The 54,022-nt window shown below is 33.4% G+C and overlaps 5 protein-coding genes across 13 annotated transcripts; all 5 read left to right on the plus strand.

Moving 5' to 3' along the window:
- Positions 1 to 633: 633 nt before the first annotated feature.
- On the plus strand, positions 634 to 2,542 carry LOC118054481 (probable WRKY transcription factor 75). The gene is made up of 2 exons (XM_035066082.2): positions 634 to 1,025; positions 2,198 to 2,542. Exons 1-2 carry the CDS (start codon positions 727 to 729, stop codon positions 2,367 to 2,369), a joined length of 471 nt encoding a protein of 156 aa, XP_034921973.1. The 5' UTR covers positions 634 to 726; the 3' UTR covers positions 2,370 to 2,542.
- Positions 2,543 to 5,759: 3,217 nt separating this feature from the next.
- On the plus strand, positions 5,760 to 12,647 carry LOC118054482 (uncharacterized). 3 transcript variants are annotated; one of them, XM_035066083.2, is made up of 14 exons: positions 5,760 to 6,186; positions 7,393 to 7,466; positions 8,134 to 8,220; positions 8,840 to 8,915; positions 9,821 to 9,885; positions 10,208 to 10,309; positions 10,438 to 10,527; positions 10,605 to 10,679; positions 10,789 to 10,821; positions 10,982 to 11,062; positions 11,151 to 11,189; positions 11,504 to 11,566; positions 11,862 to 11,906; positions 12,000 to 12,647. In XM_035066083.2, the coding sequence occupies exons 1-14, from the start codon at positions 6,144 to 6,146 to the stop codon at positions 12,180 to 12,182; spliced, it is 1,056 nt and encodes a 351-aa protein (XP_034921974.1). In that variant the 5' UTR covers positions 5,760 to 6,143; the 3' UTR covers positions 12,183 to 12,647. The 3 variants fall into 3 exon arrangements, with proteins under 3 accessions (XP_034921974.1, XP_034921975.1, XP_034921976.1); XM_035066084.2 differs by lacking the exon at positions 7,393 to 7,466 and having other exon boundaries at positions 5,765 to 6,186; XM_035066085.2 differs by lacking the exons at positions 5,760 to 6,186; positions 7,393 to 7,466 and adding an exon at positions 7,576 to 7,594.
- Positions 12,648 to 13,274: 627 nt separating this feature from the next.
- Positions 13,275 to 19,688, plus strand: LOC118054483 (probable DNA primase large subunit). 3 transcript variants are annotated; one of them, XM_035066088.2, is made up of 19 exons: positions 13,275 to 13,761; positions 13,872 to 14,037; positions 14,137 to 14,218; positions 14,311 to 14,370; positions 14,503 to 14,560; positions 15,435 to 15,457; positions 15,535 to 15,618; positions 15,706 to 15,770; positions 16,038 to 16,086; positions 16,182 to 16,229; positions 16,321 to 16,410; positions 16,595 to 16,654; positions 16,933 to 16,992; positions 17,289 to 17,363; positions 17,670 to 17,755; positions 18,101 to 18,194; positions 18,283 to 18,390; positions 18,992 to 19,042; positions 19,330 to 19,688. In XM_035066088.2, the coding sequence occupies exons 1-18, from the start codon at positions 13,620 to 13,622 to the stop codon at positions 19,040 to 19,042; spliced, it is 1,401 nt and encodes a 466-aa protein (XP_034921979.1). In that variant the 5' UTR covers positions 13,275 to 13,619; the 3' UTR covers positions 19,330 to 19,688. The 3 variants fall into 3 exon arrangements, with proteins under 3 accessions (XP_034921979.1, XP_034921978.1, XP_034921977.1); XM_035066087.2 differs by having other exon boundaries at positions 13,276 to 13,761; positions 19,310 to 19,688; XM_035066086.2 differs by having other exon boundaries at positions 13,277 to 13,761; positions 19,167 to 19,688.
- A 3,785-nt stretch (positions 19,689 to 23,473) lies between these two features.
- On the plus strand, positions 23,474 to 27,148 carry LOC118054485 (squamosa promoter-binding-like protein 16). 5 transcript variants are annotated; one of them, XM_073407885.1, is made up of 6 exons: positions 23,474 to 23,829; positions 23,921 to 24,020; positions 24,477 to 24,522; positions 24,820 to 25,302; positions 26,070 to 26,203; positions 26,346 to 27,148. In XM_073407885.1, exons 4-6 carry the CDS (start codon positions 25,094 to 25,096, stop codon positions 26,942 to 26,944), a joined length of 942 nt encoding a protein of 313 aa, XP_073263986.1. In that variant the 5' UTR covers positions 23,474 to 23,829; positions 23,921 to 24,020; positions 24,477 to 24,522; positions 24,820 to 25,093; the 3' UTR covers positions 26,945 to 27,148. The 5 variants fall into 5 exon arrangements, with proteins under 5 accessions (XP_073263986.1, XP_034921983.1, XP_034921984.1 ...); XM_035066092.2 differs by lacking the exon at positions 24,477 to 24,522; XM_035066093.2 differs by lacking the exon at positions 24,477 to 24,522 and having other exon boundaries at positions 23,474 to 23,801.
- Positions 27,149 to 44,743: 17,595 nt separating this feature from the next.
- Positions 44,744 to 52,028, plus strand: LOC118054486 (agamous-like MADS-box protein MADS4). The gene is made up of 8 exons (XM_035066094.2): positions 44,744 to 45,379; positions 48,012 to 48,090; positions 50,079 to 50,146; positions 50,307 to 50,406; positions 50,691 to 50,732; positions 50,815 to 50,856; positions 51,085 to 51,221; positions 51,414 to 52,028. Exons 1-8 carry the CDS (start codon positions 45,195 to 45,197, stop codon positions 51,490 to 51,492), a joined length of 732 nt encoding a protein of 243 aa, XP_034921985.1. The 5' UTR covers positions 44,744 to 45,194; the 3' UTR covers positions 51,493 to 52,028.
- The last annotated feature ends 1,994 nt before the right edge of the window (positions 52,029 to 54,022 follow it).

Raw genomic sequence — 54,022 nt, forward strand, 5'->3', positions numbered from 1 at the left:
CTGTTATAGGATTTATCATCAAGGACTATAAATTATTGTAGAATTTTATATAAAGATTTGAGTGTTAGAAAATAATATAAATCATATCTTGAAATTTCACCTAACAATTTAAGTTTTTGAGTTGAGACAGTTCTTACTTCTTAGACATGGTATCAGAACCTTAATGACCAAGCGATTACGAGTTCGAATCTCACAATTTTTATTTATTTGATAAAAATTATGCACAGGGTAATATAGACCTGTGCAAGTTTCAAGTTCAAAGGACTTTCATTTGAGGGGATGTATTAAAAAATAATATAAATCATATCTTGAAACCTAACCTAATAACTTAAATTTTTGGATTGGAATGGTTCTTTCATGTCACTTAATATCAGTTAACACTTTATTCTCGTTTTTTTTTCATAAGACTTCTATTAATCCTCATGGGTTGGGATTTTGAGTTTAAACTTTTAAACTCAATTAAATTTATACGTGCCGTTTACGCCACCTACCACAAGACAGAAGCTAGACCCACGATTAATTAATTAAGCCTGCCGCCGCCTTAGTGATATTTTGAGAGAGCCTTGTTGATATTCTCAGAGTTGTGTTAATTCAACCTTTATTTATAGCTAGCCACACACTCGCACATCCTCTAACCTCTACTCTTTCTCTCTCTCGTGGACGACTACACAGTACCCACCTTTTCTTCCTTTTCATTTCATCTTCAACAGCTACCTCTCTTCTTTCATGTCTTTGAACATGATCAACTCTTATGCTTCTACCGCCTTTGAAGGTGCTAGGGGAAATGGATTGTTGGGCTTGATGCAAGAGATGCAAGCTCCAGCCTTAAATTTTGATGGCATCTCTCAAAACAGAGGCTTTGCTGGGTCTGGAACTGAGGGGAAATTGGGAAAGAATAAGGGAGGAAAGAAGATAAGAAAGCCCAAGTACGCTTTTCAAACAAGGAGCCGAGTTGATATCCTTGATGATGGATATCGATGGAGAAAGTATGGTCAAAAGGCAGTGAAGAACAACAAATTTCCCAGGTAACTATATCTTTTTTACTAACTACTCTACCATACTCTTTAATTTGTTCAACACGACATGTATGATTTGCTTAATTATAATTTTTGTTCTCAACCTGTGAAGAATTCGAGCGGTAGCAGATATAGTTGAATATTAAAGTATATTGAAATGCCTTGAGGTGACAATTTTTACATCTATAAATTATTGAGAAAAAGGTGTAAAAATCTTATTGAGGCCACGGCTGTTGTGATTTGGGGGGCTCCATTCCTTTTTAAAACAAAATAAATGAACAAGAGAGGACACTTGTAGTGTCCTGATTTATGAGACTTTTATCCTGCCAATCTTATAGTAACCATGAAGGCCATTATTTTTGGAGTATACACGAAAGTAGGATACTCATAAACTTTGGGTATTTAGGGGCTTGCGCGAAAACGTAGGTTGAGGGGGCAATGGCCGACAAAATCTTTGAAAGATCATTTTAGTCCCTATTTTCTTGTCTCTTCTCGACTTTCATCCATATTCTTACTCCTTTCACCTTATCTCGTTTAAGAGAACTGAAAACCCAAGAAATGTATAGCTATTTTTTAGTTTTTTTTTCAAGAAAAGTAAACAAAAAATAACGAAAGAGATTCGATCTAGATGTATATGCGTGCACGCAACATTATGGCTGAAGCTTGACTTTTTCTTTCCGTAGTTAATCTTAGGATCACTTCAGTCTACGTGTAAAAAATAATATTTAAAAAATAAAAATTTATTATTTTAATATATTTTCAAATAAAATACATTTTAAAAAATTATTTATTTAGTATTGTCAGCACGTAATATATTCCTCACCTTACTTGCCTCGGTTGAAGGAGCCAAGGACAGGAAAGTGGTTCATATTCTATCTGATTAAAGTATATGATCTGGAATAATGAACAATCTGGATGATGGAAACGTCAAGTATTTTAATTATATTAAGGAAGAAGATATCACTAGGTTAAGCTTCCTTGAGTCACAAGAATTTGATCCCGTTACATTTTGGTGAAAGAAAATACTGGATGCTTCAGAGCTCCAAATATCTGAAGCATCTTGCTCAGCAGCTAAATTAACATACATACATACATATATATATATATAGCTTGATTTACCTTAAACATGAGTGCATATATACACATATATATAAATCTTAATTTGTTTGCTGTGTCTACAGAAGCTACTATCGGTGTACACATCAAGGGTGCAACGTGAAGAAGCAGGTTCAGAGATTAACAAAAGACGAAGGAGTCGTGGTGACAACCTATGAAGGGATGCATTCTCATCAGATCGAAAAGTCTCCAGATAACTTCGAGCATATCTTGAGCCAGATGCAAATCTACTCCTAATCCTTCTAATTAAGTCCCTAGCTAGGCCTCTATATCATCGTTACATAAGGAAATTATGGTATCGAGATATCCTTAGACTCTTACATCAATAAACTATAGACAAATTAAGCCTCAAAACGCCAAAACAGAACGTTCTATTAATTATTTTAATTTTATTTGTTCAATTCATTGTATACTAAGAATACGTGGTTTTACCGAATCCTTTCACGTATATTGCTTGATATACTGCGACTTGGGTCATAATTGCTTAATTCTTCAGATCTCAAAATTATGCTAAATTGGCCCTCTGAATAATCATAATTAATAAATTATGCTCTTGTGATGCAGGTTTGAAGTGTGAAAAGGGTATGCGTGATAGATTCTGAACAAAAAAATAATTTAGTTCAGTATAATTAAATTTAATTTTGGATAATAATAACAGCAATAACATCACCAATCGAATGGTGTAGTTTAATTGGTTGGATCTTTAGATCTTAAATTTAATTTTTAAATATTACTAGTTTGAGTTCTATAAATATTAAGTGAATTTTAAAATTGTTGAGATATGTGTAAGCTAGTTGGAATATTTATATTAATAAAATAATAATAATAGTAATAATGTTTTGGATCCAGCGCCGTGGCAATTCTGGCGCAAGCCAGGCGCGCGTTGTCCTTGGTTCCAGGCCTATCCAAGCGGTCCTGGGCCCTGGCTCATTCGAGCCCGTCCTTCTCTTTCTTTTGTTCAACGTCGTCTCTGATCATTTCAATAATTTTCACTTGCATATCTTATTTGACGTCCTTCTTAAATGAATCCTTCGTCCTCGTTTCATGACAAACAATATGAAAACAATCAAATTTTATTTTTTCCTATTAACAAAAAAACTAAAGAGCCTCGGTGTTTTGCTTTAAAGTAAGACTGATTACACTGTAAATTGAGTATAATGATATTTTTACCCTCCATAATAACAAGCAAAAAAGAACAAATTTAAGGGCAAAATGATATTTTCATGGGTTTTAATCGGTACTTTCGAATTGAAAGTGGGTAGATTGGTCTCTTTAATTTTTTGCTGCACATTTGAATTATTAATTTACCCCTGTAATAATAATAAAAAATGACTTGTTAATAGAGGCTTCATGGTCTTTTTGTTTTTTTTAAACGGTTAAAAAACTAAAATACCTTTAAAAAACACTATGCATGCTATCAGAGGCTCTTTTTTTTTTAATATTTTTATCATGTTTTTTTAACTCTCGGTTTGCATGAGAGGCAAGTATTCTTTTAACAAATAATAAATGTTATAAAAAAAGATGGTTGGTGGGTGTGGAGTCCGATGACAGAACCAGCCATCATGTTTTTAGAAAGGTCCTATGACGGTGCAGCCAACAAGGTGGAGTGTGCAGTTCAATTCGCGATGGTTTGATAGTTTAGTGACGACATATTATTCTTCTTCCCCGTTCTTTTATCTATCATGACCTCGAGATTCACACCTTACCTTCCAAAACTCAATCGTGTTTTTTTTTATTTGTATTTGTTTTAATTTTAATTATTATTATTTCGATTGTTATATGTTTTGATTTTTAAGGTTTTTGAAGTTTTTTTTTTTTTTCAAATTTCTCCCAAAAAATTTTATTTAATTTAATTTTAGTCCTTGTTTTTTTATTGCTAAATTTCTTATCCTTTTACTAATTCATTTTATTTTTCATTTTAATCTCTAATTATTTTTTTTTATCTAGTTTCTATACAAGATTTTGTTCTTATATTGATTGCTATTTGTTTTGTTTAATTTTATTTTTTTTATGATTGAGAATCTTGTTTTATTATTTTTCCATGTTTTTTTTATGGGTTAATCACAATTTTACAACCAAGATCGCTAATTTTGAATGTTAGCTCAATTTAAGTTTATTTTTAAGGTCTTGCTTTACAAATTAATTTTTTTAATTTTTTTTATTATCTAAGGCTTATTTACTGGGTCTTGAGCTTTGTGATGTGTTTTTACTTTTTATTTATAGAGTTATCTCGATCTCGTATTCTAAATAATAAGTTAGTTAAGTTAGCTGAGCTTTGTGATTTTTTTGCATTCTTTTATGTTGGGTCATTTCAGGTTTCGGATTAGTCAAGTTAACTTTGATGAACTTTAGTTTTTTTTCCCATTATTTTTAGTATTTTTTTTTAATCGCTATCTCATTTCATGTACAACGGGCCAATTAAGTTAACCTGGGTTGATCAAGATTTTTTTCTTTAACATTTCTCTTCTTAAAAATGATTTTTTTTTAAGTTTTAGCTATTATCATTAAGTTATCGAGTCTTGAATGTTTTTATTTTTTCTACTTTTTTTATAGGGTTGTTTAAATCTCATATTTATAGTCAAGTGATAATTAAATCATTGCGAGTTGATTTAAATTAACACTGCATGAACATCTTTTTACATGTTGAAAAAAAAATTATCTAGCCTACAACGTAGCATGATTACCTATCTAATTTTCTATGAAATAGTGAATCATCATCTTCGATTTATATTAGAAGCTTTAAAAATATAAAATAAAGTATTAAATTTTCAAAAATCTTCTTCTTCTTTTATTTTTTACTGCAGTTTAAACTTTAAACAGTGATTTTACTTTTTTTTCATAAAAAATTTACAAGGATTAATTCCCTTTCCGTCTTGACTTTTTTAAGGAATTCCACTTAGGATTTATTTTACAAATTTCATAACACCCGTCATGTTGAAATACAGCATAACATTGAGAAAATAAAATAAAATTCAAGATATTAAATACCAATTAATATTTAAAATATAACGAAACACCGTGTAAAAAATATTATATTCCTACAGGATACCTTTTATAAAATAAAATTTCGTATTCAAAATATAAAGAAATAGATTATATGTATACTCACAAATCGTCGCACTCATAAAGTATAAATAATCTAATTATTGAATATCAATATTCATGGGATGATACATCCTGAAAAAAACAGGATGATAAAAAAAGATGGAGCCAAATTCGACAACGTTTTCATTATGTCATTTGTGATTACATATAAAAAATACTCTTCTACTTTTGGAATTATTTATTTATTTATTTCCATCTTATCATGATAATTACTCAAAAAGCACTAGAACATATATGAAAGAATATTTTGCAAGAAAGAACGAGTGAAAAAGAAGAAGAAATAATACAAGGCCATTCCACTACAAAATATCAAGAATACATGGGGACTAATGCGGAACCATAGGAAAACTTGAAGTCCTTTTCTTTCGATAATAAAACTCGAATAAAAAACCCGTGGCCTGGCCAATGCCGTCTACCCAATGAAAGAAAAAACAGAAAAATCGACAAAAATTGAAAGAAACGAAACATAGAAAAGAAGAAGGGTATTTTCGCATATTCGATGGTATAGGGGTAAACTTGTAAAATGAAGAACCGAAATTAGAGGTGGATTAGCCGGCCAACACACCACCAGCAAAACAATAGGGTTGGCTGGTGCGTTGTAGCTGCGTTAATTAACAGCTGATTCGCTTCCCAGTCTCTGATCGCCCTCTCTGATGCATGCAGTCCCAGTCTCGTCTGCCACCAGACCAGAGCAGTCATTAACCTGATCTAGCAAAACCTAGCAACACCGGAAAACACAACTATATATAAAAAATAAAAGTATTTTCTTGTTCTACGATCCTATATTCCTTGCTTGCTTGCTTTTCACTCTCCTTAAAAAAAATCATGATCGCACTCTTTTGATTCAAAATCAAATCTAGAAAAATTCCATCTCTTTTTATTTATTACTGTTATCAGTGGCTGTCCATGGCTCTTCCTATCGGCAAGTTAACTATTCTCGTCGGTGCAGGTCAGTTCAACTTGTTTGATTTTCAGTTCCTAATTTATCTATTGAATTATTAACTAATTTGATTTTTTTTTAAATCTCGGATGTTTGGAACACATTGAGTGAGTTTTAGGGTTTTTGGAGGTAAACCCTAGATTCCATGGTTTACAGAGAGTGTGTGTGTGTGTGTGTGTGTGAATATGTTGTTCTCTAGGTCTACATTTGAGGCGAAGTAAGTGTCCGTGTATATGTTGATAATGTTAGGAGGGGTCCTGTCAGTGCTAGTACTTTGGCACTTGAAAAAAATTTGGGTATTTTTTGGGGCGTGTTTGCTTTCTTTGGCTCTACTGTTAATTGCAACATTGGATTCGTGAGATTCTAAGCTAGCGTGCTTGGCGATGGGATTTTGTTCTGTTGCATTCACGTCATCTGTCATGCTTGATTTGCAGTTTAATTACCCAGCTCATTTTAACGAGAACTGTCTTTTATTTTTATAGTTATTAAAATTGATTCTACTTGTTGATACTGGTCTTTGAATTGAGGTAAGTGTTTGGCTTCATTTGGCGCAAAAAAAAAAACTTGAAATTCACTCTTCTTGCCACTGGGAGTTAATTTAGCTGATGGGATTATTCTAAAATGCTGGGCTAGTTAGCAATTGGGTATTTATCTAGATAATTGTAGTGTCATGAAATGGAATAAGAAGACGTTAAAGAAATTGAAATATGTGTTCGTGGGGCAACAACTTCTAGGCCTTAGAATAAATAACTATCGCATTTAGGCCATGTCTTATTTAGTCGGAGAACTATGACAGCAAATAGGTGGACTGCTGAGGAACACACTCTTAGGGTACTTCAGTGACCGGCAATTAGTTGGATGGGATAGACTGGACATCACTTTTTTTGTTCCAGCTTGTTCCTTACCCCTAAACCTCTCACAAAGGTCCTGATCAAGCTTTCATAGAAAGCCTATCCTTGCACCTTTCACCATTATTTCTACCACCTCATTGGCCTCCATGGCGATAGTCAATAAACCTCATCTCTGTTATGCATGGCTAATGTTGCTGACTATTGTATCTTAATCAGACTGCAATAGGAATGTCCATCTGTGATCCTAGCCTTGATAAGCAAATTTATCTCCTTTGTACCTTCAGATGTTTCTTTTTGACCCAAATCAAAACCATCCTCCGTGGAAATAGTTTTCTTACTGAATTAGTTGTCTTCTGCTCTTTAGGTATTCTTGGCTCAGTTCTTGCTAAAGAGGGGCGGCTGCCTGATGTTTCTAATTTCGTTTCAGGTGCTTTCAAGGTACTTATATGACTTATTGTGAAGTCTTAGAGATGCACAAAGTTCATGTAATGTTTTGGGGTTTATCTTCATTGATAATAATGATAGTAGACCTGATTGCTGTATCTCCACTATTTATATCTCAATAGGTAAACTATGTTCCGTCATATCTGCCCCATTGCCCTTATCTTTGTATTTTCTTTAAGTGGGAAGACTAGACATGCCTTTGCAATGGATAATATTTTTGATTTCCAAGCCAACTGCTTGTCTTAACTGGCCTTTTCAGTGTCTACAGTGGAGCATGTTGGAAATAGTCTTGCATTGTTTCAATTCAGTTTAATCTCATGCCATTTATCAAATAATTATTTTCTTTTGTTTAATTTCTGGGTTTTTATTAATGTAGGACCTCCTTGAATGCAATACTATTTGAAAGCTACTGTGATATTGTCACCTTGATTATTTGAACGCTGCACATCAAATTTGGTTTACCACGTTGCATATAACATCCATTGTCACATATTAACTGATGTTTAATCAACTCTTTGGATGAAATATTTTGTCCTGTACTTTTTTTTACTTATTACCTATGTCTTTTAGAAACAATACTGCAATTCAAAACGTAGTGTTAATTATTATCTATTCTTAGTCTATTTCTTGCTGATTGATAGTGATTTATCTTGCATCGCAGATTGCTTTCAGGCAACTTAAACAGGATGATTCTACTTCATCAGTTAGCAAGTCTAGCAAACCTCCAAACGACTCTTTGATGGCTCAGGTTTGCATGTCATCTTTATGGTTCTTTACAAGTTCTCCTGTGTTGAAATTCAATTTATAACATTTTTCTATGCTTTCATTTTTTTAATCATATTCAGTTGTAACTAATAGTATTGTTGGTAATGATTATGAATGCATTTTAAAGTAACTAAACTAAATCTTGTTTAAAATGTAATTTTCATGCAATGGACTTGTTTTTTTTTTTTTTCTCTCTCTCCTTGTCCATTTGGTAGCAAAAGTAAAAATCTCAAAGTGACAGGATAAGGTGGCGGGCAAGAGTAGCAATGCTCATTTTGCTGTGCTTCCTTTTCTGGAATAGTTTACTTTTACACTTTCTTTCCTGACATTTGTTTGGACAACCGAAGAAACATCACAACTCGTACTCTTTGAATGACTTATTCTGTAGGAATGAAATTTCCTTCAGCATTCTTTAATTTTTTTAATGTGAATATCTGAATGTTAAACAGTTGCTCATTGGAACTAATTTGATTGTTTGAGTTTAATTTCTTCAAATTGTCTTTTGTAATTATACGTGCTCATCATTTCAGGAAAATGAATTATAATTTGCTTTATGTTGGAATCTGTTAGAGATTGTGAATACTGCATTGCATGTTTTGCAGGTAAACAGCCTTCGACAGGAGCTGCAAATGTTGGCATCAAGTAGACCAGTCACAATTGTAACTGCAAATGGGACAGGTTTGGATTCTGACTTCTCTTGCATCTGAAACAGGAGATGAGTTATGTTTCATTCATCTTTTTCTAAACATATATCTATGGAGTAAACTGATTGAGATGGAGATGGAACTTATCCCATCGACACTGCAAAAATATGAAATACGCTAATATAAATGTCTCTCCTGCTCTTTCTTAAATATCAAGCTTGAAGTGTGTTATATTTTTCCAGTTAAATTTTATGTTCTCTTGCAATAATGAAATTTCTGAAAATCCATGATGCATTGCACACCAGAATAAATTTATTGACGATTCTTGTAATCTCCACTTTTCTTTGAGGGAAAGTGGTGTTGTAATGCTGTCAGTCCTAAGTCATAATGTACCTGAAAAATTGATGTGCCTATGGATATCCTTGTTCTACTCAATCTTTTACCTTCCATAATCCGTGGTATGTACGTAACTGAACTGTATCTGATTTCTCATTCCTCAATGGCATGCTTTGATGGTTTCATGTTTTGATCTTCAATTAAAGCTGTCTAATGATGTTGTATACACGTTGTTGTAAGCATGGGTTTTTGTTTAGTTATTTTCTTTCCTTTTAACTTCCAATTTGGGAAATGTTCATAACTGAAATTTATCTGGATACTCAATAGTATGCTGTGTTGGTGCATATTTAACCAACAATCAAATTTGTCTTTGCTGTTAAACATCTGGGTGCACGAGTGCGAGTTTGTATCTCTTTGCAACTTCATCTCTTTATAATCTCACAAGAAATCTTAGACTATCTTCTTAATTTTTGATATCAAGTGCTGTTCTTCCATACAAGCAATAACTTTTTACTTACCGGTCTGTGTAAATTCCTATAATGTATTGTAGCTTTGATTATGCACTTATTCTGGACTGTTCTCTGACACTCTATTAATATGCAGGTTCTAATAAATATGGTGTAGTTGTTGTGGTGGTAGTTGTTGGATACGGCTATGTTTGGTGGAAGGTAATGGTTTTCTTTTTTGCTTGATAATTTGACGTGATGGGGTATAATTTTCTAAAACCAAATGATATACCATAAAGATCTGATTCATTTTTTTGGTATTACAACATTAAAATGGGGTATAAATAATACTAGCAATAATATTGTAGAGGTCCTGAAAATATCTGTCTTCCATTGAGATTTGAAGTGCTGTATTAACCAAATTCAGCAATTGGAAATAATACTTAAGATTATTATCACTATGCTGCTTGTTGATATATCTTGAGCTTCATCTTGTTCTTTGGTTTGACTGGTGCTCTACTTTTATAATGCTGTATGCTTTCAGGGTTGGAAACTTCCTGATATGATGTTTGCAACCAGGCGTAGTTTATCTGATGCTTGCACTTCTATAGCCCAGCAACTAGAGAATGTTTATTCATCAATCCGGGTAAGCTTTTGAACCTTTTGTATCTTTTATCCATCTAATAAAAAAAGGGCTGGAACTTTTCATTGGTTGTTTATGGAATTTAAAATATAGAGCGTTCTTATCCCAATGCAAATTCTTTTGGTCTGTAGAGTACCAGGAGACATTTATCTTCAAAGATTGATGGCGTGGACTCAAATTTGAATGCTGTTGCAGAACTGACAGCCAGCACCCAAGAAAAGGTGGGTCTAACCTAGTTATTAGCTAATATGTTGGTGCAGTAGCTGTACTTACATAAAAAGTATGCCAACACTTGTAGGTTATTGAATTGCGAGAAGATTCAAGCAGGATTGGCAATGATGTTCGATATGTTCGTGATGCTGTCGAAACTCTGGTGATCAGTCTTGATACTCATATTCTTTTTGCCCATCCAATCTTTATAAATTCATTCTAGATGTGAAATCAAAGGCTTATTTGATTCATATTCTTTTTAATTCTTTTAGGAACTAAAAATTAGCAGAATTGAAGGGAAACAGGTAATTATCATATCAACATCATACACAGTACTACCAGTTTATTCTACCTGTGGTTACTGTTATAAATTTTGATTTTATATCAACATCATATGCAGTGCTATCAGAATTTATTTATTTATTGCACCTGTGGTAACTGTTATTGATTTTGATATGTGTTTAGGATTTGACGACCCAAGGAGTAAAGAGGTTGTGTGACTATGCCTCCAGTTTGGAAAACAACTTGCTTGAAGAGAATGCCCAGGCATGTCATCATCTTTTTGTTTCCTTTTGGCCTTTTCAATACTATGTTACTGAACTTTACTGTTTACCATGGTCCACAAATTCTGCAGACTTCAGCATCCAGTTCACGGCTAACATTCTCATCAAAGGTAATATTTTTCTTCTGCATTAGGGCATGTGTCTGATAAAACTTTGTAAATAAAGTAGTTGTTCTTGTTATTGGAGACACCATATCTATATTTCTAAACTAGATATTGTCTACTTTACCGTCTTGGTTAGTGGGGAGATCTGTTTAAGATTGGAATTTAATTACTTTTGCTGGACATGCCCAGGCTGAAGCATTCTGTTATCCCAAACCAGAGGGCACATGCTTAAAATAGCTTTGCTTAAGTGCTTGCATATGTTCCAAATATGGTTTCTGGTGCCTACAGTTTTCACTAGTTTTTGTTTTGTTATTTACCAGGCTGGGGCGTTGCCTGCTCCATCAAGTGAACCATCAACTCCTGCTTCGATTGGATCTCAAGAGGTTTGTTTACTTCTGAAAATTTGTTGCCTGTGGCCAAAATAAATTTCTGCAAGCATCAATGGGAGATTGTTGACAATTTTTCTTATGTTGCGACTTACCCTGTTTTCCAGTCCATGAATAATCTAATATAGCCATCTTACAAGTTTAAAGAATTTCTTTATGACTTTTATTCCATGCTAATAGCTTGCTTGATGTTCCCTTTTCAGTTTTGTTTTTTACAACATAGGAACTCTTCCCAGCACTTTTAAGAATATAATTACCTCAATTTCCTTTCCTTGATTTTTCCCTTTCTCAGGTTCAAAGGCCCCCTCGTAATGCTGCATCACCCTCAAGCCAGCAGGTTTAGCTTGAATTTCAATTTGCAGTTTACATCTTTTTTATTTTTATTTTTATAATTTCTTGACATCTAACTTTTTTAACGAAACATTTCCAGAGAAGTAACGGGATTTCAGGAGTGGCTGAGCTTGCTAGCGGCCTCGGGATTTCTAAAGGTATCCATACAGAAGAAGAAACAAGTAATGGAACGAGCTGGTTTAAACCTGCATTTCTTATGAGAACGCTAAGCGCAACAAACAGTGTAGTGCAACAAACAAGTTCAAGCAGACAGCAATCGTGATGGTTTTTCCATTGAAAATCTTATTTCCATGCGGCAATTAGTTTTACTCTGGGAGGTCCGTGAAGTTTGGTTGTTCTGGTGATATGAGCCTCTCCCTATGAATATAAATACCAGGATGGTGCTGAATTTTGTAGAGATGCTTATTTTGTAAGGTTAACTATCATTTTTTATATGTACAATGTAGGTTAGGAAGATGAATAATTAATTAATCTTAGAGGGGGGAAGGGGTTCAAGGTACTTCTTAATACCTATGAGAGTTCCCGCGTAAAAGGATTGCGTCCAATAATTATAGAAGAACTCTCCTCGCAATGCCTTGAGCTTGACGAGGAGTTCATTTTTTCGATGTATTGATACTTGAAGTGTGTCGTTGGGGCAGACAGTTTTTGGTTCAAGACTGTTAGGCATTCTCATTCCTTGGAACAATCAACATGATATCGAAGACCAATTGAAATAATCTTTCCATAATGGTACATTATCCTGCTTATTTGGTCCTCTTGCTACCATCTTCATGAAATGTGTTGTCAACATCTTTCTTCGTTCATGGACTCCACCCCCATTGGGTTATATTAATTTTTTATTTTATTATATCTTATACTAAATGATAAAATTCAATCCAAAAGAAACTGAAAGATATATAAAAAAAGTGCAAAAATATCTTAACTTGATTTTTTATTTAGTATTTAGTTTATGGATTTTATTTGGTTGATTTTTATTTATTTATTTATTATATTATAAAAAATAAAATTGAATAAAAATCTCACTCTAAATAATGAACTTGAAAAAATAATAATTAAAATAAAATATATAAAAAAATGGCTAAAAAAAAAAAACTCAACTGCACTATAATGAACTTGACCTAAAAAGGAGGTCAGGAATGTTGGCTCGAGTGATGCCCATGCGTCTAGCTTATATATTTTTTCTTTTTTGTCTTATCCTTCCCTTTTTTTTTCAAAAAAAAAAAAAAACATGAAGGTTTAAAATCAAATAACATGACTAAATCACTCAAACTTGCAACCTTGTATGTGTACCCGTGCTTCAATCTCAAGTTATTTTCACATGTTAATCACTGAATTATGACTTTTTTTTTAATTGTTAGAATAATATAATTTTATGTTTGCAATTTTGTAACAAAAAAAGAGTGTAAGAAGAGAGAAGCGGCAAGGAAAATATGCTGACGCCTGGTTGGGTCGAGGGGCCAAGTTCCCTGCGGACCACGAGTTAACACGCCATGATCTACCCTCTGCAACCGAGTTTCATTGGATAATAACTCGTTTCCCGCCAATGTAGCCCTCCTTTGGCGCGCTAACACAGAGAGAGAAAAAAAAGAGAAGAAAATGATGTTAAAAAAAAAGAAAAGAAAAAAGAAAAATCAGATCAGTTACTACTTCTATTTTCCATTACAAACATAGAGTGGATTTCTAGTGAGAGAGAGAAAGAATGGAGATAGTCAAGCCTCAATGGAAGAAACCCCCTCTATCTGCAAACGACGTAGTTTCCACCCTCCCTCTATACCGCTCCGCCCCCTCTCTCGAAGTCAGACTGGAGGATTTCGAGCTCTACGCCATCGATCGCCTCCGCGGTATCTTTTCCTTTTTTTCGTTACCTTAATTATTAACTGACCAATTAATTGCAATTTCCAGGGTTTATTATACTCACAGAAATCAATAAAATTGTCTCTTGATTTTCCAGTTTTAAAAGGTGTATCTGACGGACTATCTCGCGGAAAAAGACCGGAAGAAATGGAGAAATTAGTTAATGATCTGTGGAAAGCACATATGAGGCATCCACTGCCATCTGAAGTTACTAACAAAGATATCATATCTCACTTCGTTTTACGTCTCGTCTATTGTAGAACGTAAGTAAGATTGCTTCATTATATAGTTATTTTATAGCCAACTTTACGTATTCTTTTCAAAATTTGTGATTATTGGTGGTGTGTGTGTCTGCCTGTCAGAGAGGAGCTGAGGAAATGGTTCCTTTCCAATGAGATTGCACTTTTTAGACACAGGTTTCGGCTTCTATCCCCCGAAGCTCAGGTGAGATTCATCCATTCATTAGGTCATTAATTTCTTAGTTTAGTTAGCTCCTAGTGTCGGATGCTGATTGGTTTGTGGTTTTGAATTTGCAGAGGTTGCTTATGGCGGAGTTTGATCTTCCATACAAGCCTGTTACCACTGCAGAATTTGAGGTTATTTTAATTAAATATAATGCCAAGGCGTTTTAGTTTTTTTTAATCACTCTTTGTAATTGCTTGCCAGCTTTTTTTTAAAATACACCAATGTTTGGTTTTAGGGTTATTTTGACCCATTTTACTTGACAGGGTGTAAAGGAAAAACTGCATCTAGTTGCCCGATCAACTGGTCAGCCTAAACCCACTGGTAAGAGCAGATTGGTTGCTTGTTTCATTGTAATCCCCTCCTTTTTTTAATTATCTCTGCAGTAAGCAGTCGCTGACCACTTTAAATGACCGCAAGTCACGCATAAAATGTGTTTTGTTTCAATTGTGGTTCTGTTAGTGCACCCCTGAATCATTGCCTGGTTGGTGAATGGACTATTTCATATATATTAAGTTCTTTGATATTAGTTTTCTTCCTAATGGTCGAGAGTGAAACAGATCACTGATAATGATAGCATTTCATTTATCAACCAAAATGCTATAACAATTCATGCATGAGACCAATTTCCATCTAATTCATTTTCATAATGAATTCAGTGCTCACCTTCATTTTTCTATAATAGCCTTATTACCCCGCACATTCATTCACTACCACCTCTATACAAACTAGACTAAAATCCATTCATAGCCAACAACACACCAATTTCTGAGTTGAGGCATAATTTCAAAGGAATATGCTACTCACACCCAGTTGAATAATGGAAGGCTTTTAGATATTCACATAGCTTGCAGCTTCCTGAATGAGTAGATGTTGCTACTCTTTTGCCCAAATTCAGCAATGTTGAAAGTACACTGGTGAGATAACAAAGAGTGATTTCTGTTATCATCATCTCCTTGCTGTCAAATGCCTATTAATAAGGCAGGCTGTCTATATAATTGGTTTACTTCATTTTATTCTGTTTGGAATTTTAATAAAAATTAACCAACATTTTTGGTGGAGAAAATTATGTTTCATCTTACCTTTTGTTTTACATGTTTAGGGCTTAAGACCATAACCCATCTCTGACAATTTGTTTTCATTTCACATTTACAATTCTAATCCACATACTTTTTTTTACTTTCTTTCCTTTTTGCAGCATCTGATGCGATATTCTACAAGGTTTGTTTGTTTACCTCTGCTTGATTACTTTACTTAATCTACACAAGAACTATAGTCTTAGCTATTTTGAACTGAAGGTACCATTTGAAGAAGTTCCTGAACTTGTGGCTGGTCGTAGAGTCTTCATCTGCAAAGGCTATGCTTATGTTGCTATGAATCAGGTGGAGCGAGTTCTTGTTTCAATCATGGCATTACACCTTGATAATGGATATCAACAATCTGTTAATGTATCTACTTTCATTTTCTAGGTTGTTTCCCTTGTTGTTACCCAGTTCCGCGGTCTTCTATCAAAAGCACTTGTTCTAACAAACAGGTGGTTATTTCTCAATGGTTGATGTTCAAAAGCTCCCTTCTATTTTCTGTTTGAATATCTGCAATGATCTTAGTTATGCAAATAAAAGAACTAAGATTTTGATGTATTGAAAGAAAGGTTTAATTTCCATATTGTGTCCAAGGTCATGTTGATGACCACAACATGACTTTCCATTGCTGCACAATACATGCTATGCACTTGCTTTTATAGAATGGGGTTTGCTTTCTTTAACATTGAAGTCTTATGTTGAATGTTTTTTGTTTGCAGAAAATGGACATCTACCATCAGAGAACAAGAGAAGGATCGCCTAACTCCCGTGGGTATCGAATCATGAACGTCTTAAGTTTAGATCACTATTTTTATTTTATTTTTAAAATGCAGTGCTTCACATGTAATTTTGGTGCCTTTTAGATCGTGGAAACCCTATGCACAAGCTATCTGGGTCCTGACTATTCTCAGGTTCTTTGTTACCTCTTATAAGCTCATTTCTGCTGCCTTTAGATCACATGGCCAAGTTAACCATGAAGAATTTGGTTCACATCATTTGCAGCCCAAAGAATTTGCTGAAGTATCAATTAAAGACATTGACCAAGTAGCTAAGAGTTCATTTCCCCTGTGCATGCGTCACCTGTTTGAAAAAGTGAGAAATTCTGATCATTCAAACAAGTTTTTTTACCAATCCTCTTTCAAGTGGGGATCTTTAATCTTTTTTTTTTTCTCTTTTCCAGCTCAGCTTTTTCTTCCTGCATAAAGTTGCTTGTTTTCAACCAAGTCTTCACAATTTCCTCTCTTTTTCATTTACTTTTCGATGAATGTCTGTGCAGCTCAGAGAAGATCATCATTTAAAGCATGGAGGGAGGATGCAATTGGGTCTGTTTCTCAAGGTTGTATTGTACTTTACACCTGTCTTGTTAAACTTGTGCATATTAGCTGATTTAGGATCATTACTCATTCTTCCAGCTTGTCCTACATTCTATCCCCTCGTTTTGGTTCTGCCCTCATCATGTACCTGCAGAATTTGCTGTAGACAATCTCCCTTGTGGCTTTGTCTTGTTTCTTTTATTTATCTGAGAAAGAGCTGTATAGCAGTCGATAATGTTTTCCTTAGCCTTTTTCGCCACACTTGAAAATTGGTGACGTGTTTCCTTTATCTGCATGTTAGGGTGTCGGACTGAAATTAGATGACGCTCTTGCATTCTGGAAAGCAGAGTTCTCCCAAAAGGTTAGTAGCTCAGTATAATCTGCACTAATATGTGCAAAATTGTAGTGTTAATTCAACTACCAATTTCTTATAGATGTTGCTGTTTGATTATTTCACTTTGTATGTTAGGAAGTTGCATTTTATAATAAATTAGCAAAAGGAGGGCAGATGTCTAGTAATCTCTCTCCATAATTAGCATTTTAGATCAACATACAATTTCAAGGTGCCATATTTTTCATATGATATCTTGGTGCATGGAAATCAAACGCTAATCAATAATGTTGCTCATCTTTATATCTTATGTCCCCCTTTTGTAGGTTGGAGCTGAGAGGTTTGACAAAGAATATGCATACAGCATTCGCCACAATTATGGAAGAGAAGGGAAGAGAACAGTAAGATGTCTAGCCTATCACCATTATTTAGCATTTAGATGTTGTATGCGTCGTCATTGTCATGCTAGACTGGTTAGATTAAGATTATGCATCATATTACAATTAAGAAGAATTATGAAATGAATATGATTTGGAAATTTGGTAGCTTCAGAATTCAATTTCCTGATTGATATAATTCTTGGTGAATTGGTATTTTGTCTCTTTTAGTTCTTTTGGAACTTGGTCTTCATTCCTCTGCTTGCATTTATGTTCATTTGTTAGTGTATCATGACTGTCTAAAAAAATGTAGTTTTTTTGTTTTTGCAGGATTATACTCCTTATTCCTGTCAAAAAATAATCTCATCAACTCCTGGTGTCGGAGATCATCATGGTTGTCCCTATCGACATTTCAGGTCACTTCTCTGACTAATGTGATGTTTATGATGACACAAAACTGGGCAAAAGCAAAATAATTGCTGCACTCGACAAGGGTTTAGTTTCTTTAAAATCCTAGTTACCTCAACGAACCTAATAACTATTTTGCCTGATTTTGTTAATAGTATTTAGAGTATTTCATAAACCAGGAATTCTGACGTTGAATACTCAATGCCTGAAACTTGGTAGTTGATGCTTATAAAAAATTTATGCATTTTCGTTTTGCTGCCTGGTTTGTCATTATGTAATGATGTTCATTTGACCTGACATGATATTTTGACTTTGATTTTGGTATGCTTAAGTTGTGTTAGTGGTTATGACAGTGAGGAAAACTTGAGGGCTGCACTCAGCAGAATGGGTGTGAATAGTGGTGCAATGGAGAATGTAATGGATAAAGTGCGAAACAGACATTATCAGGTTATCAGATTGTCAGATTCTGACTTTCCTCCAGGTTCTCTTATTATCTATTTTTAACTTGGATTTACATGTATAAAATTGTCTGCAGTTGGCTTGCACGTTAACATTTGAATCTATTCATGGTTCGTCATTTGATGCTGGGATTAATCATCCTAACCAATACTTCAGTGACAGCCAAAAGTTTTTCAAATCTAAGGTACATGCTGATATGATTTATGAACTTTTATCCCATTTAAGTCTCAGAATGTGAATTTTGATAAATTTAGAGTTGTTTTGGTGAGGATACGATGTTGAAATTCCACCCCAAAGGAACTGGGATCCAGCCATTAACGGGTCCAAGCAAATATGCTGTCGTTAATATGATGATGCATTGCCCTGGTTGAATTATGGAAAACCGATTTGAATGGTCAGAAACAAACAACAGTAAGAGATTATGTAGTAGTTATTCTAACAACTTGTGTACAAGTACTTGGAATATTTTTTTTTTATCCTGCTTAACCCCACTCGGGTTGGAATGGCTGATTCAATGGAATTTAGTATTTGTTCCATTTGATTTTTAGTATATCGTAGTGGTCTCTGGCACTATCAAACCTAATGTTATGTCCACTACTCTATTCTGTTCTTGCCGTAAAAGGTGGCCTCAAGCGTTGTCACTTGAGGCATGCGTTTCTCAGTTCCTCAAATATTCAAGTCTGGAGGTCCTAGTTCACTAAATTAAAGAAATCCAGATGCCTTCTTCTATAGCTTTTTTGCTATATGAGAGAAGGTGGAAGCTAACTTTAACGTTTATCTTGCAGAACAATCCCTCTGGACAAGGAGAACCTTTGGACGACGGATCACCTATATAGGTTTGTCATTTTCTCTTCATCAGAACAGTTCATTACTTGTACTGTAGCTGTGGTGGTCGTGCCACAAATGCTAATTTATTGATCGAATAGTCATTTTAAACTAAATTTTAATTCTATTATCTAGATTTCATTCAAGCAAACCTAGCCTGATATTCCTCTCTGCTTGGAAAAGGATTCAAACTTTTTCCACTAGTTGATGTAGCTAAAAGCTGTCATGTTTGTCCTATTGTTGCATGGAATGCCCCTCTATCTCCAATTACTCAACAGTTGTGTTCTGGTATGTCAAGGCCTACGCGAAGGCAGAGACAGGGTGGATTTCAATTGAAACAAATTTTACGGTGTCACCTTCATTCTCAAGAACTGACCAATTGGAACACAGAAGTGGTCGGCCCACCAATTTCGTGGTTTAGCTGGAGGAGATCCCACCTGGAACTTGGAAGGGCCATGGTTTGTTGTCGAGTGAAAAATTGTGAAAGATGATGTATTATGTGTTAAGGGGTTTCCTTAACAAACAGAAGTTTAGACGAAAAAATTGAAGAAGTAAGAAGAAATTGAGGGATAGAGTTAAGGGTTTACACTGCTAAAATGTCCAGTCTTATTTGCAATGCTTTTTATACATTTTATTCCAGCCGCTAAGCACCTCTAACTGTTTCTCGCTACCACCCAACTAAAATCATTAACTAACTCTACTACATGTTCATGACTCCTAACTGTAACTAACTTTAACTATCATCACTGCTACTAATTTGCAAGCTTCTGCTATTACTAATACGACTCCAGCTTGTTCCCTTAGTGACTGTTTGGTAGTGCGTTTCAACCTGTGTTTTGTTAAATTTGGAATTTTTTTTTTTTTTTACTAAAATTGAGTTCGGTTTGTACTTTTTAAATCATTTTGATGTGTTGATGTCAAAAATGATTTTTAAAAAATGAAAAAAATCATTGACATGTATTTCGGCACGAAAAGCTATTTGAAAAGCAACCGCTACCACACTACCAAACACGCTGTTAGTCCTGTAGTTTGAGTTTTTGTAACAATACCCCTTCTTTAAGAGAAATTAATCCTTATAAGTTATAACCTTGAGAATTTTATCATGAATTGAGATCTTATTTTTTTTTAATTATTCATTTCCTCAACATGAATAATAAAGCTTCCATCTTACACCTCGCTGGGTCGACCTCGTGCATCATCCTCTGCCCGCTCAAGCTCTCTCCTGTCGCTGCATTCCTCCGTCTAAAAACATGTCTTCTCTCCCTCCCAAGTTTGTAACAATCGGTTCTTTCTTTATTTACAGAATTGTCAGTGCGCAAAACTACCAATCTTTTCAACTTAAGCAATAATTCTTTATCTACAACAGTCTCTCTTGGGATACGTCATTTGATCCAATAGAGTTGAGTTGACAAATCATGGCGAATACAAAGTAGACTTAAAAAAGTGTATTCAGAAGAACAGATTAACTTGGGGGGTTTTTCCCAGGCATCAATGCTTGCAAATTGTATCTTTTATATAGTATTTTTGTACTCTAGCATGCTGAATATTGATGAATCAACATGTTACATAAAATATTTTTTTAAAATAGTAAAGTTTAAGCAACATATACTAGCAAGTGTCATTTACTTTTAATAAGGAGAGAGGAGAGAGAAAAAATAATTTTGAAGATGCATTAAAACTTCAACAATGACCATTGAAAATTTATCAATGAGATAAATCCAATGAAATAAAAAAAAATCACCAATAATAACTGGAATGGATCACATGAGTAGCTCAAAGACAATTGAGTTTTTATATGCTTTCAATTTTTTTTTCCTCACTTTTTTTTTTATTAAATCTTATTTGTTATCGTCATAAAGTTTCGTATAATTCCGAGTTATTATTTTTTATTTTTTTATCTATTCTTTTTTTTATTATTAAATCTTATGTCTTAAATTTTACAACCTGAAACTGTCGGTATTACAATTGCTAACTCGCAATCATCTATGACTTTTTAAAATATGTTAATTTTTTAAATATTTTTTGCACTAAAGGAACTCGTCTTTTATAAGCTAAGAAATAAATTGCCATAACGTTATGTGTTTCCTTATTTCAGCATTGGGCGTTACCTTGGCCTGTGAAAGTCGTACTTTTAACAAAACATGTTTCCGTGTTATGCTTGGGAAACGTTAAAGACGGAAGAAATTAAAAGCAGACAGAAAATATCAGTGGAAGGGAATATTCCTCAACAGAGTTGCCAAAGCACCGCTACTATGCACTGTTATGTAAAAGTATCTTTTAAATACTTTTTTTTTTGTTGGAATCTTCTTTGAAATAGTTTATGGCTGTAATGAAAACATATGAACTTTTCCAGGGCATTTTTTTTATGTATTATTATTATAGGAGGACCCTCACCTTGATACATGTTCATGGATTGTGTGAAGGTTTTTTTTTTAAAATATATTAAAATATTATTATTTTTTTTATTTTTTAAATTTATTTTTTATATCAATATATTAAAACAATTAAAAAACATAAAAAATAAATAATTTAAAACTTAAAAATAATTCAAAAGATTTTAAAAATATATTTGAACTGCAATGTTAAACACTATCACGCCTCTTGTGCTCATGTTGAGTACTGTAATACCATAGGAAATATAAAGTGAAATTTTGGGTCATTTCTACCCTCACACATTTTAATTTGTGGTTACATGCGATCCCTCCGTTTTGTACATCTGAAGAACATGGTTTGGTTTCATGTGTGGGAATTAACTCAAAGTGCGAGGGTTGTTAAGCCCAAAATTAAAAGTACAGGGGCTAGAATAAATAAATATAATTAAGCCCCTCGTAGGATGAGGGTGTGCGTGGTTCTCCGGCTCTCATATTCTTATTATAGACTTCATAATAGAAAATGCAGTAGCAAGTTGTACCTTAGCATATTTCAGGGGGCTGCAAACAAGGCCTTGCTTGCTGTGCTGGAGCAACGCAAAGTTTCCATTTTTCTCCATCACATTATTATTTATTTTGCAGCTTCACTGAGTTGGGATCTCAATATTCCATCACATCTGCAATAAGTTAAGATGAGAGTTCGAACTTAAAAGGTACAATAAAGCAAAGGGCCCACCTTTTTACCTGAATGGCAAGTGCTTCTTTTGGTGTTTTAAAAATATTTTTAAATAAATTTCAAACTTTTTAATTTTAAATTAATTTATTTTGATATACTAATGTTAAACATAATTTTTAAAAAATAAATAAAAATATTATTTTAATATATTTTTAAATAAAAATATTTTAAAAAATAATTACTAGCGTGTTATAATTATAAAACACCCAACACCCTTGAATAAAAAATTAGTCACTGGTCATGAAACTTCAGGGACTGCTGCGGGCCCCACTGGTAAGATGAGATTAGATGTTTCGTATTTATTTTTAAGATTATCACATTAATTAAGATAATATAAAAATATTAATTTAAAATAAAAAAAATTAATTCTGTTTTTAAAAGGCTTCCGCTGCACTCCCAAAGAAATATAAAAGTCGAGCTTTGATTATATACCAAGTTACTAGGTGACCTTTAAATTTTTGAATAAAATGAATAATGCTTTAATGTGCCCACCCTACCCTAACCCTACCCTACCCTACCCTACCCCCTCTTTTTTGTCCTTGGGTGCTTATGCTCCGTGTTGAGAAAAGGATTCCTAGTGGTAGGACACCTAATGTTCGTATCCTTTGGTAATTTCCCCCGTTCCCAACCACAAATACTTGACTTTTTGTGTTTCGTAAATGTCAACAATAACTTGCTGCTTCGTTTGCACCTGAATTTTATTTAAATTTGATTTTTTTTTAAATTAAGTTTGATTTATATTTTTTTATATCGTTTTGATGTATTGATGTTAAAAATAATTTTTAAAAGATAAAAAAATATCATTGGCATACTTTTCGACACGAAAAACTATTTGAAAAACAACCGCTACCACACTACCAAACACGCTCTAACTCCAATTAAAAAAAAACTAATCACTTCATTATCTCTAAAATTCTAAAAAATCATTTATTTTTAAGATTATAGAATCTTAATAATACTAGAATTCCCGGGGGGGTCTAAATTCATATGAATCTAAATCCTAACTGATGTTGAATTTAATAGCAAACTTGTTTAGTTTTAAAATACGTGTGTCCAGATCTGGGATGATCCGAAACTTGTAAAGGAAGGAAATCAAGATCCAACGGATAAGAGAAGGCCACTACAAACAGCTGTGTGGGACTGGGAGGGTTCTCACGAGTATCAAAAGGGTGTTTGGCTCGGAAGCTCAAGACTCGGAGCCGAGGCCCCAAGAAGAAACATCATCGAATGTGAAACACAAGAAACTCATCTCTCTCAAAGTTGAAAGAAGCAACACCCTGTCCCTTTCCCTACCACTCATTTTTTTTTTTTTTTCCAGAACACTATTTTATTATATGTTCGTTTACTCTTATCACAAGCCCACAAGCCTAAAAAGGAAGGGAGAGAGGCTTGGAAAGGGCGAGTCTTTTACTCTTCATAGCAGTCTCCTTTCCATTTCTCACCTCTCCTTTTCTCAACACTGCACTTGCAAAGTTGAATACATTATCCACTTTCCATGTTACTTTCAATAATTCCTATAATCACACCCTTCTCCCCCAAGTCACTCTCATCCGTTCTCTTGTCCTCCTGCTTCTATGCCCTAGCAGATAGTATAAGCTAAACTCTTTCTTTCTCTTTTAACACTATTGATGCTACTTTTGCTAGAGATTTGTTGGCTGTGATCAGGTCAACAGGAACAGAAGTCGTCTTTCTTGTTCTTCTCTACCCTTGCCAATCTCTTTGTTTCCTTATTTCCACGCTGCTTTAGATTCTGAAGTTTGGCTTCTTTATACTTCAACCTGCAGTTCTTTCCTTTCCCGCCTCATTTTAAAGATTTCTGCATCCTGGGGGTTACCAAGGCTGGATTTCCCCTCTTCTATGCTTGATGGCCTGTTTTTTCTTCAGGTACCCACCTCTAAATCTCAACTTTTTTCTCTCTTGAGCCGATCATTTTTTATTCAGTAATAGTAAAATTTGCATAGCATAAAAGTGTGTGTGTGTGTGTCTCTCTCTCTGTTGCTTGCGATGATGATAAATTTTTGTGAAAGAAGGTACACCCTCCAATAGTAACTTATAAACAGTAAAAGTTCCAGTGACACATGTGGAATAAAGGGGTGGTGGCAGCTTTTGCCAAGAAAAGAAATTGTCTGTTTAAATTAGAGAAAGTTTTTGGCATGCCCCTCTCCCACAATAATTGTCCCCATTAGATGCAATCATTCTGGCCTGTAATCAGATTGTTTAACGGGCTAACCCGTTCATACAAGGTATTTCTGTTCATTAATGAACTTAAGTTTACTTTTGTTGTTTGAAAGCAAAAATGATATGGGAAATTCTTTTTTCATGAAAACAAATATCTTCAAGGCCTCTTGTGGCTGGGATGAGAGGGCTGACTCCCATGATGTGACAGGTATCCAGTCTTTGAATAGCATCGAAGGGTGCACTTTATTATTAAAAGGGCAACGATTGTCGTGGCCCATTTTACTCATTTTCCTTCCTTCAGATACTATTGCTCTATCCTATTAACTGCATTTACAAGTGGATATTTTGTCATGTAACTTGGATAAAGAGGTGTAAGCTATCGCTTTATCTACAAGCAAAGCACCAGCTAAAACTTTGTCCGGGTATATTAAGTTCAAAGACAAAATGCTTGACAGTTCTTGCTTTCTTTGATCTTTATTCTGGTAATTATTTGCTGTTCTTGCAGACTGTGCAATGATTGACTTGGTGGATCACTTGGAGAAGCATTTAATGGTACTGTGGGAAAGAGAGAAATAGATTTGCAAAACAAGAATGCTCTGTGTTTAAGACTCCTTGGGAAATAGCTGAATTGGAATAGCAAAGCAGTCCTCAATTCACTCAAATTACTGTACCAAGCAGTTTAAGAGTACGTCGGGCTACAGGGTATTGTTCAGTAGACTTAAAGCTTGGGCAATTCTGGTGATTTCAGGGACAAGTGTAAGGATCCTAGGGACTCTTTAATGGAATCAGCCCCTTCTGGATCTTTGAAGAGAGCCAGGACACTTAAAAATGCAACCCGAGTCCCCTCATGCTTGGTTGATGGATGCACTTCAGACCTTACCAAATGTAGGGATTACCACAGGCGACATAAAGTATGTGAGCTCCACTCCAAGTCGCGTCAGGTTTTTATTAAAGGTCAGGAACAGCGGTTTTGCCAGCAGTGCAGCAGGTAAGGACTGACATACTTGTGAATGTAGAGAGTTGTTTGAATTCTAGCCACTTCACCTTTTTGCTTTTTGTTAATTAGAATTAATTTTTAATTGAACAAAATCGAGTGCAGCATCCTTTTTGTCGAAGTTGCTGTATGCTCGCAGCTGTGGAATTGTTTAAATTCTCTGTGCATGTTCTCCTTGCACTTTGTTTTTGATTTGTTTCCAGCTCTTTGGTTGTTGAGTTGTTGAGTTGTTGAGTCTGACTCTTTTGTTAAATCCTAAAACTTGCATGACTATATATTAGCTTGGGAACAACACTATCATGGGGTTTAACGCACATTCTTATCTTCAACAAGTGAGACTCTATTGATTGTCCATCATTCTTTGCATTACATAAGGTTCATTCACTATGAATTCAGAGGATCGGCTCCCTATTTTCCGTCTAATAAAGTTTTGGCTTACAAAATGTTTGGTTACTATAAGATCAAACAACCAGTTTGCTTTGCTATGATTGTCTAAGCTGATCCAATTAATGCCACTCTGCTGTTATGAAGAGGTCTAAAAGGAACGTAAGTTGTGGAGGAAAACAGATTGGTCGGGAAAGGTGTAGTTGATCCAAGCTAATTGATTGGGAAAATGTTTGCGATACGATATAGTAAAAGTGAGGGGATCTAAGATTTTCCCTATTTTTGAATATCCTACTAGATTTTCCCTAGAAAGAAAATTTTTTGGCCACAATTAGCTGGTGCGAAATATTACTGCTACTAAATGCCCCTTCTAATAGGTTCCATTCGTTGGGCGAGTTTGATGAGGGAAAGCGAAGCTGCAGAAAACGTCTTGATGGACATAATCGGCGGCGAAGAAAGCCCCAGCCAGAATCACTTTCAGTAAATTCTGGAAGGATATTTTCCAACCAAGGTTTGAATTCTAACTTAAATAAAATTGTGTTTGGAGAGTTGTCTCTTTCCCACCATTCAGTTTGTCTTCCTGCATCAAAGGAGTTCAAAAGGACACCACTACTTTGAATATTGTTGAATCATATAAATTTACTTTGTTGTAGGTACTAGATATCTACATTTTGGTAGCTCTCAAATATTTTCAACCAGTGTTATGAGCACTGTTTGGACTGGAGCTGCAAAAGCAGAGAGTGATCCAATGCTGAATACTAGTCAATCCTCGATGAACTTCGGTGGCAGAAAAAATCTTTTTCCTGGCTCCTTGTCTTCCAACTATAAAGAAGGAAAGCAGTTCCCTTTCTTGCAGGGCACCAGTTCCACAATTCCCGGAGATTCTGTTCATCTAGATGCCAATTCAACGTTAGGAAGCAGTGGCAACAGCCAGAAATTGTTCTCTGATGGGCTAAACCGAGTCATAGACTCCAACCGTGCTCTCTCTCTTCTGTCATCTCCACCATCTGAGACTCGGGAGATTGGTTTGAGCGACATGATGCAGCCAGACCTGAACTCTCCTGCTCAGTCCTTGATCCCAAGCTTGAACTATAATGCCCTTGGAATGGAAAGTGAACCAGCAAGATCTGTTTTGGTATCTGATGGCAGCAGCGGCAATGCCAACCTCAATTGTCAGCATATGTTTCAGATTGAACCTGATAGGTCATCTGCAAATGGATCTCACCAGACACTTTCCTTCTCATGGGAGTAGTACATGCCATTTCTAGTTCTAGTCTCCCCCTCCTCATCTAAATCTGATCAATAAAAGAATTTATTGCCCCTTAATTCTGAAACTTTTAAGATGTTCCATTTTGTTTGCATCACCACTCCAAACAACTCTGGTGATTTTTAAGATTCTAAAATATTGTAATATGCATGCATGTAATGTTCTCTTCATAGGAATTAAATTTATGCACCTCCCAGAAAGAAAAAAAGCACGATCAATGGAGCTATCCTAATGCCATTCTTGTAGAGCTCATTACAGGATGAAATTGTTGCCATGCTTTTATCAGGTGCTGGGTGTGTATCTCGTGTGTAGTATGTGATACCCAAGGAAAGATTCCAAAGGAATAGAGACCTCCAGATGCTTAATAAAAAAGACAAAAACGAAGGATAAAAAGGATGGGATAGAAATTCTGTGCTTCTTTATTTTGCCAAATAATGCTGTGTAATTCAACCTTCCCTCGTGAATCATCCCCAACTGTCCAGGGAAACTTTAATTCACTTGGCATTAATTATAATCCTATCAACATCTCGAATGCCAAATTTTTTTTGTTATTTTCTTTAGCTTTTCCCTTTAAGACTCTTAAATCTCCATTTGTTTACTAAAAAATAATATATATATTGTAGAAAGTGAATTATTTTTTATGTTTTACAGTGTAAAAAAAAAAATTAAAAAATAATTTTTATTGTTTAATTATGTAATGAGAAATGAGTTTAAAATATTTTTTTTTTCAAGTTTATTAAAAGATTGAAACCTTCTTACTAATAAAGAAATTGAAGGGGAATGAGATTTTAATAAAATTTAATTTTACTTTGTGTTTTTATTTTTAAATTTTTAAAAAATGTTTGTTTTAGAGAATATATATATTTTTTTAAAATTAATTTTTTATTTGACTGTAAAGTATTCTCCTTAAGTTATCAAATATTAAAAAGTAAAAAAAGTGATCTTTTAGAAAAGTGTTTTTTTTTTAAAAAAGAAATGGGGATTTAATGTTTAATTTGATTATCAAAAATTGTTTTACTGTGTTATTAAAGTTCAGAGTTTTAGAAAATTCAAGATTTACAAAGAACTTAAGAAGTTAATTTTCTTTTAGTAAAATTAGCGTGAATATGGGAGTTTTCATACAGGAGAAACTTATCCCTAATGTCTGAAAATTGGTATGAGAATATTGTTGAAATTAAAAGAAAAAAAGAAATCCAGAGGTTCCAGATTTTTATAAATGATATCGAAGCCGACCCTCCTGGCCCGACATGTCGTACAGAACAAGAACCTTAATAGGGAGTTGTCAATTGAGCCAACCTTTGAAGCTATTACCTCTTCTATGGGCCAATTAACAGTACAGCATCCATGATAGTTGTGTCCAATATTAACCTGGAAATCCAAACTGGTAACAACCATCTGCCAACTTCAACCATGATAAAATAAACGTAATTTTTTATTCGATAATTAGATGATAATTAGATGAGACTCGATCTAGTAGGATATTCTACTGTACCAATTATAAAATTAATTTATAGTAAAAATACACACATTATATCAAATTGTACATCAATTACTATGATTTATTTTAGCATGGGAGACCTTGGCGACTTCTTTTTCTTTTTCTTGAACAAGCAATGGCAATGATTTCTTCGCTTGTGAAATCCTTCAACGAAAGAACCTTAAGAAACAGTATGAAAAACAGGTAGATATGATGCGATGGTTCTTGAATCATCAAGAAGAAAAGGCTTTGCAGAGACAAGGGCGGTCTCCTTTCGGTTAATTAAGCGAGTAACCGTGCATGGATCTTCAAAAGGTTAGAGCCATGTATCTGAGTCCTTGGGTTGGCACTTTGCAAGTCAAAAGACATCAGATAGAAATTCGTTTATCATGCCCAAACACAAATCTGATAGTATTGTTGATTCACGTTCATATGTCTTTTGGACCGTCCAAGGATGGTTTATGCTCCATCGTAGCGTGTAATAATGTCAGTTTTTTTTTTTTAAAAGGTCCTTCTTGCTTACGACGAGCTTCAATCACATGAGAATGTCTTATTTACTCTCTTTCCTTTCATAAACAAATACTTTCACAGTGTTTGGGAACATGTCGGTTGAAACTGATGCTGGTTTATTAAAAATTTGATTTTTTATAATTTTAGATTATATTGATACGATGATGTTAAAAATTACTTTTAAGAAATTAAAAAAATTATTTTAACATATTTTGTGAAAAAAAATTTAAATTACCATATTTTCAAACATTTTTTTTTTTATCACGGATAATAGATTAAAAAAACAAAAGAAAAGGAACCGTATCTTCTTAATAGTTAATTATGTGCCTTGGTAGGGAAGTATCAACACCATGTTATCCCATCATCCATATCTCAGGAAAACAGTTCAAATTAAAGCATCTCAAATTTATCCATTCAAAATCTTCGATCGCAATGGGCGGTGGGCCAACAGTATGTTTCATGTTTATCGGGACCACTTTTTCCAATTCACACCGAGGCCCTTCGATTACAATTTGCTCCAATTATCGGTCATTTAATACCTAATCAAGGGGCACCAAATCGTCATAAGAAGGAATAATTATCCTATCTACATATATTTGCAGTTTTAGACGGCTAGATTCGGACGCCCCTTGCTCCATCTGCATATATAGATCAAATGCGTCTTCCGAATGGACATAGGCAAAAGAATTATAATCTTAACTACATATCCAAACACATAATTCCTCCTAGCTTCCACTAGCTTGACAAAAGAAAAAAAAAATGGAAGCAAAACACCAGGGATCAATTCGTGGGTTTGTGAGAGGCAAGCAGCTGGTCAAGTCTTTGTTTCGAGTCACCAAGCCTTCTAAGCCAGTGCAATCTTGTAGCAAGGTCAGTCCTAGCCGCCCGTGTACTCACGTAGATTTTCCGACTCGCCAGAGTTATTACGCAAATCCTCCATCCTTCCAAAAGGTTTCCACGACCAAGTTGAGAAGTTTTCCAGACTCTGGTGGTGACGAAAATGTAGACATGAAAGCTGCAACCTACATTTCGTATGTTCGAGAGCGATTCAAGCTTGAAAGAGCTGATTTCGAGGCTTTGTAAGGTGTAGCATGAATTACTCCCTGTGATCACTCACTCAGAGTTAGAGATTGATCAGCTTGTTTTTTTTTTTCACAAAAAAAAGATAAAAGATACTTATATGGAAATAAATAAATAAATATATTATGTATCTTACATCCTTCCTTGTATCTATGTATGAATCTTATTATGGATAATTTTATATATCTGTAAATTTGCAGTAGTCCTCGATAGAGGTTGACACTAAAAATATAATTACACAAGTAAAAAAATAAGCTAGCCCCTTCTCATGTCAGAGATTAACACTGTCAGTTATATATATTATTTAAACCAACTGCATGTTTTAAATTTAGATAGCGAAGTGTAGTGATGAGGGGAAAAAATGTACTGCTCATATAATTAGATTAAGATCTACTCATAATAAAACAAGAAAGTACAAAATCATGATCATTTATGTTATCATTAACATGAAATCCTATTACTAAGTTGAAAATAATTAATAGCATAGGCTTGGAAAAAATCAATTGTTTGAAGTTTAACATCATTTTTGGAATGGATTCGGATTGAGCACCACACCATAGCCATAGCGATTAGATTGGTTAATTCATCTAGAAGCATCTGATATATTAAAATACAATTCCTGCATGCAACCAGGGACGTAACATTTTAACTGGAGCTCCATCATAAAAACTCTAGGGTTGGAGGGGGTAAATGCTTAACTGTTGTGGAAAGTTTTAAAATTGTGTAAAATTCCCACCATGCTCAAAATTATAGCATAACAGTACCTTAGCATATTATTCAATGAGCTTACAACATGAGGAAACTTATCAGGTTTAGACATCATAAAAATTGACAGACTGAAAATTTATTTTTTAGATAATTGTGGGTGTTCGGGTTAGCTTATGCATACTTCAACTAATCTCTCAAAACCTTAAAGTTAACAATTAGATAAGCCTTCAGTGGTCGTGAGAGGACTCAAACTCATGACCATTAAGGAGTAAACTCAAGGCCTGACCAATTAAGTTACCTTTTAGAGTTATTAAGAGCTCTTTCTTATTTTTAGATTAACATGGGTGTTCGGGTTAACTTGCACACCTCGACTAATTTTTTGGATCTTAAAGTTAATGACCATATAAGCTTTCAGTAATCCTAGGATTTGTGAAATTCAAACTAATAATTTTTGGAAAGCAAATTCAGGACCTGAGTAATTGAATGAGTGGTGATACATAATTGTTTTTAGTTGGTACTGGAGCGATTTGTCTGGAGATAACGCTCCACAACCAGCTTCTTGTAAGGATTATAGAGCTCTTGATCGCATGACACAGCTCAACAAAATAGCTGTACCATCCTATCTATTTAAGGTTTGAGAATAGATTAACTGCGTTGCAAAATTAGGATATAGAACATATTCACATACATATAAATAAGCTAACCAGTTATATGTGCTTTAGACCCAGAACCTCTTATCAAAAGATAATAATACATTCTGAAACTTTCCGGTCATATAAAAGTTTGATTATATATATTCAGCTAAAAAAAAATAGAAAACAAACAAACAAACAGAACATTGCAAGTCATATTCGATTCATGAGCTGACATGTTTTCAATTATAATTAACAGGCACAGAGGCAGTCACTTAAATTTGTCACCCATTTTCATTTCCTTATTTTTCATTTATTTTTTTAGTTTTTATTTGCATGTGTAAAGTAGTGTTTGGTTATTTGTCTGAATAGAAAAAACAGAAACAATAAAAATAAAAATATATTTGATTAAAGAAAAAAATATAAAAATAAATGAATATATTTGTTTATGAGATATATAATTTAGAAAATTTTAAAATGAATTTCTATACTTTCAAAACAGGAGGTATGAAGAAGACATGTATTCAGAGATAATATTTATTATTTTTTATTTCTAAAATATCATTGTAAAAAACTCTCAATTACAAAATTATCCAACTAAGACATATGATGATAAAAATAGTTATTATTATAATTTTAAAATTCAAATTGGGGGCTGATCCAGGGCAAAGCTTGGGTCAATGGTCGAGGTCCAAGCCATGGATTAAGTTGACCTGTATCAGTGTAAGAACAAAAATAGTTATTATCAAAGTTTTAAAATCCAGTTTGAAGGTCGACTTGAGTGGCCATATATTCACTTTTGCCGATGGAATTACCGACGGTTTGTATTCCGTCGGTTAATCCGTCGGCAAAAACCGTCGGTAATTCTGACGGGCAATCGACATGTCACCGCACGGACCTGCTATTCAAATCCCTCGGTGATTCCGTCGGTATTTTTAACGGTGCACCGGTCACGTCACCGGTACGGATCTGGCATTTCAAATCCGTCGGTGATTCCGTCGGTATTTTTTGACGGTGAACAGGTCCCATCACGCATACGGGCCCCAGTTTTTAATTCCGTCGGTGATTCCGTCGGAAAAATCACCCGCTAAAACCCCCACGCCACTGCCCGTCCTTTTTTCATTAATTCTGAATTTTCGGTCGGTAATTCGGTCGGTAATTACCGACGGCCTATTTCCGTCGGTAATTACCGACCTAATTACCGACGAATATTTTCCGTCGGTGATTTCGGCTGAAAATTACCGACAAAAAAAATTCCGTCGGTATGTCTGTTGGTATTTAGCGAATTTCTGGTAGTGAGATACCACAGAAAATTAGTGTTGCTGTTAAACTTGATCGGTAGTGGGTTTGCTAAAGTGGTGCAATTTGATCTCAGGAAAGGGAAAAAAGAGATCCGTTGAGATACAGAAACTAACTTAATGGATATATAGGTGGATCTTTGGGGTTGGCGCAATTCTACTTCGCCGGCTGTGACCTGTGATGTAAACCCACCATGCATGGGCAAGAATGTATGTAGATTATATATTCCACTGTGCTTCATTTAAGCTTCTCACGGGCCAAGCCCAAATGATATGCAAATTCTTCTTCTTCTTCTTCTTCTTCTTCTTTTCTCTGGCAAACGTCTACTGGGTTCTCTGTTATTTTTAGCTTTCTTCCTCGACGATGTTGCTTGGCATACTTGTGATTCTCTTCCTCCAATTTTTTTAGATAATGAATCTTTTATGGCTTATTAAAAATAAAATTTACTTAAGGTGTGGTTGTTGAGTCATGATATCAGCCCAGATAGGGAATTATGTAATCTCAGGGTACTGATCCATTTTAAACAAAAACAAAAAATAAAATAACATCATTGACATTATTTCAATAGTATCCACATAAAATCCCACCAAGAATTCTAAGCGTGAAGTCCACAAGAGGATCCATCAATCTAAACACTCATAAATAAGATATCACACACTGCTTCCATTGAAGTGTTTTTTTTTTTTTCCTTTCAACTTGGATAAAATTATTTCTTTGTATTTTTTTACGAAATATTCCAACACCAAATTCACTATTTACTAATCATTGGTAAAATAATGTATTCGGGTACTTCTATTTGAGTGGATAATCAACCACAACAGGGTATTAATTTATAAGTCATTTAAATAAATAGAATTGTAATTAGCCATTGATTATTTTATAGATTGTTTGGAATTCCGTGAATTTAATTCAATTCATATTATTATTATTTTTTTTGAATAATTTTTAGAATATTAATTTAAATTCTAAATAGAATTCAATTCATAAATGTACATAAGCAAATAAGTTTGGGGGATCTCTAACTTGATAACGTAATTTCACTTAAAATTAATATTTAAAAAATATCCACATTTTTATTCCCTCCTGAAACCCCTAAAATAAATAACTCTGTCTCCGTCAAAAAAAAAAAAAAAACCCTCGTTTTTCTTGTCTATTCAAAGCTTTGGCTTTTTTGGCCCGAAAATAAAATCCCCCCTCTCAACACAACAAAACATTGAGAAAGCACAATTCTTTGTGGTTGATTATCACGGACACATCAACTAAACATCATAATTAAAAAGAAAAATAATCAAAATTGTCAATTTGCATTACAAAAATCTCTATCAATACAAAAACAATTCTTATAATAACCGAAACCCATCTCAAGTACAGTTCTGATTGCAAAAAAAATATAATTTTTGAAGTTGAATAAGATCGGAGTATATATCAAGCAAGCCATGGATGCGATTTGGTCAGAAAAAATATTTATCTTCTTCAGTGATGGGGCTCGTTGCTTCTTCTTTCTCGTACCAAGTTTGTTTCTTGTAGCAGTGTTTGATTCTTGCATTCTTGGATTTTTTGTTGGTCTGTATATGTTTGTTTGTTTGTTTTTTTAGGGCTACTTTTGTTGTCTTCGACAAAGAGATTTTCTCCGTAACAAAAGAAAGGAAGAATAAAAACATGGGAGGGCTGATTTGTTTATGTGATCTTTTATTTTAAAAAAATCACTCTTTTTTATTTTGAGTTGAGAAAAAAAAAACCTATAAGATAAAATTTAAAAGGATAAAATCAGATTTTAAGTAGGTAATGGATAATGATGTAGCCGAACTGAAACTCCACTCATATCCAATTAAAACATTATAATATATATATATATATATATATTAACTAACAGTTATAGAGCATGGGCAACAACATTAACATCTCTCTTAATAAAAGCTTTGGTTTCTGGCCAAGATTTTGATTGAAAAGTTTTTTAAAATAAATATATATTTTCAAAAAAAAAATTAACAATTTTTTTTAAAAATAATTAATATGAGATAGGTCTATTTACATCTTTTTTAAAAATGCTTATATTTTATATCATGAATTTCTTACGATATGGATGCATTTTTTTAAAAAAATTAAAATTAAAATATTATTGGCATTAAAAGAAAATCTGAGTGTCAGCTTTAGTATCCACATAAAATCAATTTTATTACACTCGGCTTATTCATAACCAGGCTTGAGAAATGACTGGGTCAACTCGGTTTCATCTGAATTAATTCAAAATAACATAATTTTAATATTTTTTTAAAAAATAAAATGATATTATTTAAAAATAAATAAATAAATAAAATGGTCAAAATAAATCTTTTCCGATTAGATTAACCTAATTCAACACAGTCAACTCCTATTTATTTCAATGCGAAACTTGTCCTGGATTATATTACTCATCAATAATTCTTGTTAAACCGATCCAAATTTAATAACGCTGCATAAAATCCCACCGAGATGTCTCAGAATGAAGTCAACATCGGGATCCATCAAGCAAAGTACTTGATATATACAAGCACTCATAAATAAGGTATCACACTGCTTCCAATAGTGTTTTTTTTTCCCCCCCTTCAACTTGGAATAGAATTATTTCTTCGTGTTTTTGCACAAACTATTCCAACACCAAAATTACTATTTACTAATCATTGATGAAAATTTCGGATACTTATATTTGGGTGGATAATCAACCACAGTTCACAGGACAAGGATTAATGATTTACAAGTCTTTCTAAGTAAAATAGAACTGTACGCAGCTGGTTACTTTAAGTAGTTGTTTAGGTCTCGCTGGAAGCTTGTCTATCTCAGGACATCAAAAACAAAAAGTCTAGGAACTGATAAAATATTTAAAGAATATTTGTGCTTTTGCTAGCGAGGACATTACTTGTGGAAAGTTTGCAATTTAAATCGATAAAGTTGGCGATTGCTATTTGATTTCATGGGTGGAAGAACACAGCAATAAATGGAACTCTTTATTGTGATTCTTTTACATCTGAAAGATATGCACGTCGCTGTTCTTGCTCTGCTTCTCCCATGTGCGCAGTACGGCGTCGGCTAGTGGCCTGAAGATAAATGTAAAGTTGGCAAGCTAATATTATTGGTGTAAAACGTGAGCCCTAAATTACGGTATCACCATCCTTCAGCATGCATTGATTGAGTAAATTACAATTCAATCCTTTTATTTGTAGGATTTTATAAATTAGTCTCCAACTTTGAAAATTACACATTGATCCTTTAACCAAAGTTGATTAAAGACTCCTTTTAAAAGTCCAAATTGCACTTTTGACTCCTTTTAAAAGTCCAAATTGCACTTTTGATTTGTATTAAAGACTCCTTTTAAAAGTCCAAATTGCACTTTTGATTTGTATTATTTGGGAATATAAAACTCGATTTATGGAATCAAAATTAAATGGAGCAGGAAAGGATTATGAACTTGGGCAAGGAGTCTGAGCCCGACTCCTAAGGACATGGGTTGGAGCAAGATCTCGAGCCCATGCACCATGCATTGGTATATGCCCAACCTGTTAGGTGTGACACACCCGAGTGGTGCTAAGCAAATGTCCACCACCCGATTAGGAGCGCTGCTCAACATGCAAAGTGTTGGTCATGCACCCCCGCATCTCCATTGGGCTCCATCATGCCCCCAAGCCCAATGCATCCAAGTACAGCCACACATTTCGAGCGCAAAATGCTTGGGTGTAGGGTTACTTGAACTCATTTTTCATCTTTAGTAGGTCCAAACACTTTGCTCAAGACTAGTTCTTCATTGAAAATTTTTTATAAGCCATTCCCTAATTTCAAAATATAAAAACTTTATTTGTGCTTTACTTAATTAATTATTTAGGTCTTGAATTTATTATTTAAAAGTTATTAGTTTGAGTATTATAAATTTTAAAATTACTAAAAATTTAATTAATTATTAATTTTATAATCTTAAAAGATTAATCCAGATATATATATATATAAATTGATTTGGATATTTACAATTAAAAAAAAATCCCAACCTTCCAAAGACATCGAAACGTGGCACTGTGCTCCAAGACAAAAGACATGGAAGACAACTAGGCAAAGAAAACTTGTTGAGTGTTTCAAGGAATAAGACTTTGGCTAATGTATCAGAGAACCAACCCCTGTAGATCGATTAAAGATGTTTACAAAATAGGCTTACGGTCCACGTGCCATTATTGCTGACGTTGATAGTGTTTACCTTAAAATAGAAAGAAATCTGACATCGCTAAAGTACTAGCCTCCTAGAGTGGCCCTCTTCATCGTCTCCGGCCATCGGATTCCACTGCATCTTCATGGTCCCCCACCAACCATTTCATTATTTTCACTAACCAAGTTATCTCTAATTAGTAAATCACATACAATCAAGTTAGGGTTAAACTTGGATTCAAGGAGTGACTCAGTTTTCCTCATCTATTGCTAATTTTGGTATCTTGCAGAGCTTGGACTAGAACCCGTTCCAAGCTTTGCAGAATTAAGAGATAATTCATGGGTGTAATCAACCATTTAATCTTCCTATTTCATGTAACTTGAACATTTAGATTCTTTGTTTCACCAAATCGGCAAGTACTTGAACGTAAAGTCAAATTAGCTGAGGAAACCACCCCGAAATTCTCTGCTTTTAACCCCTTGAATATCAAGCAACAGTCTATCAGCATCAATTGACACGTACCGCATTTGATTTCACACAAGGAAAAGCACTGCAACAAGTTTGGCTAGGGGAGATGGGTAATACATGGTAAAACACACACACACATATTAAATTAACATAAATGTCTAAATCAGCTTATTCACAAATCAATTAATTCTATATATAAACTCTAAAATTAATAACTTATAAACTTCTAATAACTCTGAAAAAAACTCAAACATATACCATTAAAAAATAAATTTAAAATTTAAACCAGTTTTGCTCCGTCATTCACGGTAAAAATATGTTGACTTCAGCTTGTTGATGCATCGGGCTACATTTTGTATCTGTACGACCACCTCATCTGTCAAGTGGCCCGCCACCCACGGTGGTCATAAATAAAGGAGCTGCAAGTAAAGATTGCACATGGTTGATCAGTAGTCGCAATCAAATTAATAGGGAAGTAGCTTCACTCATTGCCATGTACCTAAATTGAATCCTTTTGTTTTCTACGCTTACAAGTGTGCTAATTCTTCCGTCCTTGCCTGTCTGAAAACATAATACATTGTTCCAATTTCTCCGTCTGTCCATGCATGATAGCTGGTAGGAAGCTTACCGAATATTATAAGCCATGAAACAAAGCAAAAGATAGGAAATTAAACAGAAACTATGGAACCCAAAAAAAGAAAAAAAAAAAAAAAAGAAAAGAGAGAGAGACAAAATTAATCAGTTACTAGTCCGTGTCAGGCTAACTTGGAAGCTTTAATTAAGAGATTGGAAATTAAACAGTAACTATGGAACCCCAAGAAACTAAAAATAAAGCTTTAATTAATTTGTATTATTTATCAAGAACCTGCATTCTATAGCTAGCACCAGAAGAAGCAAGTTAACTAGCCATGCCTTTGCACATTAGGATCGGTGAATTGGACTGGATAAAGCCACGGTTATTTTACAAATACAGGCCTTTGTGTGTGATAAAAATCATATCATGCATGTATTAATTGTTTTTGGTTCAAAGGCTAGTTTGTGAAAGGTAAGTTATGTTGCTGTTAATAATAATAATCATCCCAAATTAAATTTCTGCTCCTCATTTTGAGACCAATCAAAAGGGTCCTGTTCAAATTGATACAATCTAATAGTTATGTTATGTATTTAATAATTTTGCTATATATGAAGTAAGGTTTAGTTTTTTTTATTATTATTAATATGGGTGTCTGGGTTAGCTTGCACTTACCTCAACTAATTTCACGGGTCCTAAAATTAATGACTATATAAACCTTCAGTAGTCATTATATTAGCAACCATAAAGCTCAAATCTGAGATCACATGAGTAGAAAATCCCTTAATCCAAAGTCTTATTACCGGACTATTTACTATATAGTTATTAAGGTTTGGTTTTAATTTCTTTAGTTGTTCCATAATGAGGAAAAATCATTCAAAACCCAATAAAATTTAATGATAAACAAAAAAACGAAAGTGGGTTCTCATGACTTTTAATTTCTAGTAATGTTGAAGATGTAAATTTAATCTCTATCCTTCCTCTAACTGTTTTATATTTTCAACTCTTAAGTGATTCATAAATATGAATTTGACCCAATTTCTCTCAAGGAAATGTTAGGTTTGTGTTTAATGCACATATTATTCTCGTTCTTCTTCCGCTTCCTCTTCTTTTTTGGCCTTCAGGCACTACTAACTAAACGGGTGGAGGTTTTGGCTATTTGATTTTTATTTTGGTTTTTTTCTTCATACATAGTTGTATACATACATACTCGGGAAAAAAAAAGAAAGAAATATTGTACAATACCATCCATCATAGCATTTATATACCTAGCCCTGTTCCTGCTTCCACTTCTTTAATATTCTTTTGATTTACCGACCCTCTTTTCTTAGAAGGAAATAATAGTGGACCACCCGATTCTAGCATTTCCATAGTTACAATATGGAAGCATTTCACTGGCATGCATGGTACTTTGATAAATGCTCGAGATAAAATGAAAATGCTCACCCCTAATTAGCTTTATATATATATATATATAGAATTGAATGTTAAATTGCAGTCTGGAACTTATTTACTACAGTCAAGCTATGATGTGTTCCCAAATCTTAGCAAAGATGAAGGAACCCCGAAGATATTTAATTGGAATAGAACCTTGCAACCACTACAATCTAACTCGATTGATTAATTTCATATTCATGCATGAACGCCAAAAACACCACGACAGTATACCATAGAATGCAATGATATGCCTTTAAACCCTGGTTTTTTTTTTTTATAAATATATAGTCGGCCGTAAGAGAGAAAGATCTGCTTCTCTGTATTCGTCTTTGGCCAATTCTCGCCAACATATACAAACTTCAATTATAAGTATCCTTCTCCCATATATGCAAACATGCTTCCCCGTAAAAATAAAAGATATATATATATATATATATATATATATATATATATATTTTGAAACAAGTATCTAGATCAGCTGAACTTTGTTATATAGTTATCACAGACTAGATCTGACTTAGTAGGTCAACTTCACATCTCATCGATTCAAAATCTAACCTTGATTGAGTTTGTTTTCAAACCAAATACGAAATTGATCTAATTAAACTCAAATGATTTATGAATTAACTTGTGATTCAATTAATCTGGTTGGGATCAATTTTAAGAATTTTTTAAAATTTTTTATTTAAAATAATATCGTTTTAGCTTTTTAAAAGTTTTTTTTTAATTATTTCTTTTTAAAAAATCCAAAACAATTTTGAGTTTAAAATATACATTGGTTAACCTATAAGTTGATTTGACTGACCCGGTTTTAAACCAAATTTGATAACTATGCTGGCATTTATATTAACTTTGAGTATTGAGCCTTTGTGTAACAGAAAAATACACTATCTAATTAATTTGAGGATGAGTCCCGCTATGTATTTTCAGATTAAGAACTCTCATGTTTTCAATTTAATCCCCCCTAAAAGTCTAGTGTTATCCAAAATAAAATAAATAAGATACTAGTGAAAGATGATTCCGTGTATCTCATACCGTGACATATTTTTCTGGGTGGAGTAAATGCCAATTGCTCCTTCATTATCTTGACGTTGAGCTTAATTGCCCATCTCCGGTTGTCTGCATTAAATATCAACGACAGAGCTGCTTTGCTCCGTCACTTGATGGCTGGTCGAACAGTGATACGCAAAGGCAAAGGCTCACCAGCCATGTCTTATGTTACTGGACCACTTCACAGTGTTCGAAACTGAGCTTTCCAGCAGGTGAACACATGTGGGCTTTGTTTTTGTCATCAGCGTTCTTGATGTGCGTTTGATGATGGACGGAAACTTTTATCAGAATTTTTCTCCTGTAAATCTTTTATTATTATTAATATTAATATTAGTGCCTAGGATAGTTTGAGTGCACCTAAATTAATCTCACGGATCCTAAAATTAATGATCATATAAGTTTTCAGTGATATTAAGATTTATAAAACTCACATTGATTATCTATAGAAAATAAATCTAGAACATAACCAATTAAATTACATATTTCATAATTAAATTAAATTAAATACAGTGATGGCGGTGATTGTTTTTTTCCTATGAATGCAAGTAATATCATATAGGAGGTTAATTACAAAAATTATACATGCTGCTATTTAATTTTTTTTTTAAAGAAAACAACTTAATTATAGTACTAGCTAGATATATTTTTCAACAAACAATCTCTCTAAAATGTATTAAAGGACTAGAGTCGGTTGAAAACTAAATTGCAACTATAATTCACTTACTGTAACTAATAAATTTGATAGGTGAAAGACCATAAATTAATTAACAATAATGGAAAGCAAATAACTGGAATTTGTCCCACAACAGCTAGCTCAGACAAAGAAGAAAAGAATCGTAATTTTTTTTCCAGGAATATAAGGTGGTTGTATATACACACATACATTCTGGACAAACTTGGGACCTCTTATAGATGAAATTAATTAGCTACTCAATTGCAATATTTGTAAGGTCCTCTGTGATTTACAGTGTGTTCTGTTGTATTCTTGCTTTTAATAATAATAATAATAATCGGATGAAAATTGGAGTTTTATTATAGAATTAATTAAGTTTACCTCTCATAATTTCATTATTATGAATTTAGCTTCTCAAGATTGAATTATGGATTTTCTTCTTCTTTTTTCCAAATTAAACCATACATTTTGATTAGGCATGTACACAAAAAAACTTATCAATGAGCTCCATTATTAACTCAAAAACCTAAGATATGAGATTATAGATTGTGATAACTTTATATAAAAAAAATTAAAATAATTATGAAGCTTAATTTTTAATAAATTCATTGTTAAATATTCAAAAAATAAAATAAAATAAAACATAATAAAATGACTTAAGTCTATCCGGATGAACTCGTAAAATATGTGACCTGAGTTATAAGACTAGAATAACCTCATAGAAAGTAAATTAAAATAAATCATGAAGACTAATTCATTATCAATCCAATGCCAAAGGATAAAATAGAAAAAAAAAATCAATTCAAAAAAGACAAAAAAATTGAGTTAATTTTGTTAATCTGTCAAACCCGCGACTTAAATTATAAAACCGATATAATCTTATAGCAGACCAAAATAAATCATGAAATCTAACTTTCAATCAAAATAATTTTGAAGGATGAAATTGAAAAAAAACCTTGAGTTAACTCATTAAACTCGCGAGTATTGGAAAGCTTAGACAACATATACTAGTTGTTAATCAAGCATGAGAAGAAATATTTAAGCTTAAATGGTAAAGCTAGCATGGGTTTTTGCCTATCAGAATTGTCATACTTAACATATTCAAAAAGATCTGGTGGCGATCGAGCAATTCGAATCTCTTATAGGCGACAGTACTGCTGACCAATTTATTTAGCACCCTCTTGTTCTCTGTTTTAAACAACGAGAGGTCCACAATGAGAGTCGTTGATGATGTTCAAAACTGGTCGGAATAGGAATATCACGACAGCGATCTGGTCAGATAGCCATGGACGTCCGGCACTTTTGGAAACCGTGGCTTCATCATATGATCAGTAAGCCTAACCAAGAAAACAAAGAGTTGAAGACACCAAGAACAAAAAGTGTAATCTAAGGTGTTAATACGCAGAGATCAATTACTCCTTCTCCTATACGTGAGATAGACTGATGTGCTTTTAGTTACGTGGACGAGAAGTTTAGTAGCAAATTGTTGACTATCTCTTTATTCAAAGGTCCAAGTACCATGCATATCAGAATATGAAGCTCAAATTAACCACACTTTCAGAATTAACATTGATTAATTAAATCTGCAATAAGATTCTGTCAACTTATTGTTTTGATCGATACGGTGCTTGTTTTTATTTTTAGAAAATGATTATTCCCTTTTTCATGTAATTAAGTTGACTAGCATAACAAGTCATGTATTTAATAGTAATGTGAAAGGATTTCAATCAATCAATACTTGACTTCATTGAGATTAATTAGCATGTTGGGTCAAAATATAAATATACATAATTTGTATAGATAAATGTATAGTGGGAAAAATTGAATAATCAGCAGGAAATTAATTCACTATCCCTTCTTATAACTTGAAGGGAATAAAAGAAGGTATGAAAAGCATTGTTGTGAACCCAGCTTTACTGGTCGATCCACTTACTATGGTTGGATGTAAAAAAAGTTTATTGGAAATTGATTTTATTTTCTAGATTAAAATTCTGTTTGATTTTTAAAAAAATAATAAATTAACTTAGATCAATTTCTCATCAACTTATTCAATCTATGTTATGTTTTGGACCTTGTGCATCAACCCAATTGAGTTTAATAATTATGGAGTTAAAAATAATTGAGTCCAGCTTGAGTAAACTTGAATTGTAAAAATAAATTATAAAATCATAAGTAATGCAGAGTACAAATTCTACTCAATAAAGTAATAGCAAAAACTAAGGCTAAACAAAATAAAAAAAAAATCTCATATTAAACATAAATAAAGCGCATTAAAAACCCCAAAACCTAACCTATCAAGAAAAAATTTCCCTTCACAGGAAAAAGACACCAAAATAATCCCATAGTCTTGAACAATAAGCTTCTAGAAAAGTCATGATATAGAAACAACACAAATTCCATGAAACAAACAATACAAATATCCATAATGACTTCACTAGTTTGCATTCTTTATCATCATATCCCTCTTGTGATAGAACTAAAGCCAACAACTGATCAATGCTTCATATTTTACATACCATCCAACTATCCAACAAATCACAAATTAATTTGAGAAAGCAAACACTAACACCAGAAATAACAATAATCTATATCACATTCACATAATTGATTGATTTTGAAACCTAAAAAAAAAGAGAGGAAATGTTCCAATGCATTTAAACACAAATAAGCCCATAAGCCAAACAAATGGATGTCAATTAACTAAAAAGAAAAAAAAATCCACATATGACAACATAATCTATATTCAAATTGGGGTTGTTGTGTCTAGAGACCTAGACCAAAGAGTTTACCAACTTTTCTAATAAAGGATGTTGTTGCTGGTGATGGGTATAAATCCTTAGGTTGTGGAGGAGATGATAGCTTGTGGATCTCAAGCGTTTTATTGATGTTTATGATCATGGTGTCGTGAGAGATGAAAATAAAGTTTGGTTCGTCGATAAGGAATAAATGAATGATTAAGTCTATTGTGATTGTGATGGAGTCACCGTGTGTGATGTTATTGTGACAGTGAAAAACAAATGGTTAAAGCTAATGAAGTGGTTGTCATGGAAGGTGAAGGCTGAAGAGTTCTTGAATTTTATTTCCAATAAAATTATAAAATTAGTATTAAAATCATGAGATTACCGATTTTAATTTTAGTCCTTCAGTTTTATTAAATTTTTATTTTATAAAATAAATATATATTTACTTGTAAAATCTATCGATTGTAACAATCTTGTTTTTGCCCCATCTCGGCCCTTTAATCCCGCGGAAAAACAATCAAATAGCCCATGGCCAAAACCCAAAACACAAAAGTGAAAGCAAGGGCATCATGGTAAAAGAAAAGAAACTAGGAATAAAACATTTTAAGGTTAAGTCACCTGATTGCCCAAATCCGAAAATAGTCAGGTGGATAATCAGAAGCCCTTTTCACTTTATCGTTCGACACGTGGAACTTACCCTTCCTACTTTACATTTATTCCTCCAATGCCCCGATCTTCTCTCTTTTTCAAGTACACTTCCTTTCTCCAATCTTACTTGTTCTCCACCGTCCATCCAATCTCCCAAGTTCACCACACAATTCAAAGCCCCTGTAGCTAGGCACAGTACACCTTCGTAGATTTATGATTTGTTTCGTAATGCCAACCTGTTTTATAAATTGGTTTTAGATTAAAAATATATTAAATTAATATTTTTTTAGTGCTAATATAAAAAATTAAAATTTAAAATCTAAAAAAATACTTTTTAATATATTTTTTATTAAAAATACTCTTACAAAAATATCTCTTACCGCGTTATCAAACAGTTGCTTTTTGAAAATAAAATAAAATAGAGGCTGTCAGTGTCATTCTTAATTACTGGGAATCCCTTTTCTACTGCTATATATTATTCTTACTACCTAGTGTTAATTTCTCAATAATAATAGAGTAATTCTTAAGAATTTCGAGGGATGGGTTACTCTTTCTTTTGTTGATTAATTGTGTTAGTGAGATTTCTAACAAGGGTGAACATAGATTAAGTGATACTAATAAAAGTGTTGGTGATTGGAGAGGGGGTGAGAGAGAGAGAGAGTAAAGAAAGGAGAAGAGAAGCCTTCTGTGTGTGGAGAATTGTTGGGATTTGTTGACTTGAGTGCTAAGATAAAAGAAAGAATTTTTTGAAGGAAAGAAAGAAAGGAGAAATTATGGGGAGAGGTAGGGTTGAGTTGAAGAGAATTGAGAACAAGATCAACAGGCAAGTAACATTTGCGAAGAGAAGGAATGGACTTTTGAAGAAAGCCTATGAGCTTTCCGTTCTTTGTGATGCAGAGATTGCTCTCATCATCTTCTCCAATAGAGGAAAGCTGTACGAGTTTTGCAGTAGTTCAAGGTATCACCAAAACAAACCAATTTTTGTACACGTCGACACACACAAAAAGAGAGGAAAGCTTCTCTCTTTTACCTCTCTCAGCTTCCTTCACTCTCTTAGCTAGCCTAGATTTGATCAGTTTTTCTTTGACCCCTTTTTTCTTTCTTGTTTTGAAAACTTCTTTAGATTTTCAGGGCTTGGGAAGTTGATTTTTTCTGTTTCCAGAGTTGGGTTTTTTAAGCTTTTGTTTTGAGAATTGAAAAGAGAGAGATGGAAACAAAAGTTGGTTTCTTTTTGTTTCCGTTTCTGTGAATGTCTCGGCGTTTATAGCAGGTAGAGTGTGTTTGTGGTGGTATTGGTGTTAGATCTGCAACTGGAAAACAATAAAAAAGAGAGATAAATATCTCTTCAACTGTTATATTGACTCCACAGCTCTATCAATCCTTTTTTTTTTTTTCCGAAGTCCCTTCTCTTTTCCCTTTTGGCTTACTATCTGAATTTTCCATTTGTATGTTCATTTTTCTTCTTGGAAAGTGAAATTCGGATGATCCATTGCTTTTCAAACTGTTCAAAGCCCACCAAGCTATGCAATTTTGAGTTTTCTTCTTAATTTAACAAAGCTAAGAGTTTCAATGCATCTTTTTCTTTTTTATCACTCTTTTCCTTTCATTTTCTCTTCAGGATCCAACATGGCACCGTTGTTACACAAGTTCAGAGACAATCTTCTCTTCTTTCTTCTCTCATTTTCTTTGTTTATAATCTTTGAGAGTGTGGTCCTTTTCATTTAACCATTTTGAGGTTAATTTGGTCTTCAATTGTTCATTTTAAATCCAAATTAACTTGGTTTTCGCTGAGCAAGTAAAGCTTTCTTGAGTTTTGGTTGAAGAAAGATGGCAAGTTAGCTGATCCTTCTCTCTCTCTCACTCGCAATCTATGAAGCTTAGGGTTTTTCTTCAATTTACCTTTATTTTTTCATTCCATGTCTCATTTGATTTTCTCTCTGATGAATTTTTAATTTTTTAGATTTTTTACCAACTACCTCACAGAGTCTTAACATGTTAATTTCAAGATTTTTTTTTTGTTATGATTAAGATTAATCACATGATAGAAAAGACAGGTTCTCAATAGTTCATGCTCTCTACCCCCGTACTTTTTTTCAGCAGATTTTTCTCTTCTTTTTTTTATGAATCAAGAAGAATGAGACATTTTGCCTCCTCTCTTTTTTTATATTAGTCCTTTCACATAGGAGCATCCATTCTTTCCATTAGATCTTCAACTCTCGCCTTTCTGTTCCTGTGGAGAGAGAAGCTTTCCAATCATATGAATTCTGATGGAGACATCTAGGGTTTTGCTCTTTCCAAAGCTGCTAGGATCTTAGGGTTTTTTTATATCTACAGATCAGTCCTCTCTGAATTGTCCTCTTCCATTCAGATCAGAAGTTATATCAGTAATGATGCGTTTTCGAAGTCCGTAAGTGAGTTTTAGGGTCCTAGGGGTGATCAATCTAATGTCCATGGATGTTCTAATTCCTCTTGATAGGTAGATCCTTTTTTTTCTTGTACAATTAACAGTACCCTTAATTCCAGTCCAATATTATATTTCATGTTCTTGATTACGCTAGGGTTTTGTGTGTTCTTTGTACGATGTGACTGTTTATGTCAAAACAATTTTAATTAACTAAGCTTTTAAGGTAGGGCTAATCATTTTTCTTCTATTGAATTATTGGACCAATTAGGATTTTTTTTTTCCTGGAAATATTGCTTGATTTTTTTAGAAAAATTACAAAAAAAAAAATAGATGAAATAAAATCTCTTAATTAATTTATAGTGTGTGTTATGATAGAAACTTTCGTTTCCATCTCCTGTGCCTTAATTAAGCTTTAATTTCAGCTTAAAATTGCAATATTTATTTTCTTTCGTGATAGAAGAAAATTCCAGAACTGCAAAAGCAACCACACTTTCGTGGAAAATAAATTATGAAAAGAAAAGTGTTTTATCTGCGGTGGGGATAATTCTACTGTCAATTTTCTTATCTTTGACCATCATCCTTCATCAAGCCGTGCTCAGTCATTGTTCTTTTTAAACTTCATAGCTCAAAATCATCATCTTTAATTTGTTTCCCAGTATATTGCGTTAGCCGCTTAATTGCTTGAAAATTGGCTTCCCATTTCGGCTGTCATCAACAACATGGCCATACCTTTACGCAACCCAATTTATTTTTCAAATTTCATCTAGAAACATCAAAATTTTGGTTTTTTTTTTTCTTTTCAATCAAGAGTTTCTTAATTAGGAAGAGGGTGTGCTCTTCGTATCCTTTCGGGTGACCTTACTAGCTAAGAAAAAATATTGTTTTACATTTAAGGACTCAAATAGATCATCTAGTTTAGTAACAATGTTAGGAAAGGAAAGCTCTTTGATACGAGAAACACAATCAGTTTGTTAAATCTTAAATTTAATGATCAATTCAGATCGTTCCAAACTTTTTCACATACATGTATTAGGTTTAAAAGGATTGTGTTGAAAAGAAAACCCTTGCTATATATATTGTCCCCATACCTGTCAGTACTATATGTTGTTACAATTCTGGCATCAATAATCTCGATGGTTATATTTTAAGATTTAAAAATTACTGATTGATACTATTGTTGGTTCAGCATGCTCAAAACTCTTGAGAGGTACCAGAAGTGCAACTATGGAGCACCAGAGCCAAATGCGTCAGCAAGGGAGGCCTTGGTATTTAAATTTAGCTTCTCCTTTAATATTCTTTGCATTTCTCTCTCCCTGCTGGTCTTTAATATAATCCTTCAAAATTTGAACTTTAGTGATTTTATAAAAACAATCAGGTTTGTGTGACAGTTAGCATTGCAATGAAGAAAAAAAAAATACTAAAATGATCACAGAGTATGGATATATGATGCCCTTGAGATGTATTTCAGAACCAAAATGCTTGAGGCAAAATATTATTTATTTTGTGCTGATTATGACCAATATTTATCCAGCAATCATATTTATTTCAGCCAGTTAGATTCTGTTGAACTGTGTTTGTTCTCTTACAATGTTGAATTAACTAAGTTAATAGTATCTTTCGTGACACATAACAGTACTTGTGTTTTAGCTGTTGCAATCTGTTGCTGCAGCTTTTCTTTTCTTGTGTTCTTCTCCACGCAAACTGGCCTTTACGGTGCTCTTTAATAATATATATGAAAAACGCTATCCTGGGCTCCTGGCTCATAAAAACATCAATAACAAAGAACGACGCGACTGCCTGCTGTCTGGTTGATATATTGAATAAGACTGAAGTGAAATCCTGTGCAGTGACAAGAAGCAAGTGTATAGCAAACTGTAACCAACAGTACTAATTGGTTGGTGAAGATTTTGCCAAGTGATACAGTTAGCAGTGGTCTTTAAAACCTACTTACAATACCATGTCCTTAGAACACATTCTCATGGTACTCATGATTAATGCATTTTTATAATTGAGGGAATGCAGACAGCTTTTTGGCAGCTGCAAAATGTCCTTTATCTTTAGAGAATTTGGAGAAAATGATTTCAAGGAAAGGTATTTTGGCTTCAAATCATATTAGTTTTACTATGCTTAATTTTTATTATTTTTTTTAAACCATTCTCAAGCCATGATTATTTTTATACCTAATAAAATGTGTAGTTCCTTAAATATTTTTTTATTGCTGTCCATCACTATCACTATTTTACTTTGGAAAATGGCTAACATGAATAATTTAATTCTATTTTTTTCGTAGATAAGCAAGTATTATCATTATGTATATTGTAATTCTATTATTATTTTTTATACATATTGAAGGTTGGATCTTAACAAATAAAACATCATTATCATATATATATGTCATTATTTATTGCTATGGAAGAGGCAAAGGATGATAAAGACGAAAAATGAATTTGCACACTTAAATGATTCATTAATTCATAGGATTTGGTATTTTTATTTGATTTGATTCTTTTTAAATTTATATTTTATAATGCTAGTGTGGATAAGGGTTTGAATCACTTTATCATCATTCCTTTGTTATCCGAAGATTGAGAGGTTATAATTATTTTGTTTCGATTGAATGCAACAAGGTAAAAAAACATGAACTTGTAATAGAGTTTAAAAATAAAATCGTATATTAAGCCAGCATAAATATATAAGGTAGCACTTGAATCATTAAAGATCTTAGCATGCTTGTTAACACATATCAAAACAATTATTATACTTAAACCATATAAAAAAAAGTGTAGACGTAAGGTATTTGTTGTTGTTATTGATTAATCATTTATTATTAAGGTTTTATTGCTATTCTTAGTGTAAACATGATGATATCAATAATTATACTAGCTAAGATTTCAACATCGTTTTATTTAGTTGGGTTTCTAAACAAAATCCACGAACTCAAGAAAATAAAATTTAAAATTCTCAATGAATCTTTGGAACTTAAGCTATAGGATAGAGTAAATTAAATGGGGCAAAAACTAGAGGCAAAAGAAACTTAATACATAAGAGAATGTATTATATTAATTTGGAGCATGGCATGGATAATATTCTCAACACTATCAATAGTATGCTGACATATTTTGGCAACTGCCTTGTCAAGAAGTACTGATAGTTCAGTGCAATTGCATTACTATGTAATGCAAATTTTATTACCATAATCTGCAGGTATTTTGAATCATTCATGCTCAAATGGATTTTCTTGCTGTGGCTGCAGGAACTGAGTAGCCAGCAGGAATATCTGAAGCTTAAAGCCCGCTACGAAGCTCTGCAAAGAACCCAGAGGTGAGAGTGCCTGAAGCAACAGTGTTTAAAATTAATGTACTCTTAGAAGGGTGGTGCTGATTTGAAAGTGACCTTATCTATATATGCGCACATAATACTGAAATCTGATTTTGATATTTAGTTCTAACACACTAAATATGTCACCGGCGTCGCACCGCAGGAATCTTTTGGGAGAGGACCTTGGCCCTCTGAGCAGCAAAGAACTTGAATCACTTGAAAGACAGCTTGATATGTCATTGAAGCAGATCAGATCAACAAGGGTATTTAATCTGAGTATAGTTTGAAGATAGAAGGATACCTGCATACATCTAACTACTGAGTTTTTGTGTGTGTGTGTGTGTGTGTTGTCAAACTCAGTAGTTAGCGTTCTGATTAATAAGTGAAATTCTGAGAATAGAACACATAGACAATTACAGTTAAAAGTGCCTGAATGCTAAATTTGACCTGGCTGCTCACAAACAAGTAATTTTTATATGTAATTTAGCACTTGACACTAATTAGTAGTATATATCTCAACTTTATAATTTCTCTTACCGTTCTACAGACCCAGTACATGCTGGATCAGCTCAACGATCTACAGCATAAGGTACGGAAACTTCTGAAACTTCCTTGTTGTCTATTGATTTTCTTCTCTGGCTCTTTCCACTTAACCCCAGCATTACATGCAGGAACACATGTTGACAGCAGCTAATAAGTCTCTGAAAGAAAGGGTACGTTACATTTCTAAATTAGGTGGAAGGAAGTTAGTTTAGAAACAAGAACCCCTGGAATTAATTTAAGTCAGAAGTTTGTGTTAAATAAAAATGGAAAGTACTGCTAAGCATTAAGTTACTTTCATAGATTGAACATAAATGAGTCCAATTTATTTGATCTCCCCTATCAAGAACAGCATGAATATGATGACGACATGATTTTGGTATATATGTTTAATCTTGCAGTTGATGGAAGGCTACGAAGTAAATTCACTCCAGTTGAATCTAAGTGCAGAAGATGTGGGTTTTTCTCGACAACAAGCTCAACCCCAGGGTTACGGATTCTTTCATCCTTTGGAGTGCGAACCTACATTACAAATGGGGTACGTATGTCTGGTCTCTTAGTCTGATCCTTTCTGTTTTACATAACATGATGGTCATTGGAAAAAACAATGAATGTGCTTATTTTATATAAGTTATATATATCACTGGAAGCCATCGTTTATCAGTTTGCAGTGCTAAAACAAAAGGGACGAGGAGGATTTGGCTTACTCCGATTTAATTTTGAATTGCAGGTATCAGCCTGACAGTGCTATAACAGTGGTCACTTCTGGCCCAAGTATGACTGCTTATATGCCAGGTTGGTTGCCATGATAGGAGGACCACCGCGGCTCTCAGCCATGGATTGCATTTCCTCAGCAGCAAGGTTGATTGCCATTGTTCAGAAAATCCTCGCGTCTTGTATGTTACTGATGAAACAGTCTTTATAATGAGGTGGATCAATCATTTATCATAATTCTACTGCACCTAGGACCAGTGCAAGTAGTGCTTAGTGTGTGCGTGTGCAAGCACTGTGCTGCTGCTTTCAGCAGTTGCAGGCTCTCTCTCTTCTTCTTCTTTTAATTATTTTTATGAAGAATAATTCTCCTTTGTATGCAAGACCATGAAATTTAAGGTGTTTCTATCTATCCTTCCGTGACTCGTCATGTTTAAGGATTCAAAAAAACACAGAATAGGGCTTTGGAATTAACTAAGAAGAAGGATGCTAGTTAGATAAAGATTCCTGACATGCAGTCGTTGACTGTGGGTGTGTATTGACTTTGAAAGAGTCAGATCATTTTTGAAAGCAGGCTCGTGGAGGAGAATATCGTTAGCATATCTTCATGGCGAGAAAAACTTGTATGAGCCTGGATCGTATTAATTATAACCATGGGTTCTACTTACAGGCTTGTTTACGGGTATTCATGGAGAGAAGCTAGCTAGCTGGTGCAACTTCGGGGCTCTTTTTCGGGGTTTGAAAAGTGATTTTTATTTAGAAATGCTTTTTTTTTTATTTATTATTTTTTATTTTTTAAAATATTTATTTTTGATATTAATATATTAAAATGGTATAAAAATATATATAAAAAATAATAATTTAAAACTAAAAAAATTCAAAATCCAATATAACCGCAATGCCAGCCTTTATCTAATTATATATCCCTTGTATAAGCCATGCCATTCGTTGTCGGTCATTGTTGAGGGTGACCGATTGACAGACAATCACAACCAATCAAACCACCTAGATTTTCATGGCTACGATTGCCTTGCAATTTTGATTGAAATTACATCAGCTCAAATTATTATTATTATTATTATTATTATTATTATTTCATGAAATTGATTGACATGATGTCCATGATAACTAATGAATATTCAACATGGACAACAATCTCAATTGCTATGAAATCTTGATTCGCATGTTTCTTCAAGATCCGGCCACTCAAGCTGGAAAGCAATGTACAGTGAATCCAAAAAAAAAGGGGGGGAAATTCTAGCCTCGCATGGATTCCTTGGAGGTGAGCTCTGGGGTAAAGATTTGTCAATTCAATTTTATTTTCTGAATATTTTTTTTTTTTTCAAATTCTCCAGCCCGAATTAACTTTTTGATTCTCCGAATTATATTTTAAAAAATATAAAAAAATGAATTTGCAAAATAATCCAAAATCTCTTTTTATTTCACTGTATTTTCTTTCTTTTCCAATCTAGTAACAAATTACTTAAATATATATGAATTAAAAAAAATTACAGGTAATGCGGGTTTAAATAATGCTCACCCCCGCATAGATTCTCATTCTCCAAGTAAAAGTTGTGGGAAGCCACATAGTTACGACAAGCTTGTGTAAGGCCCGCAACTTTGCGGCTTACACCTGGCCAGCCCAAGCCCGTTTGGAGATCACGCTGGACAAGTTTTCTTAGCACCGGCATCATAGTGGACTTCTCACCTTGGTTTATACAAAATAATTATGCTTCACTTCGTAAACCCAAACATGGTTTTGGGCCTCACTCCTGATGTTACTACTTAGGGCCCGTTTGCTATCATTGAAGGTTTTTTTGTTTTTAAAAAATATTTTTAAAGTTTTCAGTGAAAGAATTTTTATCATTTTGTCTGATATTTATTCCATGTGTTTTGAAAATCATTTTCAAAAATTCTTTCAAGAAAATGAGTTAGCCCAATCAAAATGCTTTTCTACTTCTTCATTATCACCGTCACTAAAATTACTTATATTGTTTTTTATTATTATTATCATCATTAATTTAATTATTTTTAATCATTATTTCTTTTTATATGAAAAATTTGACAATAAAAGTTTTAAATTTCATTCATGTTCAATGTTATTATTAAAAAAAAAACAGCGTTAAAATTAAAACATCATTTTCATTCCTCACTCTGATTCCTCTATTTTTTGTTTTGTATCTTCCATTCTCAATAATTAAAGAATAAAAAATAAATGATGATGTTTAAAAAAAATCCTTAAAAAATTTCAAGAGTATACATAAATCATTAAATAAGAAAAATCTACTATAAAATCATAGGCTATTATAATCCAATAACTTGCAATCTCTTATCATCATTATTATTTTTTCCTATTAAAAAATATTTTTGTTGAAGATTAAAAGAAGCTAAAACTCCCCAGAAAATCACTATGAACATTGTTTATTGGAATAGTATAGTGACGATTCTTCCCCTCCATCCATAAAGCTTAATTACTATAGTTTTAAACCCGGTCTGGTGGCTGGCCCGGTCTAAGATCCAGGTTCTGGATTTTGACTAGGTCACCGAGTCACCCGAGTCCATTTTTATTTTTTTAAAAAAATTAAAATGATATCATTTTAGAAAAAATAAAAAAACAAAAGTTAATGG

This window comes from Populus alba, chromosome 3 (assembly GCF_005239225.2).
Source record: "Populus alba chromosome 3, ASM523922v2, whole genome shotgun sequence".
Lineage (NCBI taxonomy): Eukaryota > Viridiplantae > Streptophyta > Magnoliopsida > Malpighiales > Salicaceae > Populus > Populus alba.

What these genes read in the sequence shown, in the direction of transcription:
- LOC118054485 (XM_035066089.2), top strand. Translation starts at nt 25,094, where the DNA reads ATGGAATCAGCCCCTTCTGGATCTTTGAAGAGAGCCAGGACACTTAAA. An exon ending in TTTTGCCAGCAGTGCAGCAG is followed by an intron (nt 25,303 to 26,069) that starts GTAAGGACTGAC and finishes CCCTTCTAATAG; the next exon opens with GTTCCATTCGTTGGGCGAGT. An exon ending in AAGGATATTTTCCAACCAAG is followed by an intron (nt 26,204 to 26,345) that starts GTTTGAATTCTA and finishes ACTTTGTTGTAG; the next exon opens with GTACTAGATATCTACATTTT.
- LOC118054481 (XM_035066082.2), top strand. Translation starts at nt 727, where the DNA reads ATGTCTTTGAACATGATCAACTCTTATGCTTCTACCGCCTTTGAAGGT. An exon ending in AAGAACAACAAATTTCCCAG is followed by an intron (nt 1,026 to 2,197) that starts GTAACTATATCT and finishes CTGTGTCTACAG; the next exon opens with AAGCTACTATCGGTGTACAC.
- LOC118054486 (XM_035066094.2), top strand. Translation starts at nt 45,195, where the DNA reads ATGGGGAGAGGTAGGGTTGAGTTGAAGAGAATTGAGAACAAGATCAAC. An exon ending in GAGTTTTGCAGTAGTTCAAG is followed by an intron (nt 45,380 to 48,011) that starts GTATCACCAAAA and finishes TTGTTGGTTCAG; the next exon opens with CATGCTCAAAACTCTTGAGA. An exon ending in ATAAGTCTCTGAAAGAAAGG is followed by an intron (nt 50,857 to 51,084) that starts GTACGTTACATT and finishes TTAATCTTGCAG; the next exon opens with TTGATGGAAGGCTACGAAGT.
- LOC118054482 (XM_035066083.2), top strand. Translation starts at nt 6,144, where the DNA reads ATGGCTCTTCCTATCGGCAAGTTAACTATTCTCGTCGGTGCAG. An exon ending in GCAGAATTGAAGGGAAACAG is followed by an intron (nt 10,822 to 10,981) that starts GTAATTATCATA and finishes ATATGTGTTTAG; the next exon opens with GATTTGACGACCCAAGGAGT. An exon ending in CTTCGATTGGATCTCAAGAG is followed by an intron (nt 11,567 to 11,861) that starts GTTTGTTTACTT and finishes TCCCTTTCTCAG; the next exon opens with GTTCAAAGGCCCCCTCGTAA.
- LOC118054483 (XM_035066088.2), top strand. Translation starts at nt 13,620, where the DNA reads ATGGAGATAGTCAAGCCTCAATGGAAGAAACCCCCTCTATCTGCAAAC. An exon ending in TGTCCCTATCGACATTTCAG is followed by an intron (nt 17,756 to 18,100) that starts GTCACTTCTCTG and finishes TGGTTATGACAG; the next exon opens with TGAGGAAAACTTGAGGGCTG. An exon ending in TGCGAAACAGACATTATCAG is followed by an intron (nt 18,195 to 18,282) that starts GTTATCAGATTG and finishes AATTGTCTGCAG; the next exon opens with TTGGCTTGCACGTTAACATT.